Below are 70379 nucleotides of genomic sequence, written 5' to 3'. Positions count from 1 at the left end.
TGATACCATCCCCCATCTTATCCACATTGCCCAGTTTATTTGTGCTGGTTTGTGGGTATATTCAGGATTGTGCGGTTTTCTCGTGTCCACCACCACCATGGGGATGCAGAACAGTCTCAGCACCACGGGAACCCCTCATGTTGCCCTTGACAGCTGCATTCACTTCCTGCACAGCCCCGTTTCTGTAATTTTGTCATTTCAAGAATGCTGTCTCCGTGGAATCATGCAGCATGTAACCTTTTGGGACTGGTTTTCTTCACTCTGCGTAAATGTCCTTGGCTTCTCTCCAAGCCATCATGTGTATCAATAATTCATTCTTTTTGATTGCTGAGTAGTGTTCCATGAATCGGATTTGCCTCCGTTTGTATCTTAAGTGCATTTGAGTACAGTTACTGGGTGATACAGTAATCGCATGTTTAGTTTTGTAAGAAACTGCCAAACTGTTTGCCACAGTGGCTGTGCCATTTTATCTTCCCACCAGCAGTGTCTGAGTGATCTCGTTTCTCTCTGTCCTCGCCAGCTTCTGGTGTCACCACCATTTCTTGTTTTAGTCATTGCGGTAGGAATGCAGTGGCATCTCAGCTTGCATTTTCTGCGTGTCTTACACAGGCAACATGGTTGAACCTTTTCATCTGCTTATTTGCCATCTGTGTATCTTATAAAGTGTCTGTGTCTTTTGCCCATTTTCTAATTGGATCGTTTGGTGTTTGTTGAATTTGGAACACTTTTTATATTCTAGATACCACTTCTTTGTCAGATGTGGGACTTGTAACATCCTCCCCAGTTAGTAGCATGTCTGTGTCCTCTTGACAGCATCTCCCACAGAGCAAACATTTTATGGTTTTGCTGAGGTCCAACTTACTGGCTTTTCTTTGTGTGGATTTTGGGTTTGAGGTCAAGCTAAGAATTCTTTGTCTCACGTTAGTTCTGGGTTTTTTTCCCATGTATTCTTCTAAAGGTTTTGTGGATTGACATTTTCCATTTAAGCCCGTGATCCATTTTGGTTTAGGGTCTGAGGTTGAGGCGGGGGGTTGCTTGTATTGCCTGCAGATGCCCAAGCCTGGAGGTCCCTCGTTGTCATCATTCCCTCTGTGTTCTGCGGGTCAGGGATATTAGGAAGGCCTGCCAGATTCGAAGGAGGAAACGTGGACCTCACCTCTCAGTCTTTGGAAACTACAGCCTACCTGGATGGGTCTCCTCTGGGGTTTCCAGGTGGGCACCGCCAACTTGGAAGCACAGGTTTGCGGTGCGCCTTCCATGGTAATTATGTGCTTATAGAAATCAGCTCTGAGAAGGGGGATAGAAAGCGAGCTGGAGAGCCTTGACCGGGAGCAGCCGGCCCTGCGAGGGAGTGCTGACTGGAGTTTCAGAAATCATAGAGCGGTGGGCAGTGCCTGGCCTGGCACAGTGGGAGGAGGCAGTCCCCGCACCTGAAGGACAGGGGACAGGCAGTGTCCCCAGAGCCCAGTGAGAGTCGGAGCATAGGAGAGGCTGCCTCACAGCAGCTTCTGCTGTAGGTCAAGAATCACAGGGACGAACCTGTAGCCCAGCTGGGAGGCAGCTGTGGAGTGAGCACCCCAGCCTCCCCCAGCCTCTGGGGGTGCTTCCCACTGCCTGAATCCAACCGCTCCGGGCTGGGTTGTGTGCCCCCAAATTCACAGGCTGAAGCCCTAACCCCCACTACCTGAGAACAGGCTGAGGAAACAGGGTCTTCACAGAGGTGATTAAGGGGACATGAGCTCATTGCGGCGGCCCTAATCCAATCTGACTGCTGTCCTCTCAGGAAGAGGGCATTAGGTCACAGACACACAGAGGGAAGACCATGCTGGGGCTCCGGAAAGGGGGCCTCTGCAAGCCAAGGAGGGAACGAGGCTGCTGGAGAAACCACCCTGCCCACCTCTGAATTCCAGGCTGCAGAGCTGTGAGGAAACCTTCATCTGTTGCCAAGGCCCCCAGGCAGGGTCCTTGTCAGCTTTGCTGACTGATAGACACTGGAAGGGCTGGCTGCTGCCAGAGTCACACAGGCCAGCCTTGGTGTGACCAGGTGCAGGTGGGAGGCTGTGGGGCCAGGGGAAGTAGGATGGTGTCCAGCACAGCATGTGTCCAGCCCCTCGGAGGAGGGAAGCTTAAGCTCTGCCATCACCCTCGTGGTCTCCAACTGCCTCTTTCCTGCACCTCAAGTGTTCTAGACTCCTCAGCTTGGCACACCCCGAGCTGAACTCATGATACTTCTCACCCCCTAAACCTACACCTTCTGTTCCCCTCCCTTTCTTCCTGTCACCATGGAGGCCCAGGCCAGCACTCCTCTCTGTCCCCTCAATGCCCTGTTCCCAGTCACCACCCGACTGTCCGTAGCCTGTGAGGGCTACCTCCATGAATCAGGCAAAGCTAAGAGCAAACCTGGGCATCAGGATGGCAGGAGACTCACCATCAGCGCTCCTCTAGCCTGTCCACAGGGCTGCACCGTCTGAGTCCCCACCACACGCCAAGTGCCGAATCGACCCAGGCCTCGCTGGGTCCGGGGAAAGTCTCTGAAGCTGGCTTGACAGCAATGCTCCTCAATCACGTGGAAACTCCCCTTTTAATGGAGGAAAGCAGGCCTTGGGCTCAGAGCCGCTCAAAGGCCACAGCACAGCTGTAATTTAATGACATGCTGGGGTGGATGTCACTGTTGTTGTATCAAACCAATGAGCTTTGGGCTGCCTTGGGTTGATGACCTAGGGAGGGTTTATTATAATCTCAGTAGTTCCCTCTTAAAGTAAGTTCTGTATTCATGATTGCATCATAACCCATCTTGCAGACATGCAGACATGTCTGATAGTGTTTGTTTTTACTTTTTATTCCACACTATCCTATATTTCTGAAAGAACAGAAAGCTTAAGACCATCCAAATACTCTATTTAGAGAGAATGGCTGAAGTACAAATGACGGCAGAAAAATAATCAGCCGGCCTCCATAACAACACGGAGAAACAGAAAAAGTGAGAAAAAGACAATGGAAAACAGCAGAACACTAAATTCTTCCATGCCATGAGCACAGTTAGGTCAACACTTGCAAGAATAGGGAGAGGGTCAGGAAATCAACCTGGCGAAACAGAAAGGTGCAACCTCTTTTCAAAGCCATTTCCTTTAAGGTTGTTAGAGTGCTGCCTATGTAACAACATTATAATCTTAATGGAAAGATTGAAAGCAAGCCATTAGGTGACAGTGTGGGTAGTTTGTGGACATAGAATGAAAATCACAAATGACGTAGCCTGGGTGTGGAGGGTCAGGCCTGTAATGCCAGCACTTTGGGAGGCCAAGGCCAACAGACCTCTTGAGCCCAGGAATTTGAGACCAGCCTGGGCAACATGGAGACACCTCGTCTCTACAAAAAATACAAAAATTAGCCAGGTGTGGTGGTGTGCACATGTAGTCACAGCTACTTTAGAAGCTGAGTTGGGAAGATCGCTTAAGCCCAGGTGGTGGAGGCAGCAGTAAGCTATGATCCTGCCACTGCACTCCAGCCCAGGCAACAGAGGGAGGCCCTGTCTCAAAAAACAAACAAACAAAAATCACAAAGGTAGCATGAAAATGATAAAAGTTGCAGAATAAATCAGATTCTAACCGCTTTGCTGGTTATAGCTGATGAGATTAAGTAACACCTTTTAAAACAAAAATCTATGAAACTCACGATGGTCCAGATGAAGAATGAAAATTACCCTGGGGACCAATGAACCAAACTTACCAAGGTGACGGCTCTGGCCTCCTGGTAGGCCATCTTGCCATCGTCCGCAGCACTGGTGTAGAGGAAGAAGTCTCCTGAGTCTTTCCTGAGGCGGAGCTCCACCTGCAGGAGGCAGATTCAGGAGAGCTGGGCTGTGTGTTGGAGGGCAAGGGGGTCCCCCGGTGGGTCTTACCCAGGCAGCCGGCAGGGCAAGGGCTGTATCTGGAAGCCAAGACAGTCGTAGATGGTCACCTCTTCCAGGCTCACCCTCACGTCCTCTACCAGGATGAGCTCTGTGGAGGCCGATAAGCCCCTGGTGCTCCTGAGCCCAGTGGGATGGCAAAGACCTCTTTGAGACCTCCCATCAGCCCCCCCAAGGTGGAGTGAGTTGCCAGCTCCTCCATTCCAGACCCAGGAGGGGGTTGGCAGCAGTCCCACTTAGATGCCTCCCCACCGTACCAGGCCCCAGTGATGGGCAACTCTCACACACACCCTGCCCTTCAGCACCTCATAGCAAAGAGCCAGCTTCAGAGCATGTGGCAGACACCACTCCGGGCAGGGACAGGAAGGCCGCTGCTGGCAAGGCTAGGCAGTGGGGGTGGGTCCCCTGGAAGAGTGGCCAAGCCTGGCTCACAAGAGAACAAGGACAGCCTTCATCCCCTAGGGCGGCACATGACCCACAGAGCTCTTCATCCTGCCTCTTGTGACACAAGGGAGCCACCCAGATCCGAGGCCCCCGGGGAGTCGCGTGTTTGAGCACCTCCTTGGGGCCACAGTTGTTCCAGGCACTCAGGGTGCAGCAGCTGCCCACAGGGAGAGGCGACTCCAATGCACGGATGGAAGAGCAGGAGCAGGCCAAGAGCGGTGACTCCCACCTGGAATCCCAGCACTTTGGGAAGCCAAGGTGGGAGGATCACTTGAGCCCAGGGGTTCAAGACCAGCCTGGCCAACATGGCAAAACCCCGTCTCCACTAAAAATACAAAAAATGATCTGGGCGTGGTGGAGCACGCCTGTAATCCCACATACTCAGGAAGCTGAGGCAGGAGAATCACTTGAACCAAGGCAGCGGAGGTTGCAGTGAGCTGAGATCACACCATTGTACTCCAGCCTGGGTGACAGAGTGAGACTCTGTCTCAAAAAAAAAAAAAAAGTAGAAAAAGTGCAGAATCCTGGGGGGAACATGTCAAGGTGTTCAGGCAGAAGACCATGACGCCCCCCATTCCCCACCAAGGGATCCTGGTGCCAGTGAGGGCTGAGCCAACAGGGACAGGCACAGGTGTGCCCCTTCAGGGGCCATCTCCCTCCAGACCAGCCTCCCCAGTGCTGCCCTCGTGGGCCTCAGTCTCTTCCAAAGCTTGCTCCCCAGGAGGCAATAGAAGCACCTCATCCTGGCATTTAGGAACCCTGGGAATCCAGCCCCACTTTCTCCTTCCCACCTGTGCCTGCTGCCTCCACCTAAATGTAGAAAGACCTACATTTCCTGGTGGCCATGCCCTCTGTGGGGTGGCTATCATCCATGCAGGGCTAATCCTGGGGAGCCCTTCCCTTCCCCACCTCCAGTGCACCTACGGGGCCCCTACTATTAATAGCAGCACCTCTGCCTGGGGTCCCCGAGAGGCTGGGGTGGGAGAGAGGCAGTCCAGTAGGCAGAAATCCATGTCCCCAGATGGTGGCAAGTGTGTGTGAGGTGTGAGTATGTGCGTGTGTGCGTGTGTGTGTAGGAGGGGGTAGAGGTTTCTGCACCGTGGCAGAAGGAAAGCAGAAGCAGTCCTGGGATCCAGGGCAGAAGAGGCTCCTCTGTGTCCAGGGCTCAGGGATGCTCCCCAGAGTGCCAGATATCTCAGCTGGGACTGAAGGGACAGGAGGGCACCCAGTGCAGGAGAGTAAGCGGGGGACTCCAGGCAGTGGAGACTGTGTGTAGGAAACATGATGGCCTGACCCACACGGGCACAGGCACACAGGGTGGTCTGTAAGGCAGGGCCGTGGGGAGAACAGGCTAACCAGGCGAGCCCTGGTGGACAAGGAGGAGGGCTTCTCTTTGAAGGTCTCAGGGCCAGCAGGTGGGTGGTGGAGGCCAGAGGTGGCTTTTCCTTGGATCCCTCTGGGAGCCTGAAAGGAGGGGCATGGGTGGGGGAGGCTGGAGGCAGTGAGGCTGGTGAGGAGGCGAAGTTCATTTGAGCCCACTCCCAGGTAAGGAGCAGACTCAGGGTCTGAGGGCTGTGGCCCAGCGAGGGGCTCAGAACTATTCCACAGCCCCGGCCCTGGAATACAGGCTCAGCCTCTGTCCTGGGACTCGAGCGCTCCCAACCTGGCCCCAGTCACTCGTTCAGACTAGCGCATCCCTCCAGAGAGCCACCCTCGGTCATCCTGGGCCTTTGGAGAGGCTACCCTCCTGCCCTTGTCTCTACTCACTTAGGCAACCCCTCCTCACATCGCAGGGCTCAGCACACTGGCCTCCAGAAAGCCCCGCTTCCTCCCTCACCAGTGCTGACCTGTGGCCCAGGCCACTCTTCTCTGGTCCCCGCTTCACCTGGTGCTCCTCATGCTGAAGGAGCTTCATGGCTGGGGGGCCTTCCTGACGAGGCTATGGGCTTGTGGAGGGTAGGGTATGTCTGTTTCCTCTGTATCCATTACATAATCTCAACCACATGAGGAAGGAAAAACCCTACAAGGAAAGGAAAATATTCTCTCCCTTCTCAATGGTTGAGACCAACCATTGAGTGATGAAAGAAAAGGAATTGAATATTTTGCATATAGACATTAGGAGATCTTCAAAATCCAAAAGCTATTTTAGATTTTGAAATTACAAATGACTGAAAACCACCATGGCACGTGTAAACCTATGTAACAAACCTGCACAATCTATACATGTACCCCAGAACTTAACAGTATAATAAAAAAAAAATTATAGAAAAAGAAACTACAAATGAAAATGCTGTTGAAGTGTACCAGTTTAAATAGCTAGGAAACTAAGTATCAACCTCTATAACCCATCTAGACAAAAGCACTTTTCTTTTTAAAAGAGGAAGATGTTTTGGGGACCAAAAGTGAGAAAACCTCTGTGAATGACCCCCAGCCATGACTGGCTCATGTTCAGAACTCTGAATGATCCCCAGTCGTGATTGGCCCCTGCTTTGCTCTGATGTCATGAAAAGCCTTTGTGATGGAATCACAGACAGGGCCTATATAAGGCCCTGGCTGGGTCATGGCTTTTGGTCTGATATATCCCTGGAAGCTTCTTTGGTGACCTGTGGACTAAGACCAGTTTAGCGATTGCGAGTTGTGTGGGGTGTGTGTGTGTGTGTGTGTGCGCGCGTGTGCGCGTGCGCGTGTTGTATCTGTGTTTCTGTGTGGGGGTGTTGGGTGTGGGGGGTGTTTGGGGTGGGGGTGGGTTTCTGTGTGAGGGGTGTTGGTGTGTTTTTCTAGTTAGCATTGTTAGCGTAGTTAGTATAGTCAGTAGTGTTGCTTAGTATTGTTGCTTAGTATTTTATTGTATCGTTAGCATAGTTAGAGTAGTCATATAGTTAGTGTAGAGAGATCCCAGGCACCATGGGGCAGGGATTGGCCTGCGCCCCACCTGACCAGGGGTTGCCAAATTATGAAATGCTGGGCGTCATTGGCCGTGGTGCCTTCGGTCAGGTCAAGCTGGCCCAGCACTTGCTGACTGGGACGCAGGTGGCCGTGAAAATCATCCGGAAAACTGGCTCCTGCGTCATGATTAGCCAGAGAGAGATGAGAATTTTGAAGTGTGTGCACCACCCCAATATAATACAGTTATATGAAGTTATCGACACCACAGATGTGTGCCATTTCATAATGGAGTACGCGTCAGGAGGAAACCTGCACAAGTGGCTGTCCCGCAAGCTCGTCACAGAGAAGGAGGCCAGGGCTATGTTCCAGCAGATGCTGTCGGCGATGCAGTACTGCCATAGAAAACGCATAGCACATAGAGACCTGAAGCCGGCAAACATCCTGTTGGACGGTGAAGGAAATGTAAAAATTGCAGACTTTGGCTCAGCAATAACTTACGATGAGGGGCAGAAGCTGACAACATGTTGTGGCACCTCCTTCTACATGGCCCCAGAAGTCATCCTGGGCCACGGCTACCAATGCCCCGCCATGGATGTTTGGAGCCTAGGCGTCACTTTGTACCAGATGGTGTCCAAGTCTCTGCCCTTCCTCTCAGTGAGTCCTATGGGCCTCCAAGAAAAAATTAAATCTGGAAAGTACACGTGCCCATCCTCCTTCTCAGAAGGCCTTAAAAGCCTAATGAAAAAGCTGCTGACACCAGAACCCAGGGAGCGGCCCACAGTCGAGGAAATAATGAGGGACCCGTGGGTAAATGACAGCCAGGAGTTGCCTCTGACAACTTATGAAGAGCAAATCCCGAACCACCCGAACCCTGAAACGATCCAGCTCTTGGTGGCCATGGGATTTCAGGCTGAGAGCGTCTCCAAGGCAATTGAAGAAAACTTATTCAATTATCCCATGGCCACCTACCTTATTTTAGATAGGAAAAAAAAGCAATCCACTAACACACTACAGTCCCTTGTTCCTGGGGATCACACCTGTTCTCCGTCCACTCAAGTTTCCAGTTCACCTGTCGGCCTGCAGAGGAAGTCAGAGAGTTTTAATCCAGACCCCCAGCATGCCCCCGTGGCCTCCCCGACCATCGAGAGCTCCATCAGCAATTGTGGAGATTTACAAACCTTGGCGCAGCAAGTCCTCCAGCGTGACCCCGTGGCCTCCTCCACTGGGAGCCCCAACGACGGTGGTGGAGATTTACAAACCTTGGTGCAGCAAGCCCTCCAGCGTGACCCCGTGGCCTCCTCCACTGGGAGCCCCATCGACGGTGGTGGAGATTTACAAACCTTGGCGCAGCAAGCCCTCCAGCGTGACCCCGTGGCCTCCTCCACTGGGAGCCCCAACGACGGTGGTGGAGATTTACAAACCTTGGCGCAGCAAGCCCTCCAGCGTGACCTCGTGGCCGCAGCCTCCATCCAGTGCTCCAAGGGCAGTGAAGATTTAGAAACTTTGGCTCAACAAGCCCTCCAGCATGACCTCGTGGCCACAGCCTCCATCAAGTGCTCCAAGGGCAGTGAAGATTTAGAAACTTTGGCTCAACAAGCCCTCCAGCATGACCTCATGGCCGCCTCCTCCACCCAGAGCACCACCCAGAGAACCCTGGCTCAACAATCATCACAGGAAGCCAGCGTCCTCCAAGCTAGGCAGCCCGAGGCTGTGTTGGCCCAGCCAACAAGAAGCCGGGGCTGCCTCAGGGCTGCCAGAAGATGCATTTCAATACTAATGAGATGCTGCTGCCTGTGCCCACCCAAGAGAAGAAGCCGCTCAACATAGTTGGGCGGCTGATAAAATCAGGTAGGTGGGGCGGTGAAGCCGCACTTCTTGCATTTTACTATATTTATTCTGTCTTTATTAGTATTGTTTTAATTGGCAAATCATGCTTGCACATTCATGGGGTGCAGTGTGAGGATTAGATAGATGTGTGCACCGTGGAATGAGGAAATCCCACTACTCAGCATCTCCACCACCTCAGAGAGAGCAATTCCACGTGATGCCCCAGAAGTGTTGATCTAAACAAGTTGACCCCATTGTAGTAGCCAGTAGATGGATGGTGACCCAGGGCCAGAGAATGGCAGAGGGAGGGAATGGGGGGGTGTCAGTCAAAGGACCAAAGTCTAGACAGGAGGAAGAGGTTTTGGCTCTAGTGCACAGCAGGGTGACCAGAGTCAATAAGAACGTATTGCATTTTGCAAAACATGTCCATGTCAAATGTCTCTGCATTTAGATTGGATAGTAGTGCTGGGATATTATCCAAGCTGGCGGGGGCACTGAAAAAGCCATGGAGGCAACTAAAGCATTATTAACAGATACACTACTACTATTGGGGCTATAGGAGTATCCGGGAAAAACAAAGTAAAACAAACCCTTTTGCCAATCAAAATATGTCACTGGAAGGCAAGAGGTGCGGCACAAGTTCGTCTATCTTCCCAGCTGCCCTGTTCCTTTGCTGGGGAGGACTCTGCTCCAAAAACTACAAGTACAAATTTCTTTTAAGCCTAAAGATAACATGACTTTAGATTTTAAGTAACCAAAGGCTATGGTATTAGCCTTCACAGTACCACAAGCTGAGTGGCAATTATTTGCTAGGGATATGAAGGGACCTATAAAGCAAACTTGGGGCCAATGAAGGAAGTTATATTGTCAGAATTAATTGGTAAATTCCCAGAGGTACGGGCTGAAAACAATCCACCTGAGCTAGCCATGAATCATGCTCCAGTGGTAGTAGAACTAACAGTGGGAGCCACCCCAGTCCGGCTACACCAGTATCCCATACCACAGGAGGCTGTTTTAGGCATAGCAAAGCATCCAGAGTGGCTAAGAAGTTGCAGTGAGGAAGTTGCAGTGAGGCGAGACTGTGCCATTGTACTCCAGCCTGGGCAACAAGAGCAACATTTGTCTCAAAAAACAAACCAAAAAAACTCTACTGTTTATACATTTTTATTAAGATAATTATAGATTCGCATGAAGTTATAAGAAATAATACAGAGAGATCTTTTTTTTTTTTGAGACAGAGTCTCGTTACCCAGGCTGGAGTGAGTGGGGCCATCTCAGCTCACTGCAACCTCAGCCTCCTGGGTTTAAGTGATTCTCCTGCCTCAGCCTCCTGAGTAGCTGGGATTATAGGTGCATGCCACCACGCCTGGCTAATTTTTGTATTTTTAGTAGAGATGGGGTTTCACCATGTTGGTCAGGCTGGTCTCGATCTCCTGACCTCAGGTGATCCACCTGCCTCGGCCTCCCAAAGTGCTGGGATTACAGGACTGAGCCACCATGACTGCCCACAGAGAGATCTTTCATACCCTTTGCCCAGTTTCTTCCAATATTAACATCTTGCAAAACTACAGTATATAAAGCAGTGGAACACAATCAAGAGTTCGGAAATAAACCCATACATTTATGATCAATTGATTTTCTTTATTTTTTGAGATGGAGTCTTGCTCTGTTGCCCAGGCTGGAGTGCCATGGCATGATCTTGGCTGACTACAGCCTCTGCCTCCTGGGTTCAAGCAATCTCTTGTCTCAGCCTCCTGAGTAGCTGGGACTACAGGTGCCTGCCACCACGCCCAGCTAATCTTTAAAAAATTATTTATTTATTTATTTATTTTTGAGATGGAGTCTCGCTCTTGTTGCCCAGGCTGAAGTGCAGTGGTGTGATCTCTGCTCACTGCAATCTTCACCTCTCAGGTTCAAGCGATTCTCCTGCCTCAGCCTCCCAAGTAGCTGCGATTACAGGCACCTGCTACCACACCCAGCTAATTTTGTATTTTTAGTAGAGACAGGGTTTCATTATGTTGGCCAGGCTTGTCTAAAACTCTTAACCTCAGGTGATCCACATGCCTTGATCCCCCAAAGTGCTAGGATTACAGACGTGAACCACCATGCCTGGTCGGTCAATTCATTTTCAACAAAGGTGCCACACAATTCAATGAGGGAAGGAAGAGTCTTTTCAACAAATCATACTGGGACAACTAGTATCCACACACAAAAGCATGAGAAGTCAGACACCTATCTCACACCATGTATAAAAACATTCAGGACAGGCATGGTGTCTCATGCCTGTAATCCCAGCACTTTGTGAGGCCGAGGTGGGCGGATCACGAGGTCAAGAGATTGAGACCATCCTGGCCAATATGGTGAAAGCCCATCTTTACTAAAAATCCAAAAAAAATTAGCTGGGTGTGGTGGCACATGCCTGTAGTCTCAACTACTTGGGAGGCTAAGGCAGAAGAATCGCTTGAACCTGGGAGGCAGAGGTTGTAATAAGCAGAGATTATGCCACTGCACTCCAGCCTGGCAACAGAGTGAGACTCCGTCACAAAAAGAAAAAAAAACCTAACTGAAAATGGATCAAATACCTAAATGTAAAAGATAAAACCATAAAACTCTCAGAAGAAAACACAGGAGTAAATCTTTATGATCTTGGCTTAAACAATGATTTCTTAGATATGACACTGAAAGCCAACAAAAGAAAAAATAGACAAATTGAATTTCATCAAAATTAAAAGCTTTTGTGCTTCAAAGGGCACTATCAAGAAAGTGAAAAGACAACCTATAGAATGGAAGAAAATATTTACAAATCGTGTATCTAGTAAGTGTCTAGAGGCTGGGCGAGGTGGCTCACACCTGTAATCCCAACTCTTTGGGAGGCCAAGGCGGGCAGATCATTTGAGGCCAGGAGTTGCAGACCAGTTCTGGGCAACATGGTGAAACCCTGCCTCTACCAAAAACACAAAAATTAGCCAAGCCTGGTGGCACCTGCCTGTAGTCCCAGCTACTAGGGAGGCTGAAGCATGAGAATTGCTTGAACCTGGGAGACAGAGCACTCCAGCCACTGCACTCCAGCCTGGGTGACAGAGTAAGACTCTGTTCCAAAAAAAAAAGACCGGGGGGAGTCAGAATATATAAAGAACTCATACAACTCTAATAAAAAGATAAATGAATTTTAAAATGAGCAAGGGATATGAACAGACATTTCTTCAAAGAAGGTTGACAAATGACAAATAAGCACGTGAAAAGATGCTCAACATCAGTAGCCATCAGGAAAGGGCAACTTGAAACCTCTTCACGCCCACTAGCATGGCTGTAATCAAAAAGACAGTAAGTGTTGACAAGGATGTGAAGAAATTGAAACCCTCATACACTGCTGGTGGGAATGTAAAATGGAGCAGCTGCTTTGGAAAAGTATTTAGGCGGTTCCCAAAAAGTTAAACATAGTTACCATACGACCTAGTAATTCCACTTTTAGGTATGGACCCAAGAGAAATTAAAACGGGGTCGCACAAAAGCTTGTATGTTAATGTTCACAGCATTCACAGCTTTATTCACAAGAGCTAGACTGGAAACAACCCAAATGTCTATCAACTAATTAACAAACAAAATATGGTAAATCCATAAAATGGAATGTTATCCAGCTACAAAAGGAATGAGGTACTGATTCATGCTACAACATGGACGGGTCTTGAAAACATGCTAAATGAAAGAAGCCAAACACACAATAGGCTACATAGCATATGATTCTGTTTATATGAACTATCCAGAATATGCAAATCTATATAGACAGAAAGTAGAACTGTGGTTGCCAGGGGCTGGGAAGAGGAGTGATTGGGGAGTGACTGCTAATGGATAAAGAGGTTTCTTTTTGGGGTGATGAAAATGAAAATGTTCTCCAATTAGTGTGGACACGTGCACAAATTTTTTTTAATATACTGAAACCCACTGAATTGTACACCCATATATTTTTTGAGACAGGGTCTTGCTCTGTTGCCCAGGCTGGAAGTACAGTGGCATGATAATGGCTCACTGCAGCCTTGACCTCCCAGGCTTAAGTTAAGATGCTCCCACCTCAGACTCCTGGAGTAGCTAGGACAAGACAGAAATCACGTACCATAATTTTCTTAATAATTCCTTTATTGATAAACATTTAGGGTGTTTACAATTATTTTGCTGCAAACTGCTGCAGCAGGCAACTTCATTTTCCTTTTATTTTTATTTATTTATTTATTTATTTATTTAGAGACGGAGTTTTGCTTTTGTTGCCCAGGCTCCAGGGTGGAGGCAATGGCATGATCTCGGCTCTCTGCAACCTCCACATCCCAGGTTCAAGCAATTCTCCTGCCTCAGCCTCCCAAGTAGCTGGAATTACAAGAAATAGGGTTTCACCATGTTGGTCAGGCTGATCTGGAACACCTGACCTCAGGTGATCCACCTGCCTTGGCCTCCCAAAGTGCTGAGATTACAGGCTTGAGCCACTGCCCAGCCTCATTTTCTTCTTTTGAACAATTTCCTCCTGATTAGGGGTAGGGTTAGTGATCAAAGATTTTGAATATCTTTCTGGCTCTTCAAATTTTACCTCTTACAAGATCTGTTGCTCCAGGCCTTAGCCTCTGCAAAGCCATGACCCTAAGGTCTGGCCTCTCCCCCATCTCCCCTCCTAGTGCTTTGCTGTCACCCTTTTCACCTGGGGCCTCTGCCTCAGCCTCCCACAGCCCACTCCTTCTCTTGCCCACAGGACTGCAGGCTTCCCCTCCACAGGCAAGCTGGGGCTACGCGTTGCAGAGCTTGGCTGTCGCAACTTTGCCATTGCCAATGCAATCTGGCTCGTTGGCATGCACTGTGTTTACCTTAACTTCAGGGTGTCCTGCATAGGTCCCCAGGAAGATAAACCCTGGGTGATGTGTCATTTTTCCCCTTTCCGTTCCTTTCCACGCGCCCCCCACCTCTCCGTGTAGGCAGCACATCTAGTTGGCACTCCATAATTATCCTAAGTATTTATAAAACAACGTTGAAGTTCCTTGCTGTTTAGTTAGATCCCTTAAACTTGATAACATACAAGACAATTTGCATCAGAAGCGGATGAGCTAGGGCCCGGCGGTTACGATAAAAGCGCAATTTCATGCATTCACTCAACGAGAACTCACTGAGCAACTACTATGTGACAACATTATCCACTACAGTGAATAAAAGACAAAACAAACAAACAACAACAACAAAAAACAGCAGCCGGGCGTGGTGGCTCACGCCTGTAATCCAAGCACTTTGGAGGCCAAGGCGGGCGGATCACCTGAGGTCGGGAGTTCAAGACCAGCCTGACCAACATGGTGAAACCCTGTCTTAAAAAAAAAAAAAAACAGCAAGGAAGTGGCCTGGTGCGGTGGCCCGGCAGGTATAGGCTGCAGTGAGCCGAGATCGCGCAACTGCACTACAGCCTGGGCAGCAGAACAAGACCCTGTTTCAGTAAATAAGTAAATAAATAAATTAATTAAATAAATTTCAGAAAGTAAAAATAAAGCGTGTTAAATGGCAATTCGAGCTAGGGAGGAAATCAGGCGGGGGAAAGAAACTGACAGCGAGGAGCGGCTGGCAAGTCTCCCTCGGAAGGTGGCAATAACAGTAATAGACCGGTCACATCAACTGGGTGTTTACTGCGGGCCAGTGTGTGCCACCAACCTCACACGCGAAAGCCACAAAGTCTGATGCCACAACACAACGAGGCAGGGGCTTCTTCTCCTCCCTTAGTACACGAAAAGAGACGTACGGCGCAGTTACACTAGTCAGTAATCCCAGCACCTAGCCCTCGCCCCTCCTACTTAGGCCCCCGCCCCTCCCTCCTGCTTTCCTCACTCCTTCTCCGGCGGAGACAGACAGGCTGCTGGGGCCGGAATAAGCGCAGGCGCAGAGCGCGGAGTGCGCCGGCGCAGAGCGCAGGACGACGTGGCCGGTCGAAGTCCGGAAGTGGTCCCTGTGGAACCATCGTCGCACCGCTGCTCGTTGACGCGCTGGTCGAGCATTGCGTTGCTGCGTTGCGTCCCACCGGCTCCACTATGTTGAAGAAATTCGACAAGAAGGACGAGGAGTCAGGTGAGAGGGCCAGGCCTGGGCCTGGGGGGAGGCCGGACCCCCCACTCGCCGAGCCTTCCTTCGGGGCCTCTGCCCTGACGCGGATTCTGAGGCCCAGTGAGGAGCAGGGGCTTGAGCCAGGGTCCGCAGCTAGTCAGTGGCAGGCCTCGGAGAGCTGGAGCATGCTCGGCTGTCTCACGCTCGTAAGCTCGGACTGCAATTTTCTGAGTGACCTTGGGCGCGTCACGCCCCTCTTTAGGCCTCAGTTTGCCCATTTGTCAAAGGAGGGTACCGGGCCGAATGGTCTCTTGTTACTTTCTTCGTCCAACCTCTTGAGGTTCGCCGGGGCTATGTTGGTGCTGGCCAAACGGGTGTAATTTGCGGAGCCAGTGTCCTGTGGCTGGGAACTCTGACCCCATCATTCATTTATTCAGCAAAGTATGTTGAGTGGTTACTGTATGCCAGGCACCGTACGGTGTCCTGGATACTGCAACAGAGCAAGTAGGACACTCAGTGACTGATCTGGGAATATTAGAATGGTCACACACCTTTGGGAGGCCGAGGCGGGTGGATCACGAGGTCAAGAGCTCGAGACCGTCCTGGTCAACATGGTGAAACCCCGTCTCTACTAAAAATACAAAAAATTAGCTGGGCACGGTGGCGCGTGCCTGTAATCCCAGCTACTCAGGAGGTTGAGGCAGGAGAATTGCCTGAACCCGGGAGGCGGAGGTTGCGGTGAGCCGAGATCGCGCCATTGCACTCCAGCCTGGGTAACAAGAGCGCAACTCCGTCTCAAAAAGAAAAAAAAAAAAAAAAGAATGGTCACACACACGGTGGAGGAGATGGACATCAACCAGATAATCTCATTATTTGCAAATGTGACGTCTGTAATTAAAATTATTTGCAAACGTGACGTCTGCTATGAAGGAACTGGTTACAGGAAGATGGTGGTCCCTGGCACATAGGGACTTAGTTAATTACGAGTTATATAAATGAACGCAAGACATGGCACCATGAGAAGCATAAGACTGTACCAGGGCTGTTGGGAGATTGTGAGTGGTTTGAGGTGGAATGGAGCCCATCTGATTGCAGGAGACTAGTAGAATCCCTAGACAGATGATAGAGCCTTGATTGCCATTGCTGATGAATTTGAACTTTACTAAATTTACTAGGAAGGGACATCTTCCCTTTATCTTTGTTTGGGAGAGTTTCGAAGTTCCAAATCACAACCTGCCTTCTCCATTGTTCTTGACTGTAGGTGGAGGCTCCAACCCATTCCAGCACCTTGAGAAGAGTGCGGTACTCCAGGAGGCAAGTGACGTTTGCTTCCGTCTAGCTTCCATCATAAATATTCACCATCAGTGCAACTGAAATACCAACACATTCAAAGTATTGTTTTAAAGAGCAAAACGGGAGAAAACTTGTGCCTGGAAGACAGGAAACCTTTGTTCCTGGAGACAATTAGTTATGCTTACTTCTTTTCTTTTCTTTTCTTTTTTTTTTTTGAGACAGAGTCTCCCTGTTGTCGGCCCAGGCTGAAGTGCAATGGCACGTTCTCGGTTTACTGCAACCTCCGCCTACCGGGTTCCAGCAATTCTGCCTCAGCCTCTTGAGTAGCTGAGATTACATGCACCCACCACCACACCTGGCTAATTTTTGTGCTTTGAGTAGAGACGGGGTTTCACCATGTTGGCCAGGCTGGTCTCAAACTCTTGACCTCAGGTGATCCACCTGCCTTAGCGTCTCAGAATGCAAGGATCACAGGCGTGAGCCACTGTGCCCAGCCGCTTACTTCTTTATTGTTGTCATTCATTGCTTCTCTTTCCAGTTAGCAGATATTTGCTAAGTATCTGCTAATTGGTATGTTAGCACATCCCTAACTAATATTTACACAACAGTCTAAGAATAATTACTAGTTGAGTTAAAAAAAAAAAAGAAAAACTCCTTATGAAAAGAAGCTTGTTACATACCCAGAAAGCCCTGTTTAGACAAGTCTATTTACCCTGAGATTTCTCAGACATTGAATATACTTGAAGGGAAATGAACTAGGCTGGACGATAACATCCTTGGTTACTTCTTCTTAGGCCCGTGTATTTAATGAAACTCCCATCAACCCTCGGAAATGTGCCCACATCCTCACCAAGATTCTTTATCTCATAAACCAGGTAACAGGGTGAGGCTTGGAGGTAGGGAGAATGGTGCTGGGGGATTGGAGGGGAGTGGACAAATCATGATCACTCTTAGGCTATTGGACGGCCTCTGTATGGTTGTAGACAACAGCACAGCTCTGGGTCCCCTCAGCATCCAAGTCTCGTGTGTTGCCTTTGAGCCTCTTTAGGGTCTGAGGATCTGGTGTGGGCTGATCCTGTAGGAAGAGCTGTCTGACGACTCTGTCCCAAGCTGAGACTTCTTTCTTGATTAACACAGGGGGAGCACCTGGGGACCACGGAAGTGACCGAGGCTTTCTTTGCCATGACCAAGCTCTTTCAGTCCAATGATGTAAGTGCCCCGACCCAGCTTTTTTTTGAGAGGTGGCAGCTGTGACAAGGTGATGGGGGGCCAAGGGGAGCTGGCCCCAGCAGTCAGTGTGGACTGCCTTTGTGTATATAGGAGATTTCCTCTCCCAACTCTGGCCCTCAGTAAGCCAGGGCTGATAGGCTTTTCCCACCTATCTCCCAGCCCACACTCCGTCGAATGTGCTACTTGACCATCAAGGAGATGTCTTGCATCGCAGAGGATGTCATCATTGTCACCAGAAGGCAAGTCATGGGGTTGTGGGTGGCTCCTCTGATAGGTTCCATTGACAGACCATTTTTTCTTGTGTGTACCAGACAGTGAGACTTTTGGTTGCATGTTGCCAGCTGCCTTTTCCTTTTCTGTCTCCCTTATCCTTCAGTGACTGCTGCCCACTCCATGGCAGCCTCCAGGTGTGCTGTTTCCATTTTAATTCTCTGGCTTTGACTTGGACACAAACTCTTCCTTTCCTTGATTTCTCTTAGTCAGCCAGACCAGCCTAGAACTTTCCCAAATATTTTCTTTTTTCTTTTCCCAAATATTTTCTTTTTTCTTTTTTTTTTTTTTTTTGAGACGGAGCCTTGCTCTGTCACCACGCTGGAGTGCAGTGGCACTATCTTGGCTCACTGCAACCTCCATCTCCCGGGTTCAAGTGAGTCTCCTGCCTGTCAGTCCCTCTATGTAGCTCTGGGGATGTAGCAGCAAAAAAGATAGACATGGTCTCTTCAGCCCCAGAATTTACAGAGAAATAACCAGGCATTAGGTCATTAAGGTAGGGTGTAATATGGTTTATCATGGAAGTATGATGGGCTATGAGAGCAGACCAGAAGAGCATCCAGCTTGATTTGGATTGGGAAAGTCTTCCTAGAGGAATGATCTGAGTGGAGTCCTGAAGGAGGAGTAAGAAACAGTAGGACAGGCTGGACGCGGTGGCTCACACCTGTAATCCCAGCACTTTGGGAGGCCGAGACGGGCAGATCACCTGAGGTTAGGAGTTTGAGACCAGCTTGGCCAACATGGTGAAACCCCATCTCTATTAAAAATACAAAAATTAACTGGGTGTGTTGGCATGTGCCTGTAATCCCAGCTACTTGGGAGGCTGAGGCAGGAGAATTACTTGAACTGGGGAGGTGGAGGTTGCAGTGAGCTGAGATCGTGCCACTGCACTCCAGCTTGGGCAATAGAGCATGACTCCATCTCAAAAAAAAATAAAAAAGAAATGTCCAGGTGCAGTGGCTCACGCCTGTAATCCCAACACTTTGGGAGGCTGAGGCGGGTGGATCATGAGGTCAGGAATTCAAGACCAGCCTGGCCAACATGGTGAAACCCTGTTTCTACTAAAAATACAAAAATTAGGCTGGCACGGTGGCACATACCTGTAATTCCAGCTACTTGTGAGGCTGAGGCAGGAGAGCTTGAACACGGGAGGCAGCGGTTGCAATGAGCTGAGACCGCACACTCCAGTCTGAGTCACAGCGAGACTTCCTCTCAAAAAAAAAAAAAAAAAAGAACAGGATAGAGTGGAGGTGAGGGGTGAGGAGTGCTACAGGCTGAGGAAACAGCACGTGCAAAGCCTGGAGAGGAGTGAACATGGCCAGTTGGGGAAGGTCAAGGAGTTACATTCAGGCCACTGGCAGTAGGAAGCTATGGAAACTTTTTAGCAAAAGCAGGGGGATGACCTGTTTGGTTTTGAGTTTTACCAAACTCCCTCCAGCAGCTGTGTGGAGTTAGGCTTGGAGGGGCAAGAATAAAGGGAGAGCACTGGTTAGGAGGCTCGTGTAGTACTTTGGGCAAGGGTGGTGATGGGAGCTGGAGAGGAGTGAGCAGGCCCAGGCTCTCTGCGTGGTGACAATGCCTTCTTCCCCGCAGCCTAACAAAAGACATGACTGGGAAAGAAGACAACTACCGGGGCCCGGCCGTGCGAGCCCTCTGCCAGATCACCGACGTGAGTCATGCCAGTCCCTCCCTGCTTCCTGGCCTCTCCATTGAGGCTCTTGGCCTCAACGTTTGCTTGCTTTGGGTTGTCCCGTATCTCACTGATCCACGTGATGTGGGGTGGGGGTGGGGTGGTGTGCAGGAGCACGAGACACTTATTTCCATCTCATACTCCTCCCTGCCCCCATTCCTGCACTCCTGAGACTTGTCAAAGACTGACTGGGTCTCCTTCACCCTGCTCCTTGTCCCCGCAGAGCACCATGCTGCAGGCTATTGAGCGCTACATGAAACAGGCCATTGTGGACAAGGTGCCCAGTGTCTCCAGCTCTGCTCTCGTGTCTTCCTTGGTGTGTAGCTGCTGCTGAGTCCTGCTAGGGGTGGAGTAGAAAATTGAAGAAAATACCAGAGTCACATTCTAGTAGGAAAAAGAAAATATTTATTTATTTCTTTTGGGAAACAGAGTCTCACTCTGTCATCCAGGCTGGAGTGCAGTGGCGCGATCTCAGCATACTGCAACTTCTGCCACCTGGGTTCAAGTGGTTCTCCTGCCTCAGCCTCCCAAGTAGCTGGGATTATAGGCACCTGCCACTGCCCCTGGCTAATTTTTGTGTTTTTAGTAGAGATGGCTGGTCTTGAACTCCTGACCTTGTGATCCACCCGCCTTGGCCTCCGAAAATGCTGGGATTACAGGGGTGAGCCACTACACCCAGCCTCTCTTTTTTTTTTTTTTGAGACAGAGTCTCACTCTGTCACCTAGACTGGAGTGCCGTGGCACGATCTTGGCTCACTGCAACCTCTGCCTCCCTGGCTCAACGATTTGTATGCCTCAGCCGCCTGAGTAGCTGGGATTGCAGGTGTGCACCACCACAGTCGGCTAATTTTTGTATTTTTGGTAGAGATGGGATTTCCACATGTTGTCCAGGCTGGTCTTGAACTCCTGACTTCAAGTGATTCACCTGCCTTAGCCTGCCAAATTGCTGGGATTACAAGCGTGAGCCACCACACCTGGCCAAAAGAATATATTTCTGTATCTGCAAGCCTGAGAGTCCCACTCTCCTCAGTGAAGACAGCTGAGGACCTGTGGGGTGATTGAAGAGGGGTGTGGGTGGATGGCCTTGACCCATGCCTTGGGTAGGCACAGTGACGGTGGGAGCATCCTGAGTTTGTCCATGGTCTCCGAGGACTAGGACAGTGGTGAGCCCCTGAGCTGTGTCTGAGGGAAGACCAGAATTGGGCCCAGAAGATGTGATGGGGACACTTCCTACCTGCCCCGTAATGTACCCTGTTGCCCACAGCACCTGCTGAAGTGCAGCTTTGACGTGGTCAAGCGCTGGGGGAATGAGGCTCAGGAGGCGGCATCCAGTAATAACATCATGGTCCAGGTGAGATGTGAGCAAGGGAGTGATGTTTAAAATGCTCAGGCAGGTGGTAAGGCCCTGGCCAGTTGGCATGGACACTTGCCACCGAGATCCTTGGTGACTCCTGGCTATAGCAGGCTTTAATCCTTTTGTCATTGATTCATGGGAAGAAGTGGGAGGTCTTGGGTTAGACAATTCAGGGTACCACTTGCAGGGCTTGAGTTAGAGACTGGTTACCAGCTCGTGCTGAAATATTGAAGTGTTTTGATAACCAGCTGAATATTGTTTTAGAGGATATGATGTGGCAAACTTGGCCACAGCAGGCAGAGGGCTGCCTAAATTTAGGCCTTTGCCAACCTGGCTTTGTTACGATGTGTGGAATTACCTTGGTGAGGCTTCCATCTACTTTACGGTTCCTCAGTGACCTAGGCCAGGCTTTCCTTTTATTTCTCTGAGTCCTGGTTTCCTTGTCTGTAAAATGTGAATGGTTACTGCCTCACAAAGCAGCAAGGATGAACTGAGATCATGTGTGTAACATGTGACCCATCTGGGGCCTGCCTGTCAGCACTCCCTGTGTGTTTATATATTCTCTTCATCTCTCATGTGCCTTCTAATCCTTTGCGTGATTCTTGTCTTCAGGGCCAGCTGTGGCCCCTCAAAACACTTCTGAAGGCCGGATAAGCTTCCCACGTAGAAGGCATGCACAGCTGCCATATCTTTGCTCTCAAATGCCGCTCCTTTAGGAAACAGAAAAGAGTATTGAGGACAGGAAATAACTATGAGACCTCACATCCCTAGAAAGGGAGTCGCTGGACTTTTGGCCCTCCAGACCTAGCTTTGTCAGTTCGAGCCAGGGAGTCTTCAGGCAAGTCAGCAGAGATAAAACTGTCTACCTGCAGGGTTGTTGTGGGGAATGCAAGATTTCATAGCTAAGATGTCCCACACAGTGACTTACAAACATGACCATGCTCAAGGTCTGGCTGCCGCCTTCTGTCTCTCCTAGTGAAAGCACCAGGTGTCTCACATTGCTTTCATCTTTGTACTGTTTGTTGTCCCTTTCCGTACTTGTATTTATGCTGCCTGTTAGGGCTCTTGCCGAAGTGGGGGTGGGAACAAGAACCACAGATACACTCCTGTGGTTTGTGAAGCATTGTATGGAGGGCTGTATACATAGAGTACCTGGGGCAGTTGTCACAGCCACTCTGTGTGCTGGCTGCTACCGTGCTCCTCTTAGAAATGAGAAGGCTGAAGGGCCTGCCCAGGGCCACATGGCCGGTATACCCAAAAGTCATACATCTGTACTCTGTTACTGTCTCCTGTCCTATAGTACCATGCACTAGGGCTCCTGTACCACGTGCGTAAGAATGACCGCTTGGCTGTCAATAAGATGATCAGCAAGGTCACCCGGCACGGCCTTAAGTCTCCCTTTGCCTACTGCATGATGATCCGGGTGGCCAGCAAGCAGCTGGAAGAGAAGGATGGCAGGTAACGGCTCTCGTCTCTCACCAGCTAGATGATGCCTCACTCACCCTACCATGCTGGGCCACCCGCAACCTTTACTTGTCACCCTGTGTTCTTTTGTAGCCGTGACAGCCCACTGTTTGATTTCATCCAGAGCTGCTTGCGCAACAAGCACGAGATGGTGGTGTATGAAGCCGCCTCGGCCATCGTCAATCTGCCAGGCTGCAGTGCCAAAGAGCTGGCCCCAGCTGTGTCAGGTCACTGGGCATTCCTTCCGCCAGCCTCACGTTTATGCTTGCCAGGAACTAGGCCTGGGTCAGGGGCTGGGGGAAAGAAAGAAAATGCTCTCAAATAGGCCACAGACTGGTGTTAAGGAGTCCATACCTAGGAAGCACCTGCCCAGACACTATGCTGGAGCCCCATGTGTGTCACATTTTGGGGGTGGGCTGTCAGACCACTGAAGAGGCTGAGGTAAGGCTTGGGTCCACTCTGGAGCCTGTCGGGTTGGCTGGCCACAGGAGGAGGCCTGGTGGAGGAACTCAGGATCTATGAAACTGGTGCCTGTGAACTGGAGCTGAGCTTTTCCAGGTGAAGGAGAGGACAGTATAGAGGGTCATTCTGAGCCTCTGGCTACAGCAGTGGAGCAGGGCAGCCTGTGTTAGAGCCCTGGCTCTGCCCCTTACCAACTGGGTGAGCCTGGCAAGGCCACCCATCCTCTCCATGTCTCCCTTTCTTTTTTCTCAGATGTGGATGATAGGACATGCCCATTACATAGGGGTTTATAGACGGAAAATGTGGGATCTAGACAAATTGCTTAGAAGCCAACATGTTTGTTTGCTGTTTTTTTTTGTTTTTGTTTTTGTTTTTTTTGAGATGGAGTCTCGCTCTATTGCCCAGGCTGGAGTGCAGTGGTGTGATCTTGGTTCACTTCAACTTCTGCATCTTGGTTTCAAGCGATTCTCCTGCCTCAGCTTCCTGAGTAGCTGGCATTACAGGTGCCCACCACCATGCCCAGCTAAATTGTATATTTTTAGTAGAGATGGGGTTTCACCATATTGGCCAGGCTGGTCTCGAACCCATGACCTTGTGATCCACCTGCCTCGGCCTCCCAAAGTGCTGGGGTTACAGGCGTGAGCCACCATGCCCAGCCATTGTTTGCTGTTATTAAGGGGAGTCTAGCAGCCTTGAGTCATGGAGTCTTCTCTGTGCAGCACCCTGCACAAGGTGTGGGAATCCCCCTGTCAGGGAGGAGAAAGCCTGTGAAGAGATGCAAAGTGGTTGATACTGGAAAGTGGGTATGTTGAGAGGCTAGGAAAGGAGAGGCGCTCAGGGTGAGAAACCTAGATTCAGAGTGGAAGAGAAGTGGGGTGTGTTTTAGAACAGGTCCCTGGAAAGCAAAGATGTGGTGGGAGAGTTAGATTTGCAGGTTTTGAGAAATGATTGGGCCTCCTGTTTTTCTTATTCTTGACTATAACAGTATAAACTTGGTCAGGCAGACAGATGGAGTTCACGTTTGGAGAGAGAAGTCTCCCCTCCTCCTTAGAAATGAAAAAAGAACTGCTGGGCATGGTAGCTAACACCTGTAATCCCAGCACTTTGGGAGGCTGAGGTGGGCAGATCATGAGGTCAGGAATTCGAGACCAGCCTGACCAACATGGTGAAACCCCATCTCAACTGAAAATACAAAAACTAGCTGAGTGTAGTGTGCACGCCTGTAATCCTGGCTACTCAGGAGGCTGAGGCAGGAGAATCCCTTGAACCTAGGAGGCAGAGGTTGCAGTGAGCCGAGATTGTACCACTGTACTCCAGCCTAGGTGACAGAACAAGACTCCATCTCAAAAAAAAAAATGAAAGAAGAACTAATGAATTCATACACTGATTTGTGTATTCATTCATGCTTTATTTTTTTTATTAATTTATTTTTAGAGACAGGGTTTCACCATGCTGGTCAGGCTGGTCTTGAACTCCTGACTTCAGGTGATCTGCCCGCCTTGGCCTCCCAAAGTGCTGGGATTACAGGCGTGAGCCACTGCGCCCAGCCTTCATTCATCCTTGTTATATCCCCCATATTTCCAGAATAATGAAAGATGTAAATAAAGTAGGGTCTTCAAAATACACATTAAGAGGCCAGGCACGGCGGCTCACGCCTATAATCCCAGCACTTCGGGAGGCTGAGGTGGGTGGATCATGAGGTCAAGAGATCGAGACCATCCTGGTCAACATGGTAAAACCCTGTCTCTACTAAAAATACAAAAATTAGCCGGGCATGGCGGCACACGCACCGGTAGTCCCAGCTACTCAGGAGGCTGAGGCAGTAGAATTGCTTGAACCGAAAGGTGCAGGTTGCGGTGACCCGAGATTGCGCCATTGCACTCCAGCCTGGGTAACAAGTCAAACTCCATCTCAAAAAAAAAAAAAAAGCATTAAGAAAAAGAATTTTTTTTAAGTGTTAGAGAATAAGAGCCAAGTTATGAAGAAAGGAACATAGATATTCCAGAAAACAGTAGTCATCTTCACTCCTATGACTGAGTGCCAAATTTAGCTCTGAGCTTCCTGGCAGCCAGGGCAAGGGAGATAGGTACCCGAATGGCTCTCATGTAGTAAAAGGAAATCAACCATTCATTTAAGAGAGGACTTCGTTCTGCAGTACTCAGTGCTGAGGGGGGAAGTTCTGTTGGCTCCAGTAGACACAATAGGAGAGAGGAGTGGAATGTTACTTCACAGAGGTTAAGGGCTCAGGCTGCAGTTGCCAGCAGTCTTGGAATTTAATTCTGGTTCTGCCACTTACTGGCTGCCAACCTAAAGTCCGTTTGCTTTCCCCTTTGTGCCTCAGTCTCCTTACCTGTAAAGTGGGGCTGCAAGCTATAGAAGTGAGGCATGTCCACTGTGTAGCACAGCACCTGGCACACAGCAGATGCCCAGTGAATAACAGCCTCACAGGAACCCCTGGGTGCTCACAGACATTATGAACTCTGTCCATGGCTTAGGTGCCCAGGTTGAGGAGAGCTCTCTGTCTTGGATTGGGGTGGCGGTGTCAGCAGGGAAATGAGCTGAGCAGAGGATTTGAGTCAGAACAGCTGCCCCCAGTTTTCCCAGCTGCCCAGAGTGAAGGCAACTTGACATGTGGCATCCATCTCCCCACAGTGCTCCAGCTTTTCTGCAGCTCACCCAAGGCTGCTCTCCGTTATGCTGCTGTTCGCACCCTTAATAAGGTAAGAGTCCAAGTACAGGGTTGGAAGAAGCTGTCTAATCCAACTGGAGGTATGTCGTTGCCTCTGACCTGGCTGGGAAAGATGTAGCCCTGGTCACAGTTACTTTCTTCTGGATGGTGAGATGATCTGACTAGACCAAACCATCAAATGAAGTGACGGCACTGAGGTCCTGCCCTCTCTGTCACTGTCTTCCCAAAACAGGTTGCCATGAAGCATCCATCCGCTGTGACAGCTTGCAATCTGGATCTGGAAAACCTGGTCACAGATTCAAACCGCAGCATTGCCACGCTGGCCATCACCACCCTCCTTAAAACAGGCAGTGAGAGCACCATTGACCGCCTCATGAAGCAGATCTCCTCCTTCATGTCAGAGATCTCGGATGAATTCAAGGTACCCACTACCCCTGGGATATCCATGGACCCCAGAGTAAGGAGGGAGCTCTGTCCCTGCTCTTTGTGGCCACAACCCTCCTGTCAGGACTTACCTGAGGGGCTGGTCAGCCTTGAGGACTCAGAGGAGGCCAGCACATTGCTCTGCAGAGGTTTGGACTTCAGAGAAATGTGTGCAGTCCTGCCTCCAGGCCTTCATCTATATTGTTCCCTAGTACTGAAAGAACAGTAGTTTCCAGGCCAGTTAAGGATTCATTGAAAAGGGAGAGAAAACTTATACAGCTACTGACTGTAGAAAAAAAATAGAAAGCATAGAAAAGCATGAAAAACAATGCCGTGTGAATCACGCCAACCAGATGTGACAATTGGTAACTTGAATTATTTTGTCCTTTTTAGAAAAATAGCTCTATTGAGATATAATTCACATACCATACAGTTTACCCATTTAAGATGTGTAGTTTGATGGGTTTAAGTATATTCACAGAGTTATGGAACCGTCACCACAGTCTAAGTTTAAAACATTTCCTCATCCCAGAAAGAACTCTCATGTTTGTGAGTGTGGCCTCTCCTCACTCCCTCCACCCTCAGGCTGGGCCACCACTAGTCTACTTGTTACCCCCATGGACTTGCCTCTGATGAAGCCCTGCAGGATCCCCCCTGCCACCCCTGCTGGGCCTCAGTCAGGACCACCTTGTGTCCTGGCTGCAGGTGTGTGATGGATGATGACAATGAAGTGAGGGACCGAGCCACCTTCTATCTAAATGTCCTGGAGCAGAAGCAGAAGGCCCTCAATGCAGGCTATATCCTAAATGGTGAGTCATTCCCTAGCTGTCTTGGACTCAGCACCTTACTGGCGCTGTGGTTCTTCTCATCACTCCCTGGGCAGGGGAAATCTGCTGGACTTGCCTGGCAACCTCATGGCATCACGGTGACCTCAGGAGGTCCCGGGTCATTCAGGTCACACAAGCGTGGGTGGAAGTTATCCAGTGAATTGAAATGCTCATCATTGATACAAACTTTTTTATTTTTACAGTACTTTACCCTTTACAAGTCACTTTGTATATATGTTTTTTTGTTTGTTTGTTTTTACTTTGTATATATGTTTACTCCCCATATCTGTCCTGTAAAGGAGGATGTGGGTGAGAATGCAGAGGCTTAGAGAGTTAAGTTATTTTCTCAGGATCATACCACCTAGAGCTTGTAACTTCCCCAGGGCCTCCATGGTGGTCCCTGGTGTGCATTTTGCTCTGCCTAGGAGCATGGTGACCTCTCTTCTACTGGCATGTAGGTCTGACTGTGTCCATCCCTGGTCTGGAGAGGGCTCTGCAGCAGTACACTCTGGAACCATCAGAAAAGCCTTTTGACCTCAAGTCTGTGCCCCTGGCCACTGCTCCTGTGGCAGAGCAGAGAACAGGTAACATTTATGCTCCTCCCAGAGGCCATCAAGGCCAGGCCTCTGTCAGAGGGTCTGCATTGGCTGCAAATGCACTAAACCTAACTGGGACAGGTGGGAGTTATGCTGGGAGGAGGAAATGATCCTTTCCACCTCTGGCTTCAGAAAATAGAGACACACATACACATAGACGTATGCTCTCTCACATGTCCTGTGCTTCCCACTGTCAGGAGGGTTGGTATTTATAATTCCTGAGCAACAGCAGTGGGGTCAACACTACGCTGCCCCATGACAGCAGCTGTTGGTCACCATGTGTATTTGCTCCTGCAGAAAGCACCCCCATCACAGCAGTCAAACAGCCTGAGAAAGTGGCAGCTACCAGGCAGGAGATCTTCCAGGGTGAGTCACAGTGGTTGGGGGTGGCTTGGGACCTGGACTCGGTTTCCTCAGGGGGATCAAGAGTAAGAACTGTCTCTCCTGAGGTCTGGGCCCTGAAGGTGCTTTAGACCTACTCTCATGTTTGACCCTCAGGTGGTGATTGTTAGGTTCCTTTAATATCTGAGGAATTGCAAGTTCAGAGAAAGTGGTAGGAGGGGCTGGAATTAAGATCCAGATCAAACTGGCTCAGTGCTGCCACTGGGCCTCAGTTTGGAGGGCTCAGGTCCCTGGAGCCCAGGCCAGTTCAGAATGTCTAAGAGAGCAGAGCTGGGGTTCAAAGACACTGATGCTTTTTGCTGGGTTCCACGTGTATTCTGTCCACATTGTCCTGTAAGGTTTTCTTCAGGCATCCATCTACCCTCTGGTCTTAGATTTTTTTTTTTTTTTTTTTTTTTTTGAGATGGAGTCTAGCTCTGTCACAAGCAATTCTCCTGCCTCAGCCTCTCTAGTAGCTGGGATTACAGGTGCCCACCACCATGTCCAGCTAATTTTTGTATTTTTAGTAGAGATGGGGTTTCACTATGTTGGCTAGGCTGGTCTCGAACTGCTGACCTTGTGATCCACCCACCCCGGCCTCCCAAAATGCTGGGATTACAAGTGTGAGCCACCGCACCCGGCCTGGTCTTGCATTTTTTAAGGGGAGAGGTTGTGTGTCTAATTGCAGATTGTTTTATCCACTGAATTCCTACTCAGGGACTAGCATAGACTCCTCTTCCTTCATGGGTCCTCACTTCCATCCTAGCTCTTCTGTTGTCTCTTAAACAGTTCTTTGTGCTAAATAGTTCTTCACATGTTGTGTCTTTTATTTTCTGTGTCTATTACAGCACTTAGTCCAGTGCCTGCCTTCCTCACAGTAGGCTCCCAATCATTGTTGAATTAAATGAAATCCTCCCTTCCCCATTCCATTCAGACTCATGTCTTCTATCAATATAACACGGATACTGAGCTAATTGGGATCACTGTAACATGAAACTTTTCATTTGTATCAGTTTCCCAGTTTCCTGTTGTTGCTGTAACACGTTATCACAAACTTAGTGGCTTAACACATTTATAACCTTAAAGCTCTGCAGACAGAAGTCCAAAGTGGGTTTCATTTGTTAGCAGTGCTGAATTCCCTCAGGAGGCTCCAGGGTAGAATTGCCCCCTTGCCTTTTCCAGCTACTAGAGGTGGCCCGTATCCTTGACTCAAGGCCCCTACCGCCATCTTTAAGGGCCCTTCTAAGGCAGAAGGTCAGAGTAGAGTGATTTGAAGAGGCCGTACTCCTGGCCCTCCTGGATAATCCAGGATAACCCCGTGGCTCAAGATCCCTTACTTTAATCATACCCACAAAGTCCCTTTTACCATGTGAGGTAACATAGTCTGGAAATTAGCCTGCGGGCATCTTGGGGTCACTATTTTGCCACACCTTTCAAGGAAGTCTCCTAAGCCTCTTAAAGGGTAACAATTCCATTTTTCAACAATCATCCAAAAGCCTCACATTTACTGATCACATGTTGAGTTCCAAGAACTTTCCTAGACCTTGACATTTATTGCCTCATTTGTCTTTACAACAATCCTGTGATCAAGATAATTGTATCAGTTTTATTGATGAAGAGTCTGAAACCCTAGCAACAGAATCCCCCAGGTAGTAAGTATCAGGCCCAAAACTCTGACTCCCAAGAAAATAAGATCTATAGAAAAGCACTCTGGTGGTTGATGGTCATGGTGGCCCAAAAGTTCCTCTTAATATTTAGCCTGGATTGTTCTGGACTGTTTATTGCCTACATGTTCATTAGATACAGTATTCAGGCTGCAGAGGCCTGAAGCAGTCACATAGGCTTTTTATGGAGGAAAAAAGCAAAATAATAACAATAAGTCCTACCTTTCTCTATGTCTGAAACATCAATTGAGTACCTTTTTGCTTTTCTTTTTTTTTTTTTTTTTGAGACATAGTCTCAAACCGTGGCCCAGGCTGGAGTGGAATGGTGTGATCTTGACTCACTGCAACCTCCGCCTCCCGGGTTCAAGCGATTCTCCTGCCTCAGCCTCCTGAGTAACTGGGATTACAGGCGCCTGCCATCATGCCCAGCTAATTTTTATATTTTTAGTAGAGATGGGGTTTCACCATTTTGGCCAGTCTGGTCTCAAACTGCTGACCTCATGATTCGCCTGACTCGGCCTCCAAAAATGCTCAGGTTACAGGTGTGAGCTACCGTGCCCGGCCCTGAGTACCTTCTAAGTATAGGGAAAAATAGCAGATCCTTGGCCTCAAAGCACAATTCCTGTTCTCATGGAGTTCAATTAATTGGGAAGACATGTTGAAAATCTTAGAGCAGTACTGGTCTTCAAATATCAGTATATGTCGGAATAATCTGAGATTTTAGAAATGCAAATTCCTTGATCCTGAACCCAGAGATACTGATGAGTAAATTTGGGATAGAGTCAGGAGCCTGAGTTTTTAGCAAGCTCTACCGCCAACCCCTAGTAATTCTGATACAGGTGATCCATGGTCATAGTGTGAGGAATCCTGCCATAGAATAGGTACAGGAGTGGCAGCTGTAGCCATCATAGGTGGACACCATGTGCACACATCTTCCAGATGCCTCATTCACTTGGGTTGTTCCCTTTAGTCTGCAAGGAATGCCAGGACGAGCCAGGGTGGGGTTCTACGGGCCTGTGCTTGAATCCAGTGCTTGAATCTGGCCATAAGGTGTAGGGATAGGTCTTACCAGACACAGACCATTCTAATTTGGGTTTTCTGCAACACTCTAATTCTGAAATATCTCTTTACTGGCCATTTGTCGTAACTGACAAATATATATGATCAGTTTGTTATTTTTGTCTGATTTTGTAGCCATAGCAGTATTGATCTTTTTCTCCTAATTGATCTTATTTTCCTAACTGTCACCTTCTTTTAAGAATCCTTGCTGGGGGACGGGGTGGAAATCCTTACTAAGCTTCTAAAACTGGGGGCATCTCCAATTAGGTTTAGGATCTTGGGGTCTCATACCAGTTTTTTTGCTTCTGAGATCTTTCATGGGACGGACATTGGGAGAGTATTTGTCGGGGATTGAACCACATGAGCAAAGTCAGAGAGATGAGAAAATGCATGGATATATTTAGGAAATGATGAGTAGCCAGTTGGGTAAACATATCTATCTAAGATTGGGTGGAACACCTTGAGAATGGTCATGAGAATTTATTAGGAACCATCACAAGTTGGTCTGGCGATCAAGAAGCTGAGTAAATGTGGCCTGTGGGTTTCAGAGCAGTTGGCGGCAGTGCCAGAGTTCCGGGGACTTGGGCCCCTCTTCAAGTCCTCGCCTGAGCCTGTGGCCCTCACCGAGTCAGAGACTGAGTATGTCATCCGTTGCACCAAACACACCTTCACCGACCACATGGTGTTTCAGGTGAGCAAGGTGGCTGAGGCCCTGCTGGGGCATGCGCCCAGGGAGTGGTCCCAGGTCTGGCAGGTCCTGTAGTATCACGGCACCCCACACTGCATTGGTTAGGAGCCCAACTTGAGGACAGAATCTGTCCCCAACAGGTCTGTCTCTCATATTGCTTGACCCAGGACTTCTGTGGCTCCTGATTGTCAGGATGGAGACAGGGAACCTGGGACCAGGGGACTGGGATGGGAATCAACTTGGTCAACAGAAAAGAGTGATGGGACCTCCTGGCTCTTCCTCTGTAGCATGGCTCGGACTTAGAGCAATGTTTAAGCTCACCTCTCTTCCATGTTCAGTTTGACTGCACAAACACACTCAATGACCAGACCTTGGAGAATGTCACCATGCAGATGGAGCCCACTGAGGCCTATGAGGTGCTCTGTTACATGCCTGCCCAGAGCCTGCCCTACAACCAGCCTGGGACCTGCTACACACTGGTGGCACTGCCCAAAGAAGACCCCACAGCTGGTGAGCCCCTCTCTAGATACCACCCTATCCTCATGGAAGCTCATGGGGTCAGGAGGAGGTGGGTAGTTGGGTACCAGCTATTTGTCTTCTATTAGAGCTTCAGCTCCTTGATTTCAGTCCCAAAAAGAAGAATAGCTCAGTCCGAAGTGGTCGTCTTTTTTTTTTCAAAGATGGGGTTTCACCATGATGGCCAGGCTGGTCTTGAACTCCTGACCTCAGGTGGTCCACCCACCTCGGCCTCCCAAAGTGCTAGGATCTTCTTTAAAAGAAAAAATTTTAAGTGATAGGATCTCACTAGAACTCGACTTGACTTTTCTGTCCTACAAGGTGGTGCCCTCTGTCCAGCTTTGTCGGATTGGATGGCATGTTGCTACTACTACTTATATAGCAGGGGCCTAGAAAGCAAGCTGTGACCCCTTCCTGATCGTCCCTTGCAGGAGGAGCTTATCCCCTGCAGGTTGGGGACATCCTAACTACCCAGCCTCTCTTCCCCATAGTGGCCTGCACATTCAGCTGCATGATGAAGTTCACTGTCAAGGACTGTGATCCCACCACTGGGGAGACTGATGACGAAGGCTATGAGGATGAGTATGTGGTAAGAGCCTGGTGTTAGGAGGCTCAGTTTTGTGCTGAGCCTGTGCAGACCGGAATCCTTTTCCTGCTGTTTTCGGCTTTTTTAGTTCTTTAAATTTTTTTTCTTTCTTTTTTTTTTTTTGAGATGAACTTTCTCTCGTTACCCAGGCTGGAGTGCAATGGCACGATCTTGCCTCACTGCAACCTCTGCCTCCTGGGTTCAAGTTATTCTCTTGCCTTAGCCTCCCGAGTAGCTGGGATCACAGGTGCCTGCCACCACACCTAATTTCTTGTATTTTTAGTATAGACGGTGTTTCACCATGTTGGCTAGGCTGGTGTCGAACTGCTCACCTCAGGTGATCCACACACCTCAGCCTCCCAAAGTGCTGGAATTACAGGCATGAGCCACCGCACCTGGCCTAAAACAATTTTTTTAACTAATGGAAATACATATTCATGTGTAAAAAGAAAACTTGGGAAATACAAAAACAAAATACAAAACAAAGTATGAACAACAGGAAGACATTACTCATAATCCTTAGAGTTATTTTTAGGGGGCAGTGGTATAATTGAAATCATTCTTGCAGTATAGACCTTGGTATTTTAAAACTATAGTGTATTTTCCAGTGTTGTTACAAATACTTCATAAACACAATTTTTTAGTGGGTTTAAAATACTGTTATATACTATATCAAAACTCAATTGACCTTTCTTTCTCTCCGTTAATGTTGGGCATTTGGGTTTCCATGTTTTTACTGTTTATAATGCTGCATTAAATATCCCTTTAGGTACAAATTTTTATCTGCATTTCAGCTTATTAGGATAGATTCCTAGGAGAATAATTTGGTCAAAGGGCTAATGTCAAAATTTAAGACATTTTGATTCCTTTTGTCAAACGCTTTCTGGATAAATTGGACCTGTTTGCTGTGCTGGGCAGTCTGTTCATGCACTGGAATAATCCTTCTAAATTCTCCTATCTTAGCTCAATGGAACTAAGTACAGGATCCTTCTGGGGTCTGACCTTGGGGCAGTGGCTCAGGGCCATCTCAGTGTAGACCATTGTGCTCAGCCTGTGGCTGGGGATTGTTAGAGCTCCTCCTGACTAGAGTGACAGTTACTGTGGAGTCCAACTGACATTCACCATTGTGTCATCCTAGAATCACAGTTGAGGATGGATGGACCTTCCTTGAGCCAGAAATGACCCCGAGGCAGGAGCTGCTCTAAGACCAAGTGAGCTCCTTAAGAGAGCTGGGTCTGTTAGAACCCACCCAGAGATGCAAGCAAAAAAAAAAAAGAGAGCGAGCTGGATCTAAGTCATATTTGTATACACTGTAAATATCCACAAGAGTAGGGCCTCTGAAAGTCTGATGGGAGAATGAATGGGGAACTTTCATGTAGGCTCAGTGGGAGTATTGTGTGTCAAATTCAGGGAGGACACAGCTGAAATGGAGATAGAGATTTGGGATCTGTCAAATCCAGAGGACACAGCTGGGGTAGGAGGTTTCTGCTAGTTTCTGCTGAACTAGAAACAGCTGCTGCTCCTTAGGAGCTCATTGGCCCCTAGGAGTGACAGGCATAGGAAGCAGACCTCTGAGAATGCTATGTAGTTCCCTGGATGCCAGGTCCTGGAAGCACTGACACTAGGCAGGCTTAGAAGAGATGTGATCTCACAGCAGGCAGCTCTAGGATGAGTTAGTAGATTGGTACTTGGGATTAGGGTGTTTTCTGTTGAAGGCATACCACTTGCCTGTGGGCACCTCAAGGATAGGTATCTAGTCAAGTTGCTCTGTGTCTCCAGAGTCTAGCAGTCCTCAGCGCTGAGCAAGCACCCGCAGTAAGAGTTGCAGGAAGGGATGTGTTGATGAGTTCAGAGCAGAGGCCCAGAGGTGTGTGGATGGGTGCCTTATTTCTACCTCCATCTCTCCAGCTGGAAGATCTAGAAGTTACCGTAGCTGATCACATTCAGAAGGTCATGAAACTGAACTTCGAAGCAGCCTGGGATGAGGTAGGGGATGAATTTGAGGAGGAGGAAACGTTCACCTTATCTACCATCAAGACACTTGAAGGTAAAATCCTGGGAATGCCATCTCTGGCCTACTTGCCGTTCAAGATCTTTGGCTACTGTTGAAGTGCTTATCCCTCTTCTCTCCAAGGATCTAGGGCCATGTCTGGAGCACATATGTCAAATGCCACTTCTTTCAAAGCCCTTCAGAATATGGGGGAGTGGTGGTGGTGGCACAAAGGGCAGACAAGATATATGGCTTAACAGTATTGGGATTTCTCTCTACAGAGGCTGTGGGTAATATTGTGAAGTTCTTGGGAATGCACCCTTGTGAGAGGTCAGACAAAGTGCCGGATAACAAGAACACCCACACGTTGCTCCTGGCTGGTAAGTGGCATTTCCAGGTGGGGAGGACCTGGGTAGCTTATAGTGTGGATGTCACTGGATCCTGGGCTAAGGACTCCATTGTAAATATGGGGAGTCAAAATTCATAGCATTTAAAATTGGCAAAGTATTAAATAATCTGCAGTGAAATGTTTCCTTCCTACCTTGGCTGCCACCCATTTAGATTCCTTTCCAAGAAATGACCAGTGTTCCTATTACAAACAGTGCCTGTATAACCTTGCAGTTATTTTATGGTATAAAAGCTAACAAACATATTTCCTTTAACTCAAATGTTTATGTACAAATAGTATATATATTGTCCTGCAATTTGCTTTTCACTTTACAGTGCATTTTACAGATCTTCCCTGTCAATATGTAGAGCTTCCTCATTGTTTTTCTTTTAATTGTGGTAAAATATACATAACATAAAATTCACCATTTTAACCATTTTTAAGTGTATGGTTCAGCGCATCAGGTACATTCACACTGTTGTAAAACTATGACCACCGTCCATCTCCAGAATTTTTTTTTTTTTTTTGTATTTTTTGTAGAGAAAGGGTTTCACCATGTTGGTCAGGCTGGTCTCAAACTCCTGACTTTGTGATCCGCCCACCTCGGCCTCCCAAAGTGCTGGGATTACAGGCATGAGCCACTGCGCCCGGCCTTTAGAGCTCACTTTTTTTTTTTATTAATAGCTGCTTAGTATTCCATTGTGTGGATGCACCACATATTCTGTGGAACAGCAGCTACTGATGAACATTTAGTTTGTTTTCAATCTCTTGCTGTTACAGATGTTACAGTAAATAATCGTGTACACATACACACACACTCTCACACTTTACTTTGCATATGTGCACTGAGAATATCTATAGGATAAATTTCCCAAGACATCACTAGGTCGAAGTGATTTGTGTTTCTCATCTTAATAAATTATACTTTTCAAATTTCCACACTATGGACAACACAGTGTTATCACACTTTATGACCTTTGCCTGTCTGTATGGAAAATGATAGTGTAGTTTTTCTGTTTTCCATTAAATATCTTCTCAAATGTTGAGGCATTTGTATTTCCTTTTCTGATCATTGTTTTCATATCCTTTGACTGATTTTCTACAGGGTTGGTTGAGTGTATCCACACTTATTCTCCTTCCCAGATTATTTACTAGCAAATTCCAGAAATAGCATTTTGTATGTAAATCCTTCTGTATCTGTGTATTTCTCTAAGAGAATGACCCCTTCCCTTTTTTAAAGGGCAATACAATTATCATACCTAAAACAGTTAACTAAAGGAAATGGGATAGGTTTTTTTTTGGCTGTTTACATGTAAACAGGGTTGAAAGGGGCTCTGGGCTGGGTGGCTCACTCCTGTAATCCCAGCACTTTGGGAGGCTGAGGCAGGTGGATCACCTGAGGTCAGGAGTTCAAGACCAGCCTAGCTAACATGGTAAAACCTCGTCTCTACTAAAACTAAAAAAAATCAGCCAGGCGTGGTGGCGGGCGCCTGTAATCCCAGCTACTCGAGAGGCTGAGGCAGGAGAATCACTTGAACCCGGGAGGCGAAGGTTGCGGTGAGCCAAGACCTAGCCACTGCACTCCAGCTGGCCAACAGAGTGAGACTCTGTCTCAAGAAAAAAAATGGAAAGGAGGCTCTGCTTCAGTGCCCTGCTTACAGCTGACAGTTTGTGGCCACATTGAAGCAACCCAGTCCCCTGGGTCTTGCAGACACCTGTCCTGCGGTTTTCTCATGGTGGGGCTGTTGTTCCCTTCATTTGTGCTCTTAAGATTTAGCCAAGGTGCGAGAGCCTCTGTGACATCAGATACAAGCCTTACATGTCCATCCATCCTTTTGAACTTGGCAGAAGCCTGAAATATGGTATAATCATCCCCTCCACTTGTAGCTGAGGATGCTGAAGCCAGAGAGACAGTGACTTGCACAGTGAAATCCCTCACTCAGGAATTTCAGCCCAGCTCGCCTGCCCATTTCACTACACCAGAGCTGCCTGTGGGTTGCTGCAAATGCCATCCTCAGCCTGACCTGTACAGTCCCTTCTGCCTTATAAACCTGTACTCTCTCTTCCCTTCTAGGTGTGTTCCGAGGTGGTCATGACATCCTGGTGCGTGCCCGGCTGCTGCTCTTGGACACAGTTACAATGCAGGTGACAGCCAGAAGTTTGGAGGAGCTGCCAGTAGACATCATCTTGACATCTGTGGGCTAAGGGACCAGCTTGCATAGGACCTTATACCCTTCCCCAACAGTACCTGGATAGTTGTGCCTTCCTCATGAAACTATCAGAAACCCCTTCCCAAGGTTCTGTATTCAAAAACAATTAGGAATCATTGCAGATAAATTTTTTTTTATTCTGTCCCCCTACCTGGGACTATTTGGGAGTGATTTTTTTTGTTTGTTTAATAGGGGATGATTTTAGTTTGTCCTAAATCTTGCTATCCTCTCTTCCAGGAAAGGGACATTGTAAATGAATAAAACATTCTCAACTCCTCTTGAATTTATCCCCCAAGAAACTATCTTATCCCTGTAATAAATCAGCATGTATTTATTGAATGATTGCTACTTCTGCAGACTCATGCTTCAGGGCTCCACCTTCCCCTTCAAGGCCTCCCACAGAACACCTGCCCTGTCCCCCTTGTACCCACAGCCCTTTGGTTGTTGTAGTCCTGTGAGGCCGGACCCTCTCCCAGTCATCGCTGTCCATGTACCAAGCCCCGGGGTGGGAGCGATGCAACTTGGTTGAGTGACTCAGCTAACAGGCACTGAGTTCACACTCCCTCCCATTTGCACTTCTTCTCAACGCACCCTCCGCACCCTCCTTTGATAGTCGATAAACAGAGGCTCCAAAGGGCTCGGGTCCAGCGTCAGGCCGTTACCCAGCCTCAGGTCCCACGTGGAGCGTGCTCTGGGGTTTCTGCTCCCTGTTCAGTTCAGCGAATCATCATAGGCGAAGAACAGCCCTCTAGAGCATTCCCTGTGGGTTGCCAAGAAGAAATCTTGGGTTTCCGTCCCAAGGGGAGCACGCTTATAAACTCAAGCCAGGTTATTTAACCAACTTTGAGGCCTAAGTAGACCCATAAAGACGGTTTTAAAAAATCTAGGCCTCACCCTTGGAGATTCAGCTGGGGGAGTGGAGAGTGCAGGGACAGGAAAGGCCCAGTGTGGTGCCCACCATCGTTTTGAGGGAGATGTGCGCGATTCCTGGAAGTTCTCCTGACTTCCATTTCTTCTCCGGTGTTCCTGCATTTTTGCCTCGCACCGTGAGGCAGCTGGAAGGACTGTGAAGTTAGGAGTGGAGTTTCCTGGTTTCCCGCCTTCGATGACTCTGTGCCCTGGAGTCAGCGCGGCGGGAACCTTCCCCGCCGGCCCTGCGGCTCGCGCTGGGGGCGGGGAGGAAGTTTAACCCCGCCAGGGAACCGACCAATATGGAGGAAAGTGGAGCCCCGAGAAGCTTGAGATCGAAGCGTCCTCCAAGGCAGTCACCATCTCCCGGGTAAATGTGAGAGATTCATCCCAAACCCGAGGAGAGAAGACGCAGCATTCGGGACCCTAGAGCGCGGCGGGAACCACGCGCCCCTGGGGGCGGGGCCTAGCGTCGGGAGCGGCGAGCGGCGGGCGGCGGGCGGCGAGCGGCGCGGGGTGACGTGAGGAGCGGCGGGCGGCGAGCGGCGAGCGAGGCGGGGTGACGTGAGGAGCTGCGGGCGGCGGGCGGCGGCTTGGGAGGCTGAGGCCAGGTAAGGGGAGAGGAAGCAACGCCAGCGGCCGGGGTGTTGGGGAGCGGAGGGGAGGTGAAGCGACGCCGGCGGACCAAAGGGAGCGGAGGCACGAGCGGACACGAGGGGACGCTGAGAGGGCGGCCTGGGCCGAAGTGAGGCGACGCGGGGCGGCAGAGTCTGAGGGCCGGAGCGGAGGGGAGGCGCCGCGGGGAGGGGCGAGGGGTCGCGGCCAGCAGCTAGGAGCCACCTGCTCCCCGAGAACCGGCCCCCGCTCCGGGGAGCAGAGTCTGGAGCCGGGTCCGCGGCCCGCAGGTTCGCAGGTCGGGTCCGGCGACGCTGCGGACGCGCGGGCGGGAGGCGGGGATTCTGCGGGCCGCTCTGGCGCTGTCCAGTGGCCGCCCTCGAGGTGAGCGGTTGTGGCAGGCGTGGGGCGCTGACCCCAGTGGGGTTGGGGGGGAAGGACAGGGAGTTGGGGGCACCGAGTCACCGGAGGAGGCGACCCCTGGTAGCTGCGCTTGCCCTGCTTGGCTGAACCGTGAAGCCCCCTCCGCGGCGGCTCTTCCCGCGCTCAGGCAGGCTGTTGCGGAGCTCCTCCCGGGACTTGCCTCCGTGCCCTGCACGGAGCTGGGCAGTGGGCCCAGGGAGCGAAGCAAACAGGCACATCCTTGTCCTTGTGGGACTTCTCGGGGAAGACTAGACGGTGGTCACGGAGTGGCAGGGCGCGGTGGGAACGGAAAGAGAAGGCCGTTCAAGGAATAATACCTCACATTTGAGATACGTAATCCTTTTCCTTACGTTTTGTGATTAAAAGGTTTCGAAGGGCTGTGTTGAAGAATGTGTGGACGAACATCCTGTCACTTACCTATAGATGTTCTCACGAGAGCTTGTGCCTACCAGGATCGGCGGGGCCAGCAGCGGCTCCCAGAATGGAGGGACCCTGATAAGTACTGCCCCTCTTACAACAAGAGTCCTCAATCCAACAGCCCAGTGCTTCTGTCTCGACTGCACTTTGAGAAGGTAACCAGCTTTGCACCATGCTAGCCCCTCGCCCAGCCCCGTGATGGTCGTCATCTCCTATTTGGTTTGGTCTGTGCTCAGCCTCTTGGGATGACATTAAAAAACAGCCTTTACTGCTACATTCTGACTTCCAGTTGAGAATCCCTCTTGGCTTCATGCAAGAAGTTTTATCGGTGTCTTCTAACGCTGTTAAAGATGTATTTTTCAGCGTTTTTCAGGTTTAATTTAAATGCCTTTTCTATACAAGGCATACTAGCCTTAATATATGCCAAATTTATATGAGCTTTGTGTTTTAAAATAGCAGCTTTCATACCTCACTAATCATCAGGGTCATTGGAGTATCTTTAAAAAAAAAATTAAGGCCAGTTGCCCAGGCTCATGCCTGTAACCCCAGCACTTTGGAAAGCTGAGGTGGGAGGATCACTTGAGCCAAGAAGTTTGAGACCAGTCTGGGCAACATAGTGAGACCCCCATCTCACTATGAGCAAAAAATTTAAAAATGAGGCGGGAAGATTACCTGAGCTGGGGAGGTCGCACGCAGCTTCAGTGAGCCATGGTTGTATCACTTGCACTCCCACCTGGCTGACAGATCAAGACCCTACCTAAAAAATAAATTTAAAAAAATAATATCTTTATACCCCTTACCAAGCCAGCAGAATCAGACTTTGTAGGCCTAGGACGGGCTTAAGATCAGTTAATTCAAAACACTTCTGGTGTTTTTTGAACATTGAAAAGTTTTATCCTTTTTGCTTGTGTTTTCAGTCTTATTTATGTTTGTCTTTTACTAAAGTTAGAAACATGTATTTAGTTTGGTTGTCTGAGGTTTAATTGCAGTCATTGTGTTTATAGTATTTAACGCTGTAGGGTTGGAATTACCAGTCAATTACGTTCATATCTTAGTTCTTTGCCTTATCTCCTGAAAGTGTATGTGTGTGTATGTATGTGTGTGTAATAAAATGCTCCGTTCTAGAAAGTAATAGTTTCTCCATGTCTTAAATATTTTAAATGACCTTGACATGTTTTTAAAACTCATGTTGTTTCCTTCCTGAATTTTTACTTTATTTGATCCATAATGCTGAAATCACTTTATAAAGTTGATTATACCTCTGGTACTTACTCTTTTTTTTTTTTTTTTTTTTTTGAGACAGAGTTTGGCTCGTGGTGCTCAGGCTGGAGTGTAATGGCGCTATCTCAGCTCACCACAACCTCCACCTCCCGGGTTCAAGCAATTCTCCTGCCTCAGCCTCCTGAGTACCTGGGATTACAGGCATGCGCCACCATGCCCTGTTAATCTTTTTATGTTTTTAGTAGAGACAGGGTTTCTCCATGTTGGTCAGGGTGATCTCAAACTCCCGACCTCAGTGATCTGCCCGCCTCAGCCTCCCAAAGTGTTAGGATTACAGGTGTGAGCCACCGTACCCGACATGGTACATACTCTTTAGAACTTTTGTGATAATATGATAGTCAAAAAGGACTAATTTCTGCGTTACAGGGAATCACATTATTTTGAAATAAAGGTAACAGGCTAGGCCCGGTGGCTCGTGCCTGTAATCCCAACACTTTGGGAGGCTGAGGTGGGCAGATCACTGGAGGTCGGGAGTTTGAGATCACCCTGACCAACATGGAGAAACCCTGTCTTTACTAAAAATACAAAAATTAGCCAGCTGTGGAGTTGGGTGCCTGTAATCCCAGCTACTTGGGAGGCTGAGGCAGAAGAATCACTTGAACCTGGGAGGCAAACGTTGTGATGAGCCAAGATCACGCCACTGCACTCTGGCCTAGTCAACAGAGTAAGACTCTGTCTAATAAATAAATAAAGATAACATATAACAGCTGGGTGCAGTGGCTCATGCCTGTAACCCCAACATTTTGGGAGGCCTAGGTGTGTGGATCACTTGAAGTCAGGAGTTTGAGATCAGCCTGGCCAACATGGTGAAACCTTGTCTCTATTGAAGAAAACAGAAAAATTTACCCAGGCATGGTGGCATGCTCCTGTAGTCCCAGCTACTCAGGAGGCTGAGGCAGGAGAATCACTTGAACCTGGGAGGCGGAGGTTGCAGTGAGTCGAGAACGCGCCTCTGCACTTCAGCCTGGGTGACAGAGCGAGACTCAGTCTCAGCAAAAAAAAGATAGCAAATAACAGTAATCTTTTTGGTTGAATGAAGCCATTTATATGAAATATTTATTTTTGAGTCATTTTTTAGAGGATGCATACTTCCCTATTAACACTTTTTATTTTAAATGAAAGAGGAATCAAAATATCCTGGTGAACCTTGAAGGGGAAAAGAGAGCATAAAACATACTTCAAAGGAAGGCATAATTTAGAGTGAGAATAGAGAGCAGGATTAAGTGTATGAGCCTGGCCGGACCTGGTGGCTTAGGCCTGTAATCCTAGCACTTTGGGGAGGCCGAGGCAGGAGGATTGCTTGAGATCAGGATTTCAAGACACCAGCCTGAGCAAATGAGACCCTGTTTTTAACAAACAAACAAACAAAAAATGAGCCTTAGTCATTTATATGACCTCCTTAGAATTATAGAAAGTTAGCTAGAAGAAAAAGTTGTTTAACAGATGTAAAGATAGAATTATAGAAAGATTATGAGTTGTCCTGGGTTACCTAATCAGTGAGGGACAGAGCTAGAACTGAGATCCAGACCACCGTCCCCACTCCAGTGGATGCATGCAGGAACCAGGAATGGGGAAGGTGGAGCCCCTAGCAAATATAGCCCTCATTTGGGTCAGTGGTATGAATTTGCTGAGTAGTATTTGATTCCACATCTCTAACAAGTTTTGTTAAGATTGCTAGGGTTTTTTAATTTTGATAATATTTGGTATCTCATTTTCTCAAACTTACAAATTATAAAGGAAAATTAGAACCATTTTAGTAGTTCATTCAAATCATCAACGGCCTGCATATGTATATAGATTGCAACATTTTCATTTGAAACCACAGATTTGCAAATTATTTCCTCTTTCATTTACCCACTTCAGTGCTACCAGGTGTTCTGTTCAGAAGTCCAAAAGGGTAGAGGAAAGATGACTAATATGGAGCAATGTTTTTAGTATTTTGGCTTCTCAACTACTTTCTATGATCATTCTCACATTTGGGTTTGGTTTACAGTTGTCAAGTGCATACTCTCAAAGGTGATCAGTGGAATTTGTGAGAGCAGAGTTCTCAACCTTGACACCATTGACAGTTTTGGCCAGGATAATTTTTTGTTGTAGGAAGCTATTCTGGGCATTGTAGAGCATTTAGCAACTTCCTTTACCGGCTAGATGTTAGTAGCATCCCCCAGATCAGAACAACGGAATGTATCTCCAGCTAATTGCCAGAAGTCTCCGGATGATAGGGAGGGGTGTGTCAGAGTTGTCCTGTAGTGAGAACCACAGATTTTTCAGTATTGTCTTGCAAGTTTCTGATGAGAGATCATTTAGTTGACCATTGTGTAATGTTGTCTCTTATTCTTATTTATGCATTGGGCTGGGGTCCTTCTGCTTAGAAGACTTTTTTTTTTTTTTTTTTTTGGACACAGGATCTTGCTGGGTTGCCCAGGCTAGATGGAGTGCAGTGGGCCAGTCATGGCTCACTGTAACCTTGACCTCCTGGGCTCAAGCGATCCTATTGCCTCAGTCTCCCCAGCAGCTGGGATCACAGGCTTTGCCTTTTTGTGGTTTAAGGGGGAAGTTCTCACTATGTGGCTCAAGCTGGTCTCAAAACTCTTGAGCTCAGGCCGGGTATGAAGGCTCATACCTGTAATCCCTGTACTTTGGGAGGCCGAGGCAGGTGGATCACTTGAGGTTAGGAGTTCGAGACCATCCTGACCAACATGGTGAAACCCTGTCTCTACTAAAAATACAAAATTAACAGGGCATAGTGGTGCATGCCTGTAATCCCAGCTACTTGGGAGGCTGAGGCAGGAGAATCGCTTGAACCAAAGAGACAGAGGTTGCATTGAGCCCGAGATCTTGCCACTGCATTCCAGCCTGGGCAACAGAGCAAGACTCCATCTCAAAAAAAAGATAATTAATGTATACAGCAGGCAAGATTCTGGAAGACGCAGTACTGGATTTTATCAGGAGCATAGTAGAGGGATTAGCTTTTTTTTTTTTTTTTTTTGTCTCTGAGATTTCATTTATTTATTTATTTATTTATTTATTTATTTTTAAGAGAAAGAGAGAGAATAGGAAGGAGGAAAAAGGAAGAGAAAGAGAGAGAGAGAATGGGGAGGAGGGAGAAGGAAAAGAAAGAGGGAAAGAGAATGGGAGCATCGCTTTCTTGCCCAGGCTAGAATGCAATTTAGTAATGGGTATTGAAAACCTCTTTTATACCGACAATTATACTTAATGATGTAGTCAGGAAGGAATAAGGGAAGAAGATAACAAACAAACAGCCAACCAATATTTAATTTAAACCTATGAAATGCTATACGATTACTGAGGAGTGATTTACTTCCAATTATATAGTCACCTTTGGAATAGGTGTGAGGTGGTAATGTATGTTTTGTGTATTTGAAGTGGAGAGTTCCACAAATGTTTACTAAGTTTACTTGTTCCGGGTCTGAGTTCAAGTTCTGAATATCCTTGTTAATTTTCTATCTCGTTGATCTATAGAATCGTTAGCTCTTCTTGTTGCATTGATCCTTTTGCCATTATGTAATGTCATTCCTCGCCTCTTTTGATCTTTGTTGCTTTAAAGTCTACTTTATCAGAGGCGAGAATTGCATCTCCTGCTTTTTGTTTATTAGTTTATTTTTACTCTCTGTTTGGTTGGTAAATCCTCCTCCTTCTCTCTGAGTCTTTGTGTATTGTTGCATGTAAGATTGGCCCGGATGCAGCATACCGATGGGTTTTGGTTTTTTATCCAATTAAAATATATATAAGTTTAATACCGGCGTTTGATGCTAGCTGGCTGTTTTGCCCATTAGTTGATGTAAATTTTCTATTGTGTTAAAGTTCTTTGCTTTTTGATATATTTTTGGAAAGGCTGATATTGGTTGTTCCTTTATATGTATAGTGCTTCTTTCAGAAGCTCTTGTAAAGCAGGCCTGGTGGTGGTGAACTCTCTAAGTACTTGTTTGTTCGCAAAAGATTTAATTTTTCCTTCGCTCATAAAGCTTAGTTTGGCTGGATAGGAAATTCTGGGTTGAAAGTTCTTTTCTTTAAGGATGTTAAATATTGGTCCCCACTCTTTTCTGGCTTGTAGGGTTTCTGCTGAGAGATCTGCTGTAAGTCTGATAGGTTTCCCTTTATGGGTAACCTGACCTTTCTCTCTGGCTGCCCTTAGTATTTTCTCCTTCATTTCAACCCTAATAAATCTGGCAATTATGTGCCTTGGGGTTGGTCTTCTTGAAGAATATCTTTGTGGTGTTCTCTGTATTACCTGGAGTTGAATATTACCCTGCCTTGCCAGGTTGGGAAAATTTTCCTGAATGATATCCTGAAGAGTATTTTCCAACTTGGATTCATTCTCTTCATCACATTCAGGTACACCTATCAAACGTAAATTAGGTCTTTTCACATAGTCCCATATTTCCTGGAGACTTTGCTCATTCCTTTTCATCCTTTTTTCTGCATTCTTGTCTTCTCGTTTCATTTCACTGAGCTGGTCCTCGACTTCTGATATCCTTCCTTCTGCTTGATCAATTCGACTGTTTAAACTTGTGCATGCTTCGCGAAGTTCTCGTGTTGTGTTTTTCAGCTCCATCAATTCACTTATATTCCTCTCTAAATTGTCCATTCTCCTTAACATTTCGTCTAACCTTTTTTCAAGGTTCTTAGTTTCTTTGCATTGGGTTAGAACAAGTTCTTTTAATTCACAGAAGTTTCTTATCACCCACGTTTTGAAACCTGCTTCTGTTATTGGAACACACGTGTAATCTATTAAGCCTTGTTCCGTTACTGATGAGGAATTGCAATCCCCTGTAGAGGGAGAGGCATTCTGATTTTGAGTATTCTCTACCTTTTTACGCTGGTTTCTTCCCTTCATTATATATTTGTCCGTCTGTCGTCTTTATAATTACCGACTTTCTAACTGGGTCTCTGACGTCCAACTTGTTGATTCCCTGCGCCGAAATCTGAGCAATCCACTGAGCCGGCCACAACAGCGGTGTTAAGATTGATGGTGCTTTTCTGCCCGGGAATCTCCGGACTCTGCACCAAGAACTGGCGTGCTAAGGCACCAGCAAAACCGCCACGCCGGCCACAAGAGTCGCCCTGGCGACCCGTGGAGCTCCTCCACTGGGAATCTCCTGGTCCGTGAGCAACTAATATTCGTCTGAAAGTGTGGCGTCCTCTCGTTCTTTGCGCTTTCACTGGGAGGTACGTGCCCGAGCTGCTAATCATCAGCCATCTTGGATCTCTCTCGGGATTAGCTTTTAAACAAAAGGAAGCCCTTCTCCTGAACCTTCCAGTACTGGTGATTCCTTTCTCCAGATTCCATCCTCTCCTGACTTTCTTCATTCTACTTTTATCTTAGTAGTACTTTTACTTAGAACTCTGCCTTTACCGTCATTTCTTCTTTTATTATTTATTTTCCATTTTATTTTATTTTTTTCATTTCTTCTTTTAACAAAATTTTTTGTACCCCCAGGTTAAGTCCTGTGCATGATATACCCTCTAAGAAACTTTATCTTCATGTCATTAATAATCATCTTTTTATAGATAATTTTATGGTTTGTTTTTAATCCTTACCTTAGAAAAATATTATACTACAATTTGAGTCACTATTCCATGCCACACATTTTAACTATATTATCTTTCATTCCTGAAAATTGTACTACAAGGTAAGTATTGTTCATTCTGTTTTTTGGATAAGGAAAGTTGAGGGCCTAAGAAATTGAGACTAGTTCAACCTGATAAGTAGCAGGAAAGGATTTTTTTTTTTCTGTTACTCAGGCTAGAGTGCAGGGGCGCATTCTCAGTTCACTGCAACCTGCATCTCCCAGGCTCAAGTGATTCTTGTGCCTTAGCCTCCCAGGTAACTGTGATTACAGGCACATGCCACCATACCCAGCTAATTTTTGTATTTTTAGTAAAGATGGGGTTTCATCATGTTGGCCAGGCTGGTCTTGAACTCCTGACCTCAAGTGATCCACCTGCCTCAGCCTCCCAAAGTCCTGGGATTACAGGTGTGAGCTACCATGCCTGGCTCAGAGAAAGGATTTTTGAACCAGGATCTCCTTGCAAAGACCTTGCTCTTTCTTCTATAACAGAGATTGGCAAACTACGGTCCTCAGACCAAATCTGGCCTATTGCCTGTTTATGTAAATAAAGTTTTATTAGATCACAGCTGCTATGGTTTGAGTGTCTGTGTCCTTGAAAAATGCATATGTTAATCCTAACCCCCAAGACGATGGTATTAGGAGGTAGGGCCTTTAGGAAGTCAGAGCCTTCATGATTGGGATTAGTGCCCTTATAAAAGACACCACAGAGAGCCAGCTCATTCCTTCTACCATGTGATGACAAAGCGAGAAGGGACCATCTGAACCAGAAAGTGGACCCTCACCAGACACCAAATATACTGGCACCTTAAACCAAGCTTTCAGAACTATGAGATAAATCATACAGTATCACTTATGCCACATTCTGTTGGTTACAAGCCCATCCAGATTCAAGGGGGAATGAACATAGATTCCCGACTCTCCGTGAGAGTCAGATTTTACAACCATTTTTTGAAAACTGCCAGAGACTTCTCACTAGTATCAGAAGTTCAACATATGATCTTCATAAAACCCTTCATCCACTGATGAAACCTTTCATAAGCGTTTTTTCTTCTCTGTTTAGTAGTACCATCATTATTTCACTCTTCTAGGCTTGAAAACTTAATCATCCCCACTTTGTTTCATCCAAATCCATTTTTTACTACAATTTCATTTTTAAAAAATCTTTTATGCAGGCACGGTGGCTCGCGCCTGTAATCCCAGCACTTTGGGAGGCCGAGGCGGGTGGATCACGAGGTCAAGAGATCGAGACCATCCTGGTCAACATGGTGAAACCCCATCTCTCCTAAAAAAAAATACAGAAAATTAGCTGGCCATGGTGGCGCGTGCCTGTAATCCCAGCTACTCAGGAGACTGAGGCAGGAGAATTGCCTGAACCCAGGAGGCGGAGGTTGCAGTAAGCCGAGATCGCGCCATTGCACTCCAGCCTGGGTAACAAGAGTGAAACTCCATCTCAAAAAAAAAAAAAAAAATCTTTTAGATGTCACTGTTATTCTTACTGCCCTTACCAGACCCCTGAACCATTGGAGTAACACCCCAAAATGCACTCTCTGCTCACTGGTGTCTTCCAACCCAGAGTGTAATATGCCATGGCATGCATAATAATGTATATGTGCTTCTTAATCTGTAGATTTCATTAAATTATCATTGGGCCCCTTATTCAAAAAAAGTTTGACAACCATGCATTGGGAGTCCCCAAGACTGCCCCCATATTTAGAGATTCATTAGGAGCGAAACATATAAGGCATATCGTATCTAAGGTTTATTAGTGAAAGGACACAACAGAATCAGCAAAAGAAAAAGATACTAGTAAAAATCTGGAAAAAATCATGCACAGGTTTCCTTATGTTCTCCTTCCTGTGGGAGGATACTCTAAGCATGTTACTTTCTTCAGCAATGAAAAAATGTACTAATATATCAGTGTTTTTGTTTGTTTTGTGTTTTTGAGAGAAGGTCTTGCTCTGTCACCCAGGCTGGAGTGCAGTGGCTCAATCACAGCTCACTAGCAGCCTTGACTTCCCAGGCTCGAGTGGTCCTCCTACCTCTGCCTTCCAAGTAGCTGGAACTACAGGTGCATGCCATCACACCTGGATAATTTTTTGTTTTTTTTGTTTTTTTGGGTTTTTTTGGTAGAAACAGGAGTTTGCCATGTTGCCCAGGTTAGTAAGTATGTACAATGTTTATGCCCAGAGAAACCCATTAGAGACTCAGGGTCCAGGATCTTTATTGGAGGCTGATTATGTAGGCACTCTGCCTAGCAGGTACCAAAATTTCAGACTCCCAGAAGGAAAACAGGTGTTTGGCATAAACTTATTGTTTACACAGACTAGGCAAAATAATCCACCCTTATGAGTTGGGGAAAGGTGGGAACACTCAGAATCTAGTTCTGAGATGTTAATTGAGGGCCAACCTTATATATAGGTTTTCCTAAAAATAGTGTCTTCCAGTGCTTTGAGAGACTGAGGCAGGAAAATCACTTGAGTGTAAGAGTTCAAGACCAGCCTGAGCAAAACAGTAAGACCTTATCTCTACAGAAAATTAACAAATTAGTTGGGCATGGTGGTGTGTACCTGTAGTCCCAGCTACTTGGGAGGCTGAAGCGGTAGGATCATGTGAGCCCAGGAGTTCAAGGTTGCAGTGAGCTATAATTGTGTCACTGCACCCCAGCCTGGGCAACAGAGTGAAGCCTGTCTTCTTTGCATCCCTCTACCTTATCAAGCAGAATGTCTTACATTCTAGTAAATATGATTGCTGAAGAACTAAAGTTACCTACATCATGATAAATCATTAAATTATTTTTGGCTGGGTGTGGTGGCTCACACCCATAATCCCAATACTTTGGGAGGCTGAGGTGGGCAAATCACTTGAGCCCAGGAGTTCAAGACCAGCCTGGGCAACATAGTGAAACCCCGTCTCTATAAACAATACAAAAATTAGCTGGGTGGGGTGGCATGTGTCTGTAGTCCCAGCTACTTGGGAAGCTGAGGTGGAAGGATGTGTTGAGCCCAGGAGGTGGAGGTTGCAGTGAGCCAAGATTGCACCACTGTACTCCAGCCTGGATGACAGAGCCAGACCTTATCTCAAAACAAATTAAAAAATTGTTTTCAAGTAGATTCCCTTTTTAAAAATAATCTTGAATTCTTTATATTTCAATACTACTAAATAATGTAATAAATACATATGTTAAATTAGGTTAGAATTTCATTTTGATCTCCTCACTAGATCTTCTTCCCATGGCAGGATGCAGACTCCTCTGAGCGTATCATTGCTCCCATGCGCTGGGGCTTGATCCCTTCTTGGTTCAAAGAAAGTGATCCTTCCAAGCTGCAGTTCAATACTACCAACTGTCGTAGTGATACCATAATGGAGAAACGGTCATTTAAGGTAGGTGGCTGGTAGCTGTTAATGCCTTGTATACCTGAGAAGTGAAATAAGGTTCCAAAGGGTGTTTCCATCCTGGCCTACAGAGGACAACCAAAAATAAATAAGATAAAAAAGAATGTTCCCAGTTGTTAATGTGAAATGCTATTTTGTTACTACATAACAAACTACACTTAACTTAGTAGTGTGAAACAAAATGATAAACATTATCTCTCATATTCTCAGAGTTGACTGGGCTCATCTAGGCAGTTTTCACTTAGAGGTTCTCATGTTGTAATTACATGGCAGCTGAGGCTGGATGTTTAAGATGACTTCTTCATCCACATCTGACTCTTCGGCTGGGATGACTAGAACAATTAGAAGGCTTTCCACTTGCCTAGCTGGAGGGTGTCAGCATAGCCAGGCTTCTGTCATGGTGACTCATTTACCCTAGAGTGCGTGATCCAACAGCAGGATAGAAGATAACAAGTCTTGGTCTTATAGCGTCACTTAATCTTGGCAGTCATACAGCATTACTTATACTGCATTTCTTTTTATTGTTATTTAATTTTTTTTTTTTTTTTTAAATAGACAAAAGGTTTGGCTCTGTTGCCCAGGCTGGTCTCAAACTCCTGGGCTCAAGTGATCCTCCTTCTTGGGCCTCCCAAAGTGCTGGGATTACAGGTGTGAGCCACCATGCCCAGCCTACTTTTGTTGCGTTCTTTTGGTGACACAGAGCCTGCCCAGATTCAGTATGGGAGAGGTCTACATGGGGTGTGAATACTGGGAAGCATGCTTCACTGGGGAGCCGCCTTTGAAGAGTAGCTATCACAGGTACCTATTTGTTAGAAAAGAGGTGGTTACTTTTATGTATATTATTTAATCTTTTCAACATCTGTGTGAATTGTGACTTTTTTAATATATAAGAAAAGAGATGTACAGAGAAATTAACTTTTAAGATCACACATTGACAGACTTCAGATTTTATTTATTTGTTTGTTTGTGATTTATTTATTTTAAGATGGAGTCTCATTCTTTCACCCAGGCTGCAGTGCAGTGGCATGATCTTGGCTCACTGCAACCTCTGCCTGCCAAGTTCAAGTGATTCTTGTTCTTCAGCCTCTCAAGTAGCTGGGACTACAGGTGTACACCACTATGCCCAGCTAATTTTTGTATTTTTAGTAGAGATGGGGTTTCACTGTGTTGGCCAGGCTGGCCTCGAACTCCTGACCTCAAGTGATCTCCCACTTTGGCCTCCCAAAGTGCTGGGATTACAGGCGTGAGCCATAACACTTGGCCCAGACCTCGGATTTTAACTCAAGTTCCAAGTAATGGCAGCCTGTGAAACATGATTGTATCACTAAGACCATATCTTGCTCACATTTTCCCTCAGGTGCCTCTGGGAAAGGGAAGACGCTGTGTCGTTGTAGCAGATGGATTCTATGAGTGGCAGCGATGTCAAGTAACAAGCCAGAGGCAGCCGTACTTCATCTATTTTCCTCAAATCAAGACAGAGAAGGTATCATTATCAGCATTCACAATATATATTTGGAAAGGTACAGGGAAACAATCCAAAGGACATTTTTTTTCTTCCCTTGTAGTTTTATATATTTACTTTAAAATAATAGCTTTGGCCCAGCACAGTGGCTCACATCTGTGATCCCAGCAGTTTGGAAGCTGAAAACAGGAAGATTGCTTGAGCCCAGGAATTTGAGACCAGCCTGGGCAACATGGCGAAACCTCATCTCTACAAATAATACAAAAACTAGCTGGGCATGGTGGTGTTCCCCTGTAGTCTCCGCTAGTCAGAAAGCTGAGGTGGGAGGATTGCTTGAGTCCATGAGATAAAGGCTGCAGTGAGCTATGATCATACCACTGCACTCTAACCTGGATGACAGAGCAAGATTCTGTCTTAGAAAAAAATAAAGTAATAGCTCATTGAGGGATAATTCACCATAAAATTTACCTTTTTAAAATGTGCAATTCAGGAATGTTTTAGTATATTCAGAGTATGCAATCATTACTTCTGTCTAATTTCAGAATATTTTTGTCACTCTACAAGGAAACTCTATATCCATTAGCAATCACTCTTCATTCTCCACTATACCCAGCCCCTGGCAAACACCAATCTACTTTCCATCTCTATGGATTTGCCTATTTTGGACATTTCATAAAAATGGAATCATAGAATATGTGATCTTTTGTGACTGGCTTCTTTGACTTAGCGTAATGTTTTCAAGATTCATCGATGTTTGGCATGGATCAGCACTTTATTCCTTTTTTGTATGGATAGACCACATTTTGTTAATTCATTCATTAATTGATAGACACTTGGATTGTTTCCACTTTTGGGTTATTATGAATAATGCTGCTATGAACATTCAGGTACAAGTTTTTGCATGGATTATATTTCCATCTCTCTTGGTTAGAGGCCTAGGAGTTGAATTGCTAGGTCATATCATAGCTCTATGTTTAACATTTCCCTCATAAAACTTTGATTGTGGCTGGGTGCAGTGGCTCAGGCCAGGCATGGTGGCTCACACCTATAATCCAGCACTTTGGGAGGCCAAAGCAGGTGGATTGCTTGAGCTCAGGAGTTCCAGACCAATTTGGGCAACATAGCAAAAACCCATCTTTACCAAAGATACAAAAAATTATCTGGGCATGGTCCCAGCTACTTGGGAGGCTAAGGTGGGAAGACGGTTTGAGCCCGGGAGGTGGAGATTGCAGTGAGCCGAGATCACTGTACTCCAGCCTGAGTGACAGAGTGAGACCCCATCACAAAACAAAACAAAAAGCCTTTCACCGTAAGACATAATTTGAACTGTTAATGTTAAAACAATATCAGGAGATTAAAAACAAATCAGACATACCAACATCATATTTTATTTTTAGATTATTTAGTCTGACACTGCTAAAGCACCTGAGTTCTTACTGCAGTTTGCTTGTTAAAACTGGGAATTGTTTATTCAGCTGTCATCTCATTTTGGGAACTGTAAATAGTGTTACCGAGTAAAAGGGGCTTGCTACCCAATGTGCTAAAAGCCAATACCATGACACTGAGTAGCTGGTCCCAGCTACTTGGCAGGTTGAGATGGGAGGATAGCTTGAGCCTGAAGGGGTGGAGGTTGCAGTGAGCCGAGATTGCACCACTGCACTCCAGCCTGGGTGACAGAGGAAAGTTTTTATTGCAAATTGACTAGCAAGAATACAGGAGTCCAGCTCTGTTTCCCTAGCTTGCTTTAAGGCTGTACTTTTATTTAAAAAAATGTTTAGGAAATGGATTCTGGGATAGTAGGTGATTGGTGGAAGGAAAGGGGAGGTCTGGAAAGTCTTCAGGTATGTGTAGTTATCTCTTCCTGCCTCCATATAGGTCTCATGTGTAAATTCAGGGGGAGTTAGTATGAAACATGGTGGAAATTCAGGCTGTGACATAAGCAAGCTTGTTCTGCATATACTCTAGTCAGTTATATATAGGTTCCAACCAATTCAGCCAGTTTTGTTATAGGCGGAGGGAGTTTTACTGTTTCAGCAAGTTGTTTCTTTTCTTATGTGCTATCCTGTAAGCCCAAGAATTTAGTCATTAGTTTTTTGTGTTTTTTTTTTTTTCTTTGTAACTTTTTGGGGCACAATTTCAGTAGTCAAGAGAGTTTGCTTCACCCTCAGAAAATCCCTTGTCTATCAGTGATGGGTGCATCAAAATCTCAGAAATCACCATTAAAGAATTTATTCAGGTAACCAGACACCACCTGCTCCCCAAAAACCTATTGAAATAAAATATAAATTAAAAAGAAAATCCCTTGTCTAGCCTATCTTGAACAAATGATTTGGTTCAAGACAAGGTTAATTTATAAAAACATCTATCAATTATTATTATTATTATTATTTTTGAGATGAAATCTTGCCCTGTCGCCCAGGCTGGAGTACAGTGGCACAATCTCAGCTCACTGCAACCTCGTCCTCCTGAGTTCAAGTGATTCTCCTGCCTCAGCCTCCCAAGCGGCTGGGACTACAAGCGCCCGCCACCATGCCTGGCTAATTTTTGTATTTTTAGTAGAGATGGAGTTTCACCATGTTGGCCAGGCTGGTCTCAAACTCCTGTCCTTGTGATCCACCTGCCTCGACCTCCCAAAGGGTTGGGATATAAGCATGAGCCACCATGCCCAGCCACATGTACCAATTATAATAACACATATTAAGCACTTAGTATAAGTCAGTTACTCTGTCTAGGAACTTAATGTGTATTGGCTTAATATGCATTCGGGTTTTTTTTTTGTTTTGTTTTGTTTTTTTTTTTTAGATGGAGTTTCACTCTTGTTGCCCAGGCTAGAGTGCAATGGTGGGGTCTTGGCTCACTGCAACCTCCACTTCCTGGGTTCAAGTGATTCTCCTGCCTTGGCCTCCCAGATAGCTGGGATTACAGGTGTGTGCCATCATGCCCAGCTAATATTTGTATTTTTAGTAGAGACAGGGTTTCACCATGTTGGCCAGGCTGGTCTTGAACTCCTGACCTCAGGTGATCCACCCGCCTTGGCCCCACAAGTGCTAGGATTACAGGCATGAGTGACTGCACCTGGCCTTGAACTGAAGTTTTATACTACAGATAGTTGAGTCTTCCTTTTAGATTCAATTTGACAATCATTCTTTTAACTTGTGTTTAAAACACTTAATTTAATGTAATTATTGATGTGATTGGGTTAAAATCCATTGTTTTGCTGGTTTTCTGTTTGTTCCATCAACTCTTTGTTCCTTTTTTCCTAATCTTTCTGTTTAGGGAATAATCTTTTATGATTGCATTTCATCTCGGTTATTGACTTACTGTTTTTACTTCTTTAAAAAATGTTTTTAGTAGTTGCCCTACAACTTACAGTATACATCTTAAATTAATAACGTTCTGTCCTTATGTACTACACTACTATTGAAAAGACCTTACAACAGTGTTCTCTAAGTTCCTCCTGTCTTTTGGGCTACTATTAGGCATTTTATTTTTACATATGCTATAAACTTAGAATACATTGCTATTATTTTATTGTGGATGGTTAATTATATTTTAGAGTGGTAAAAAGTAAGAAAAGTCTTTGTACATGTATCTTCATTTTAGCCATTTCCATGGATCTTCACTTATTTGTACAGATCCAGTTTTCTCTCTGGTATTATAGTCCTTCCGCCTGAAGGACTTTAATTTTTCTCGTAATGTGGATTTGCTGGTAATGAATGATTTTCTTTTTGTCTGAAAAAGTCCATTTAAAAAAACATGTTTTTTATTGAGATATAATTCACATATAATAAAATTCACCCTTTAAAAATGTACAGTGGTTTTTAGTGTATTCAAAACCTTAGCCAGGCATGGTGGGTCACACCTATAAAATGAGCCATGCGTGGTGGCTTGCACTGTGGTCCCAGCTACGTGGAAGGCTGAGGTGGGAGGATCACTTGAGCCCAGGAGGTCGAGGTCACAGTGAGCTAAGATCACACCACTGCACTACAGTCTGGGTGACAGAGCAAAACCCTGTCTCAAAAAGAAAAAAGAAAACCCCACAAAATGTTGTGCAGCCATCATCACTATCTAATTCCAACCCCAAATAAAATTATACCCATTAGTAGTCACTTTCCATACCTCCCTGCCTTGAACCCCTGGCAAGCACTGTCTTTGTTTTTGAGAGGTATTTTCAAAATGTATAAGATTCTGGGTGAGTGGTGTTTTATTTTCTTTCAGTACTTTAAAAAAAATGCACTTCACTGTCTCTGGCTCCCATAGTTTCTTTTGAGAAGTCGAGCGTAACTGTCTTTTTCTTTTGCATGTAATGCATAAATGTGTACTTCTCTCACCGCCTTGTCCACTTCCCTCCACCCTTGCCTTTAAGATTTTCTCTTAGGGCAGCTGTTTAAATACATTGCGTGTATGTGTTTTGGCCTGTTTTCTTAGCTGCTTGGATCTGCAGTTTGATATCTTTCATAATTTACGGAAATTTCTTGGGTTTTTCCTCTTCAAATATTTCTTCTGCCCCATTTTCTGTTTCTGGGATTCTAATAACACATGTGTTACGATTTAATTGTCCCATTGTTCTTGGATACTCACTCTATTTTTCTTTCTTTTTTCTCTGTTTCAGTTTGGATAATTTTCATTTACCTTTTTTTTTTTTTTTTTTTTTGAGATGGAGTCTCGCTTTGTCACCAGGTTGGAGTCCAGTGGCGTGATCTCAGCTCACTGCAGCCTCCAACTCCCTAATTCAAGCTAGTCTCCTGCCTAAGCCTCCCAAGTAGCTGGGATTACAGGCACTCAAAACCACGCCTAGCTAATTTTTGTATTTTTAGTAGAGACAGGTTTCACCATGTTGGCCAGGATGGTCTTGATCTCCTGACCTCGTGATCTGCCCGCCTCAGCCTCCCAAAGTGCTCTGATAACAGGTGTGAGCCACCATGCCTGGCCGATTTTTTTTTTTTTTTTTTTTTTTTTGTATTTTTGGTCGAGACAGGATTTTGCCATGTTGGCCAGGTGGGTCTCGAACTCCTTACCTCAAGTGATCTGCCTGCCTTGGCCTCCCAGAGTTCTGGGATTACAGGCATGAACCACTGCACCTGGCCGTTGTTGACCTATCTTTAAGTTCAGTGAGTCTTTCTTAACAGTTTCTATCTCTCTGCTAAAATTCCTTATCTGTTTATGTATGTTGTCCACCTTTTCCACAAGAGCGTTTGACATATTAATTATACTTACTTTAAGTTCTCTGATAATTTCAGCATCTGGGAAATGTAATCTCTTGAGTCTGGTTCTATTAATTTTTATATCTCTTGGTGGTTGATTGTTTTAGCATTTTTTGTGTGTCTTGTAATTTTTTATTGTTGCCAGAGATGATAATGTAGGACAGAGACTAAGATTAATAATAATCTATGCCTGGAAATTTTTCTATTGGGCCATTAATGTATGAGGTTAAGTCAGTCTTGTCAGGAATTGAACTGGGTGTGGGCTTTGTTGTCATTACAGTGCCTTTCTTGGCCACAGGATTTCAAGTGCTCTGGTGTTACCCAGTGTTTAGGGTAAGAATTTACTTTCCAGAGGGTTTTCTCAACAGCCCTGCTCTCTTCAGTTGTTGGAATTTCCTGTGAGCCTGTTCCTTAGACAGGGTCTTGCTGTGCCCTTTTCCCTCCTCCAGAAGTAGACTGCTTCTGCTTGTCGCTGAATGTTTGTCATCTAAACAGGGACGGAGGCAGTTCTTGGTTCAGTCTGTCTTAGGCAGACCTGGCTCTCGGGCTCTCTTCCCCAGAGGGTAGGGGGCTTTTTTTGCTTTTTCTCTTTCCCCAGCCTCTGTGGGTCTTTACCTGTATCTTAGGCATGAAAGGGATTATTACCCTTTCCCTGGCAGCTTAATACTTTTGCTCCTTAGGGGAAAAGTGATTAGGTAAGGCAGAGGAGCTTGCCTTCCAGGTATGCAACAGGCTCCTGCCCTGTCCCCAGTTGCACTCCTCACTGTTGCACTGTCAAAGTGCAAGGAGAAGAGCCTGTGAGCTGGTGCAAACTCCTTTGAGGTTTGCAGCTCCCAGGGATTCTGTACTATCGTGCTAGCCCATACTCTGCTTGTGGAAATGTGATAACATTATCTGAATTCTTACCTGGTTGTATGAAGGCTTGTGTCTTTCTCCTGTTGCTGCCAATAAGCCAGTACTTGTGTCCCATCTCTATCTTTTCTTAGATTTCAGGGAAATTGATTGCCCTATGACTTCACCTGATAAGTTTAAGAAAAGTTATGATTTTGCATATTATCCAGCTTTTTTCTTTCTATTAGAAGTGATTTTTTTTCCAACTTTCTGCATTTTAGCCCTTGAACTGAATTTTGAATGGTAAGTAGGAATTGGCATGATGTGTAATTCAGTTTAAGAAAGAGTGGGAGGGACATTTTGGGCAGAGGAGGGTTGCTTCAGCAAGACACAGGTGCATGAAATTGCATGAGAGCTTCATTTACTAAGAGCTGGTTTGGGTTCAAATTAACAATGTGAGTGATAGCTACAATGGTGGGCCAGTTCATGGAAGGCCTAAATGTTCAGTGAAAGTGTTAAATTCTGAAAGTATTAAGGAGCCATGAATCTATAGCTTCAGTTGGCGTTTGCCACCAACCTTCTTTCCTTTGGTGACAGTGAATCAAGAGGGGTTAATAAGACATGGGCTGAGTTACTTTTAAAATGATTTCCATGCTCTTGAGTCTGAAGTGGTACCCAACCTGCATGTAGAAGAAGGCTGCTGAATGCATCTAATCTGCCCATATATTTTGCTTCCAGTCAGGTAGCATTGGTGTTGCAGATAGTTCTGAGAACTGGGAGAAAGTCTGGGACAACTGGAGGCTGCTGACAATGGCTGGGATCTTTGACTGCTGGGAGCCCCCAGAGGGAGGAGATGTCTTATATTCCTATACCATCATCACAGTGGATTCCTGCAAAGGCTTGAGTGACATCCACCCCAGGCAAGTCATACTTCTTACCCCTGAATCCAAAAGTATCCAAAGGAGAGTTTGTCTTCTGCTTTTAGGTAGCTTTAGAGAGTAGGAAACCAAGTCTTTTACAAGGTAAAGTTACAATGAGTTTGACTCTTAATGTGACATGCATTCCTAAAAATGACTGTACTGTGCAAAAGGATAGAATAAAAAACACATAACTTTGGGGAATAGTGGGGTTAAGGAGACAACACTTAAAATTTCATCAGTGACACATTAAAAAAATAATGGAAACCCAATAAAACAGTAGCACTGTTTTATTCATGTTAGGTGGTTAAGAAATAAATAAATACTGCAATAAATACAGCACTTTACCTCGAAAAGACCTCAAGTTTGGTTGTGGAAGTGAGTGTTGGAAGAATTGCATCTTATGTTATTGTGAAGTTGTGGAAGGAAGGTTATGTAAAAAATTTTTCTTTTTTAATGAGATGGAGTCTCCCTCTGTCACCAGGCTGAAGTGCAGTGGTGCAATCTCAGCTCATTGCAACCTCTGCCTCCTGGGTTCAAGCAGTTCTCCTGCCTCAGCCTCCCGAGTAGCTGGGACTACAGGTGCCTGCCACCACACCCAGCTAAGTTTTGTATTTTTTAGTAGAGTTAGGGTTTCACCATGTTGGCCAGGATGGTCTCGATCTCTTAACCTCGTGATCCACTCACCTCAGCCTCCCAAAGTGCTGGGATTACAGGCATGAACCACTGTGCCCGGCCCATGTAAAATTTTTTTTATCTTTTGCAGTCTTAAATCCTGGGGCACATTTTTCTTTATTTGAATGTATTTCCTTTGAGACCTGCATTTATAATAGGTGCTATTTAATCAGAATTGAATATTTGATTCAATGTATAGCCTTCTCCTCCAATTAACTTCTGTATCACTGCTAGAAATTCCTTAGCGGCATTTTCATCTGTATGTGTGGCTTCTCCCAATAGCAGAAAGCTCTGAAAATTGTAGCCATGTTCGAAATGACTAAACTAACCACTACTAGCAGTAAAAGGAGCCACTTGTGGTATTTAAGGCCTTATTTAATGGCCTTATTTATATTTTTTATATGGACCTTATAAGTGCTGTTTTTTTTTTTTTTTTTTTTTTTTTTTTTGAGACACAGTCTTGCTCTTGTTGCCCAGGCTGGAGTGCAGTAGCGTGATCTCAGCTCACGCAGCCTCCGCTTCCTGAGTTCAAGTGGTTCTCCTGCCTCAGCCTCCTAAGTAGCTGGGATTACAGGCATATGCCACCATACCTGCCTAATTAGGTGCTTATTTTTATATATTTTTTTCAGTCACTGAGCAGAGATCAAGTAAAGGTGCATATTTATGTATAAATAAGTGCTTTCTCTTTGTGAGAAAGGTTCCACATTTTTTTTTTTTTTGGCACTCCGTCATATGCTAAAGAATCTCTCCATTGCTTTTACTCCTTTAGGCCTGGTTAGTGTTGACTTCAGAGTACTTCTTGAAGTTTTTCCAGCCATGGACATTTCTTTTTTTTTTTCTGTAGCATTATCACTGATGTGGACCCTTTTTGATATCCCTTGCTCAGGAAATAATCACATGTTCTCATTTTTCTTTCAGGAACCTTAACTATTTCAAACTTCTCTTCAGTATTTAAAATGTCTCCATTTACATGCACTGCCTACCATGTTTTGAGCCAGGAAGCTTAGGCATGTTTGAGATGTTAAATGGGTGTCTTTTTATATAGAGAGAAAAGTTCAGAAAGGCAAAAGAATAGTAAAAAACAATTTTGTAATATAGTATGCAGTGAGCCAAAGCAGTGGTCAGTGTTTGAGATGTGTGCATTTTGTGTATTTCTACAAGGTACAGTTCAGCTGGGTGCAATTTTCTGTGTTCACTTTGTGTTTCTCACAGATGAAATTGTGCAAAAGCGAACACAAAATTTGCATTGTGCTCCAATTTCTCTCTAATATATCAGTTGCATTGGAACAGATTTGCATTTTAAACACAAGCATTGGCAGAACTGACTTTACTTGTATTGTACCTTTATAATTTCTGCCAGAGCTGAGTACTCCCTGAAGTGATTTTTTGGAGTTCTCCTGAAAAGAATGCAGTGCGACACCTATCAGTATTACCTGCTTTAGCCTTGTCCTAGGCTATATCTGTGAAAATATGCTTTCATGTGATATAGTAGTTCTCTTCCAGTAATTAATCTTTAAAAATTCTATTTCATTTAATCTGAATCACCATTCATTTAAAAATGTGCCATTATTTTATACATTACAGTACTTAACATTATTTTGTATGTTGTATATAGATTTAGGAGACAAATCAACATTTGTCTGTATCTGGTACCACCCAATAAAGTGTGTGCCACACTTTGCATTGGCCTGGGACATAAAACTGGAAGCTAAACCTAGTATATTTTCCTTATATCTTCTGGGTACCAGGAGTCATGTTTGACAGCTTCTCTGCTTTTCTGACTCATGGTTTGCTTTGATTCACAGTTTTCTTACTATAAGTCTTTTAGAAGTGGTGAGGTTTGAGATTGCTGTTGATAGACAAGTGTTCAAGATGTATTTTCCCTTCATTTTAGGCTGGGGTGTCATAGAAAGTTTACCGATTTGCTAGAGTGGACACTGGAGTACTCTAGACCAGTCATAGTACTCTTTCTTCACTGTCTTTGCCATGAAACTTTGTAGCATGGCTTTTCAGGTGTTGAATTTGGTGTCCTGTCAGCCTGTGCTCAGGGAGCATGTGGCAGCAATTAGCATACGAGGCGCAGAGGTAGGGCAAGCTCCCCTTATGATATTTGAGCTATCAGCTGACTCAAGTCTCTCTCCCTTCTCTGCTTATTCTTACACTCCCTCTCCCAACCATTGTCTTGACTTCCCTGGCCAGGATGCCTGCCATATTAGATGGGGAGGAGGCAGTTTCTAAATGGCTTGACTTTGGTGAAGTCTCAACTCAGGAAGCTCTGAAATTAATCCACCCAACAGAGAACATCACCTTCCATCCAGTCTCTTCTGTGGTGAATAACTCACGAAACAACTCTCCTGAGTGTCTGGCTCCTGTTAACTTGGTGGTCAAAAAGGTAGGGGCCTGTGACTGGTACAGTCCTTTTTGAGCTTTCTGTCTTCTGTCAGTCTGCCCTTTCTTTTAGGATGTGGCCTTTTATGATCATCCCTTTAATTTGGACCATCAAAAGCTCTCATACTCCTTGTACACAGCAAGGTAGTATAGAGCAGCGATTCTCAAACCTGGCTGTGACTCAGAGTCCCCAGGAGAAGAATTCTTTCAAAATGTAAATGCTGGACCCTATCCAGACATTCTGAGTCAACGTTTAGAGCTAGACTTGGGCTTCTGTATAATTAAGAAGCTTCAGCTGGGTGCAGTGGCTCATGCCTGTAATCCTAGCACTTAGAAGGCAGAGGTGGGAGGGTAGCTTTACCCCAAGAGTTCAGACCTGCCTGGGCAATGTAGTGAGACCCCATTCTCCACAAAAAGTGGGGGAAAAAAGCTTCTTTGATGAGGCTGATAAACCAAGTTTGAGGACTCCTAACCTAGACAGTGATTGTGAGAAAGACAAAGGAGCCCTTGACCATATTGTGGCTCCATCCCCAACTGTGATTTTTGGTGTCTCTTTTCTGTATCTTTGCTTTGGAGGAGGTCCAGTCCTTAGTTTCCTTCAGGAGGATTTGAGAGCATTCCTATCATGAACCTTAACTTAGAATTAGCAAGGATCCAGAGGGTGTATTTTAGGAAGGGAAGGCAAACAAGCAGAAGGCCTGCAGTGAGAAGAGAAGTTCCAGCGCAAAAAGCTGGCCCCCACTGACATTTGAGGGTAAGGGTTTAGGAGTAGTGATTGTTGTTAGGTGACATAGAGGAACTTGAAGTAGGACATACTTGGAATGTTCCAAGAATAGACATTTTAGAATGCCGTGTTAAGGATGATTGCAAGAACAGCTGCCCCCCTCTCTAAAGTTTTTTCCATACCCACAGTCAGTGTCATCTTTTTTTCTTTCGTCTTGATTCTGATAAACTCCTGCAATGGTGGCACTTTTTAAAAATTAGATAACTCTAAAACTAATTATATATACAGTTGAATAGTCCTTATCCAAAATGTTTGGGACCAGAGTGTTTTAGATTTTGGATTTTTTCAAATTTTGGAAGATTTGCATTATATACTTCCTAGCTGAATATCGCAAATCAGCATTTCCTTTCAGAATCATGTAAGCACTCAAAAAGTTTAGGATTTTAGAGCATTTTGGATCTTGGATTTTCAGAGTTAGGATGCTCAACCTATATTCATTTTGGACTAGACACTGCCACATTTCTACCATGGTCTTTTTTCTTTTTCTTTTTTTTTTTTTTTAAGAGATGGGGTCATGCTGTGTCGCCCAGGCTAGACTGCAGTGGCACGATCATAGTTTATTGTAGCCTCAAACTCCTGGGCTCAAATGATCCTCACACCTCAGCCTCCCAGGTAGCTGGGACTACAAGCGTGTACCACCATGCCCTGCTTATTTTTATTTTTTATTTTTTTAATAGAGATAGGGTCTTCCTATGTTTCCTAGGCTGGTCTCAAACTCCTGGGCTCAAGAAGTCCTCCCACCTCAGCCTCCCAAAGTGCTGGATTACAGGCATGCACCACTCCATCTAGCCCTGCCATGGTGTTTACTACAAAAGATGTCACATTCTGGAGAGGTGGCATTGTGCTAATTCAGAACCTTTCAGTTCAGGGTTGGGGTGTGATATACAAGAAGCAGAAGAGAGTAGTGACAGTCAAGAGATTGTCCAGATTGTCTGCACAAAGAGGAAACAATTTAGCCTCATCACAGTGGCTGTTGGAAGTTCTTCCATATTGCTCCAGTCTCATTTTCCAACATTCCCCCTGGGTCATGCTGAATTACATTCTTTTCCCGGAGAATGCTTCATTCTCTGCACATTTGGAATGCCTTTCAGCTGTCTTCTCTGTCTGGTCCCACACACTCCTCTGTGAAACCTTCTCTAAGAGCTACTTTCCTGCCCTTTAGAACACACGCCTCTCTTCCCACTCTTGACTGGTGGGCCCCAGCTGGCCCTTAATAACATTTTCCAAGCCTGAGTCAATACCTAATGGCTCTTCCTCTGTTTCTTCCCTTGGACTTCACCTTTTCCCAAAAACTTGAGCTGAATGGTTTGAGCTTTTTCTTCCTTCTACTAGGAGCTCAAGGCAAGTGGCAGTAGCCAGAGGATGTTGCAGTGGCTGGCCACAAAGTCACCCAAAAAGGAAGACTCAAAAACACCCCAAAAGGAAGAGTCAGATGTTCCCCAGTGGTCCAGCCAGTTCCTGAAGAAGACTTCACTCCCTACCAAGAGAGGCACTGCAGGACTCCTAGAGCAATGGCTGAAGCGAGAGAAGGAGGAGGAACCTGTGGCCAAGCGTCCTTACAGCCAGTGACACAGGACTTTCAGAGACCAAGACCAGGTTCTGCTGCACTGCTGTTCTGATAATAGGTTCTTAAATTGTATGTGTGTGTGTTTGCTTTGGGAGGAGGTAGCTTAGTGTTAGTTGACAGTTGTGGGCTTATGGAGAAGTCGGCTTCCTTGCCATGAGTAGGAGCCCCTAGTGGGGCTGGTGGATAGCTTTGAAAGAGGTGTCATGCTTCTGTCACCAGCCATGTGGGCCCCATAGGGGCACTGTGCCTGCTGCTCTTTCCTGGCAGGGCTGGTGGAGTCTTCCCTTAAACCATGCCTTACCCAGCTGGGAAGTCTCTGCCCTGACCTGGTATTCCTCATAGTAAGCTGTTTTCTGCTCAGCCACTAGGCTCTTTCTGTCTTGAGTAAGTTCTTAAAATGTATTTTTTTTTTCCTGAATAAATTATATTTGATGAACTTCTGCCTACATTTTGGAAAATGATGCTAGTGGGGAAATTTCTGGATCTTACTTGGTTTTCTTCTAGAATATGTCCTCAGGAATGGATTTTATCACAAACAGGGCATGGGGCTTTCTGAGGAAATAACTACAAAAAGTCTTGGTGGTGGGCTCCTTAGTCTCTTTTTCTTTCACTTTTGATACATGGAAGTTGTCTGAATCCTTTGGCTTAAAACCAGCCTGAGTTGAGTGCTTGCCATAGCAGAGCTTGTCCTTACCGCAGGGAGCATCAGATCCAGGTGAGAAGCCTCTGGAAAGACTCCCAGCTTCTGGTAAGAGCAGGGCACAGAAGATGACATGGGCTTGGGGGCTTCATTCCGAGGGCCTGGAACTAAGGCGGTTCTGGGGCTGAACACCTGCCCCAGCCTGGGCCAGATCTCCTATGATTTGTTCTGCCAGCTTTCCTTGCCTTTCCTTCCTAGCAATGAATCACTTTATAAATTAGGTACTTATTTTGGGGCTTTTATCTGTTGTCTATCTTCCCCACCCAGATCATTAGTTCCATGAAATCAGGGACCGCTTTTTCACCATTATTTTCTCCTAATATTAGTAGGTGTGCAAATACATGTCCAGTGAATTTGCGCACTTACCCATGCCCAGCCCTGTGCAAGGAGCTGACAGATACTAATTAACCAGACACCACACCTTGCAATTAACTACTTGCACATGTATGCTTGGAAGGGCTGTGACCAATGGAGAGAGCTCCTTTGGTAGATGGGGGTGTTAGGCTAGGCTTGTCTCTCCTATAAACCCTGGGGAAGACAAGGTGGAAGGGGGCCTTCCCAGGTATTAAGGTGGGAAGGAAAGGACCAGTCTCTAGCAGCGTCTGGGCCAGTCCTCTTTCCAGTATCCAGAAGGGAGGCATTCACAAAAGCTGTCCCAGGCAGCTGGAAGGAAGCAGCTTCCTAGAGACGACCAGGAAGACAGGGCAGCACCAAGCCCAGAACGCTCCTGGCGCAGCGCATGCAGCCGATTGCGATTGCGATCGAGGGGCTGGTTGAGGGGTGCAGGCCCCAGTCTCTATGCAAATCAGGGATCAGAAGATCGGAATTTCCACCAATCAGCGGAAAGCCTTGGCCGTGTAACTGTTAATAGGAGACAGCAGTGCCACGCCACAGGCCTTTCCGCTGGTTTCGGGAAGGGTGGGGACCAAGGTGGGGCTCCCGCCCCGACCCCTGCCTGAGGCCGCCCTCCCCTCCTTTTCTCTAAATTCCTCTTTTGAATACCCTCCCTTCCGGTTGAGAGGCGGGGTTAGCCCGTGTACAGTCTGTAACCCTGCGCTGTGAAGGCGGGGGCTTGTTTCACTGTGGCCTCCCTTTGTGGGCGGATCTGTGTGGGATTTGGTTGTTTTGTTAAGAGATTTTAAAAATTAAGATGACTTACTGGTGTGACTATTTTGTCATATTTGCTTCCAGTTTAATGACAAAAATGAAATTCCCTTTGTTCATTATCATCTCCCCACTGTTTCTCATGGTTGCAAATTATTTTGCTGAAGTCTTCTTATTTTAACAGGAAAGAATATAATGCCTGCAGGGGCATGTTTCCTTTTCATTCAGGTTTTTATACTTTCATATAAATGTGATGTTAGAAGCAAATCCTGGCCTGGCACGGTGACTCACATTTGTAATACTAGCACTTTGGGAAGCCGAGGCTGGTGGATCACCTGAGGCCAGGAGTTCAAGACCAGCGTGGTCAACATGATAAAACCCTGTCTGTACTAAAATTCAGAAATTAGTCAGGCATGATGGCAGGTGCTTGTAATCCCAGCTATTCGGGAGGCTGAGGCAGGAGAATTGCTTGAACCCAGGAGATGGTGGTTGCAGTGAGCCCAGATCGCACCACTGCACTCTGACTCTGTCTCAGAAAAAAAAAAAAAAGAAGAAGCAGCAAATCCTTATGTCTGAGAGCATACAGTATCATTTTATGAGTTTCAGGTTTACATAAATGCTATCATCTTGGGCATTCTGCAACTTTTTTTTCTCTAAGTCATCAGCTTTACTAAGTATTGCCAAATTGGTCTCCAAATTTTCATGTTTTTCAGGTGCATAAGAATGTTCATTAAGCCAGGCGCGGTGGCTCACGCCTGTAATCCTAGTGCTTTGGGAGGCTGAGGTGGGTGGATCATCTGAGGTCAGGAGTTCAAAACCAGCCTGGCCATCATGGTGAAACCCTATTAAAAAAAAAAAAGTAAATTAATTTTAAAAAAAAGGATCTTCATTTTCCCACCTTGCCAACATTTAATCCTGTTTACTAGAGCAACGGAGCATCTTTCCCTGTCTTTTGTTCTTAGTCAAATCTCAGGGACCAAATGGTAGCTCCCACCTGCCTGTATGCGTGTGCCCACGTGGAGCCAAGCCCCCTACCATTCTCTGGAGCAGGTGGGGGCAGGCCTAGGATGTGGTCATCTGGCCCCTCTGCTTGGCTCCCAGATAGTAGTCCTTCCCACCTCCCTCCCTTTCACCTCTAGCAGTGACCCGGCTTGGCTCCAAGCCTTAAGGGTACGCTTCCCTGCACTGTAGCCTTCCAGGAGGCAGAGGGTCCCTGGGACTTCTGGTTCTGATGGATATAGGTACCTGACCCTCAGTCCTATCTGCAGTCCATCTTAATCCATTGTTTCATGCAAGATTTATATGCCTAAAGTTGAACCCTGCTTTGTGTGGAGGTGGAAGCAGACCCAGGCAAGAGCATATGCCTTGACACAGGAAAGTTAAGGACAACTCCAAGGGACTCCTGGCTTGGGAGGGGCATATCAGCTTGGGGAAGTTGGATGAGATCTTGCTTGTTGCCCAGAAGGACTCGGAGAGTGGGTGTTGGGGGCAGGGGGGGACCAGAGGCAGTAAGGGAGGCCTCAGACTCCTAGATTCCTTCCTGGGCCTGTAGGAACTCCTTCTTACCTGGGCCTCTTTCTTAGCCAGAGTGAGGAGTAAGTGATGGGAAGGGTTGAACCTCATTCCCTGGGGATAGGAGCTATGGCTTAGGCTCCTCTGAGGACCCTCTGCCTGGGAGGGTCCTCAGAACATACAAAACTTTTTTTTTTTTCAAGACAGGGTCTTGTTCTGTCACCCAGGCTGGAGTGCAGTGGTGTGGTCTTGGCTCACCGCAACCTCTGCCTCCTGGGCTCAAGTGATTCTCCCACCTCAGCCTCCCAAGTAGCTGGGACTACAGACGCACACCACCACACCCGGCTAATTTTCATATTTTTTACAGAGATGGGAGTCTCACTGTGTTGCCCAGACTGATCTTGAACTCCTGGGCTCAAGCGATCCTCCCTCCTCAGCCTCCCAAAGTGCTGGGATTAAAGGTGTCACTACCCAACACCCTCATTCTACCACAGAAAGTTGTAAAAGGCAGTCTTTCACAGTCCCTAACCAAGGCAGCCGGAAGGAGGACAGGGGTTGGGAGAGGCAAGAAGAGGTGAGCAAGAAAAGGAGCCTCTGGGAGGGCATATTTATAGGGTGCACTGGGCAAGGCTCTGGGGTCCAAATGACAACCGTCTATGGAGAAGTTGTTACCCAGGTGTAGACGCTCAGCATTAGCAGGTAAGTCTCTGGCTTTTACCAGCTTATGGCTTCCTTTGGTTCAGTCTCCTTCAGGACACCACCATTTGGGGCTTCTTGTGAAGTGGCCAGAAGGGCCCTCATAGAAGATCCAGTTGAGAAATCGCAAAGTTGGGGAACTTCAGGCCACATTTAGCTCACACAGTGATTTTGTTTGGCCCATACAGTATTTATTTATTTTTAAATTCTGATAAAATGCACATAAAATTTGCATCTTAGCCTTTTTTTTTTTTTTTTTTTTTAAGACACAGGACTCACTCTGTCCCCAAGGCTGGAGTGCAGTGGCTCAATCTCAACTTGCTGCAACCTCTGCCTTCCAAGTTCAAGCGATTCTCCTGCCTCAGCCTCCTGAGTAGCTGGGACCATGCCCAGATAATTTTTGTATTTTTAGTAGAGATGGAGTTTTGCCATGTTGGCCAGGCTGATCTCAAACTCCTGAGCTCAGGTGATCCGCCTGCCTCAGCCTCCCAAACTGCTGGGATTACAGGCGTGAGCCACTGTGCCCTGCCAAACATTTAAAAATATACATTCAATACTGTTAATTTTATTCACACTGTTGTGCAACCAGTCTCTGAAACATTTTCATCTTGCAAAAGTAGAAGTTAAACAACTCCCCATATTTTCCTTGTCTCAGCTCTTGATAACCACCATTCTACTTTCTATCCCTGTGAATTTGACTACTCTATAGATACCTTATTTAAGTGGAATCATGCAGTGTTTGTCTTTTTGTCACTGGCTATTTTCACTCAGCATAACGTTCCCAAGGTTCATCCATGTTGCAGCATGGGTAAGAATTTCCTTCCTTTTAAAGGCCAAATAATATTCCATTGTATGGGTAGATCACATATTTAAAAATCTACTCATCTGTCAGTGGACACTTGAGCTGCTTCCACCTCTTGGCTATTGTGAATAGCCATTCCCTGTCTGCAAGCCATCAGTGCTGCACGCCTTACTTGTCTTCCCAGACATGCAACCACCAAACACTGATGTAGGCGGCACTTAGGAAGGACCAGGCATCTTTCTTCAGGCTTCTCGGTATCAACTTATCCTTAGCCTCATAACATAACAGTAACAAGTGGGCCCTTGTTCACATTTCCACATCCTGGAACAGGGAACTGAGGACAGGGGCCAGGTCACATTTTCAGGAACAGGTGGCTTTGATTTCAGGCCATGAGGTAGCAGCACCCACACCCTTGGTCACTGTGTTGTGTTGACTTTCTACATAGTCTCATCTAAAGAAAGTGATTATTCCCCAACTGCAATCAGTCTGGAGGGTATTTTAAATGTACACCAAACTGCAAGAACTTCCCAAGCCCTACTTTGATTCAGGGGCTCCTCTAGGCAGCTAGTGATAAAGAGATTCTAAGATTGTCCTGAGAATAAATTATTTTTTCCATGGTCTTTTGACATAAAGATGTCAACAGCTCTCTCCATTGTGAATGCATTTCCAGACTTTGTTGGAGGAATACAAAAAAGAAAAGAAAAAGGCAATAATGGATTCAAACAAACATTGCACACGGGGATTGATTCTCAATGAAGAAAATCTGCTGTCTGTCCCTGGGTGTCCTTCAGCAGCCAGCATCAAAATGAGAAACTGGGCTGGCTTCGGTGGCTCCATCTGTAATCCCAATACTCAGGGAGGTCGAGGCAGGAGGACCGCTCGAGCCTGGGAGTTTGAGACCAGCCTGGGCAATATGGCACAACCCCATCTCTATAAAAAATTTGAAAAATCAACACCGGGGCCAGGCGTGGTGGCTCATGCCTGTCATCCCAGCACTTTGGGAGGCCAAGGTGGGTGGATAATGAGGTCAGGAGTTCAAGACCAGCCTGGCCAACATGTGAAACCCCATCTCTACTAAAGAAACAATTTAAAAAATTAGCCAGGCATAGTCGTGCGCACTTGTAATCCCAGTTACTCAGGAGGCTGAGGTAGAATTGCTTGAACCTGGGAGGTGGAAGTTGCAGTGAGCCGACATCGAGCCATTGCACTCCAGCCTGGGCAAGATTCCGTCTCAAAAAAAAAGAAAGAAAGAAAAAAATCAAGACCAGTCTCGTTGGCTCACACCTGTAATCCCAGCACTTTGGGAGGCCGAGGCGGGTGGATCACCTGAAGTCAGGAGTTCAAGACTAGCCTGGCCAACATGGCAAAACCCTGTCTCTACTAAAAATACAAAACCTAGCCAGGCATGGTGGCGCAAGCCTGTAGTCCCAGCTACTTGAAAGGCTGAGGCAGGAGAATTGCTTGAACCCGGGAGACAGAGGCTGCAGTGAGCCAAGATCATGCCAGTGCACTCCAGCCTGGGTAACAGAGCAAGATTCAGTCTCAAAAAAATAATAATAAAATAAATAAATAATCAGCCAGACATGGTGTCACACGCCTGTGGTCCCAGCTACTTGGGAGGCTAAGCCAGGCAAGCATTGGAGCCACTCACCACATGAACAAATGTCTGTGTCCCCACAAACTCATGTGTGGAAACCTCATTCCCAAAGCGATGGCATCTGGAGGTGGAGGCTTTGGGAGGTGACGGGGTCAGAAGGGTGGTCATAAGACCCCCTTATGGTACTTTGTCATGGCAGCCCCAACAGACTAAGACGTGTGACTGTAAGCTCTGAAAATGCAGCCAGCACCACCAAAGATTACGTCAGATACCAAAGATTATGTCAGAAGCGTAATCTTTGCGATGTGTTGGGTAAATCACATATATTATTTGAATAACCTGTTACTTTGTAAAATATGGCCTGTCAACTAGGGATTTAAAAATAGGGAGGAACAAGCAGAGCACAGAGGACTTTTAGGCCAGTGGCACTGTTTGGAAGGATACTGTCATGGCAGGTGTGGGCCATTATCCATCTGTCCAAACCCCCAGGATGTGGGATGCTGTGTGTGCACCCTCATGTCAGCTGGGGGTTCTGAGTGATTGTAAGGTCACCGCAGGCTCCTCCTGTCGTAACCAACACACCACTCTGGTGGAGATTCGGGTG

General features: G+C 46.3%; 2 protein-coding genes across 3 annotated transcripts; both read left to right on the top strand.

Moving 5' to 3' along the window:
- Positions 1–14822: 14822 nt before the first annotated feature.
- On the top strand, positions 14823–37243 carry LOC135268894 (coatomer subunit gamma-1-like). The gene is made up of 22 exons (XM_064362144.1): positions 14823–15148; positions 16386–16438; positions 17212–17292; positions 17555–17626; positions 17807–17886; positions 19511–19586; positions 19831–19923; positions 20872–20958; positions 22262–22419; positions 22519–22652; positions 25540–25607; positions 25809–25997; positions 26085–26148; positions 26677–26808; positions 27285–27410; positions 27720–27788; positions 31075–31217; positions 31553–31724; positions 32222–32319; positions 34225–34363; positions 34588–34686; positions 36769–37243. The coding sequence occupies exons 1-22, from the start codon at positions 15112–15114 to the stop codon at positions 36897–36899; spliced, it is 2301 nt and encodes a 766-aa protein (XP_064218214.1). The 5' UTR covers positions 14823–15111; the 3' UTR covers positions 36900–37243.
- Positions 37244–38368: 1125 nt separating this feature from the next.
- On the top strand, positions 38369–63800 carry LOC105705227 (5-hydroxymethylcytosine binding, ES cell specific). Of its 2 annotated transcripts, none has more exons than XM_064362103.1 (7): positions 38369–38424; positions 39218–39423; positions 49381–49524; positions 50894–51019; positions 57772–57953; positions 60825–61017; positions 63130–63800. In XM_064362103.1, the coding sequence occupies exons 2-7, from the start codon at positions 39241–39243 to the stop codon at positions 63364–63366; spliced, it is 1065 nt and encodes a 354-aa protein (XP_064218173.1). In that variant the 5' UTR covers positions 38369–38424; positions 39218–39240; the 3' UTR covers positions 63367–63800. The 2 variants fall into 2 exon arrangements, with proteins under 2 accessions (XP_064218173.1, XP_064218172.1); XM_064362102.1 differs by having other exon boundaries at positions 49363–49524.
- Positions 63801–70379: the final 6579 nt, after the last annotated feature.

Source organism: Aotus nancymaae, unplaced genomic scaffold (genome assembly GCF_030222135.1).
Source record: "Aotus nancymaae isolate 86718 unplaced genomic scaffold, 86718_ANA_hifiasm-v0.15.2.pri h1tg000046l, whole genome shotgun sequence".
NCBI classification, from domain to species: Eukaryota; Metazoa; Chordata; class Mammalia; order Primates; family Aotidae; genus Aotus; species Aotus nancymaae.
This window is presented reverse-complemented; position numbering and strand designations above follow the sequence as displayed.

Excerpts from the sequence above, each read along its gene's own strand:
- LOC135268894 (XM_064362144.1), top strand. The coding sequence starts at position 15,112 with ATGTTGAAGAAATTCGACAAGAAGGACGAGGAGTCAG. Across the intron at positions 22,653-25,539 it reads GCTGGCCCCAGCTGTGTCAG|TGCTCCAGCTTTTCTGCAGC; the intron begins GTCACTGGGCAT and ends ATCTCCCCACAG. Across the intron at positions 26,809-27,284 it reads TGCAGGCTATATCCTAAATG|GTCTGACTGTGTCCATCCCT; the intron begins GTGAGTCATTCC and ends ACTGGCATGTAG.
- LOC105705227 (XM_064362102.1), top strand. The coding sequence starts at position 39,241 with ATGTGTGGACGAACATCCTGTCACTTACCTATAGATGTTCTCACGAGA. Across the intron at positions 49,525-50,893 it reads TGGAGAAACGGTCATTTAAG|GTGCCTCTGGGAAAGGGAAG; the intron begins GTAGGTGGCTGG and ends ATTTTCCCTCAG. Across the intron at positions 51,020-57,771 it reads CTCAAATCAAGACAGAGAAG|TCAGGTAGCATTGGTGTTGC; the intron begins GTATCATTATCA and ends TTTTGCTTCCAG.